The sequence below is a fragment of the Crocodylus siamensis genome, chromosome 2 (assembly GCF_052110815.1).
Source record: "Crocodylus siamensis isolate JL-2025a chromosome 2, ASM5211081v1, whole genome shotgun sequence".
In the NCBI taxonomy this organism is placed as follows: Eukaryota; Metazoa; Chordata; order Crocodylia; family Crocodylidae; genus Crocodylus; species Crocodylus siamensis.
In genome coordinates this window covers 268,745,740-268,817,828 of record NC_143396.1, presented here as the reverse complement: position 1 = coordinate 268,817,828, position 72,089 = coordinate 268,745,740, and the positions used below count along the sequence as shown (strand labels likewise).

Below are 72,089 nucleotides of genomic sequence, written 5' to 3'. Positions count from 1 at the left end.
AGACGCATGCTCAGACTGTGTCAGCTCCTGACTGAGAGCATGCTCAGTCAGAACCTGACATGAGGTAATCAGACTAGAAATTTCTCTGCGGAGAGCACGTTGATTGGCTACCAAATTGATATAAAAGTTCTGTGAGCCCCTCCCTCGGGGGGAAATCGCGTGGACTAGAGACAGAGGCTGCTGCTGCAGGGACTGTTCTCTGAGTCAGGCTTCAGGGCCTATTGATCTCCTCCTTCGACTCTGTTGATACTTGCTTTTGTACTCATCTGGCTTCTGACTTACCTTTGAACGAACTAACGGCTTACGATTTTGGATCACCCTTTGGACTTTGTTTAACCCGGCTCCGGACTATCGACCTCAGCTTCCTTTTTCGACTACGACCCGGCTCAACCCTTTAATCTGACATCTTTGCGGCTTCATCTTCTGGCTACCGACCTCGGCTTTTCGTATTCGACCACCCGATTTGTCCATTGTTGTGGACTGGCGTCACGCGACTCGTTACCTACGCGTTACAGTTCGTTTTATGTTACACCCATTAATGAGCTGTTGACCAGCCCTGGGACTAGGTCTTCGGACTGAACCTCATGGGCCAACAGACCCCCTTTGTTGTCTGTGCGTTATTACTGCAACTAAAGAAAGCAACTGTGTGCCTCCGCCTCAGAGCGTGAGTAAAATAAACCATCTTTGTTAAACCACTACGCCTGGGTACTTCTCAGACTCCAAAGCCGCTAATCCCACCTGTCCGTGCCAATAGCCACCACCCGGCCAATCCACCATGACCGCAACCCCGAGCTTGGCTTGCCAGCTCTGCCGGGTTCATCGCGACATCAACAAGTTCGTCCTAATCTCCAACCTAAATTTCCTGTGCTGAAACTTGAGGCCATTGCTCCTAGGCCTGTCCCCTGTGGCCACAAAGAAAAGTCCATTTCCATCTTCTCTGTAATCACCCTTCAGATATTTGAAGACTGTTATCAAATTCTCCTCAGTCTTCTCTTTCTCTAGACTAAATCACCTTAGTTCTTTCAGCCTTACTTCATAAGTCTCGTCCCCCAGGTCCCTAATTATCTTTGCTGGTCTGCTCTGAACTCTTTCCAAACTGTTCACATCTTTCTTGATGGTGTACTCCAGGTGCAGCTATATTAGTTACCAGCCACTGATTGCCATGAGTGCTAATGCCCAGTATAGAGAAGGACACAGTTCCGTACATCATAGCTTAGTACATCTCACTGAGCATGCCTACAGGTGCATTTACACTCGCATCAATTTGCTGCGCAATAAGAGGGAATAGGTCAGCATCTACATGCCCAAGCACACACAATGTTACTGCGCAGTAATTAATCTATATGTGCATTGCTGTGCAGTAATTAATTGGTCATAAATTTGATACCTGCATGATACAGGTATCAAATTTACGCTCAAGTCAGCATAAGTCACCATATTTACTGCACAATACAGGTGTGCATGTATAGATGGGCACCCATACTGCGCAGTAATTTTGGTTACTGTGCAGTAAATTAGCATGTGTAGATGTGTCCACTGTCAAGGAGATTTTCCCACTATTCAGCCTGAATACTCCTACTGTTGCTTTTATGGGGGTTTTTTAACACCATTACTTCTTTAGTAGGACTCATTAGTCTACCCACTGTAGAGGTCTTTTCCCTCTGGTGTTCATGTTGTTTGGTACTCAATCAATGAGAGACATATCCTCAGTCAACTGCTTAGTGAAAATGCACACAGCTACTTCTTTTAATGTTTCCTTATTTAAGTAAGTCTTAATTAAGTTCTGCTTTGAGCTCCTTCCAATTTACTGCATTATTAAATAGTTACCGTTGCTGAAATTAATGCATTTCAGCAGTGACTGAAATGATTTCTCTACAACTTGTATTCTAGTTTCTGTTTGTAAGGCACATTGGGATATTTCAGAATGAAAGGTGCTATATGGGTGCAAGAGCATTACACTGAATTAGACATTTGGAATGATATAGGTCAATGAGGATTATAAAATGACATACCAACTGAAAGATTCAAGAATTCAAGCACTGAACTTCATTCCTGTCTATTAGACTTGAAGTGCTCAAAATCACGCAGTAATTTTTTAACGTGTTTGGCATAGCAATCTTTCCTACATACCATATTGGATTGTTAAGCAAATAAAATTGAGCTATATGTTAAACCTTAAAAATTAGTGCCTTCCAGCTTAGTAACTACAAACTTTTCCAGCAATTTGTCTATACCAAGTCAGTAATACCACCATCACATTTATATAGCATTAGGACCTAGAAGACTTAGACAAATTATGTAAATAGCATGAAGCTTCCATGTACAGTTCAAGCAAAGCTGTATAGCTCATATGACTCTCAAATTTTAATTACCCAATTAAAAAAGGCAAAGAATAGGAAATGATATGTTTGTACTGTGTCAGTTAGGCTCCAGAAGCACCAAGAGACACATGGGTGAAAGCCTACTGCACCCCCGCTCCCCCGAAGCCCCCCAAAGACCCCCCAGCAGCCGTGGAGCTCCCTGTCGACCCCGAGCACAGCCAGAGGTAAGCAGGGCCTGTGATGGGAGGGGGTTAACCCCTAGAGAGTGGGAGGAGGTGGCTCAGTGGGACCCGGGCCGGGTCTCACCCCGCCCAGGCCCCCCAACTTGGCCCAGGCCCCCAGGGAGCCACGCGAACAGACTGCACAAACAGGCATGCTTGTCTGCTGACGCATGAGTTAGTGTGGAGCTCACGCAGGAGGATGCGCAGGAGGGCCCAAGGCCCTGTCTGCGAGACCCCTAGGGTAGGTGGACTCAGGCCCAGCGGCATGCCATGGATGGGCACTCACCACACCCCAAGGGTCCCCCCGGGGTCTGTGGCCCCCCACTCTGGCACCTCAGAGACGACTACCCAGATGCAGCCCGTGGTTCCAGGCTCCACGCAGACAGAGCCCCTGGCTCTCGGCTGTGGGGGCTGCCTGTCCCTTTTTCAGGATCTGGGGCCCGGGAGCATGGCTACCTCCCCTTGTGGCATCTGATCCCTTTTGGGGTCTCTGGTGCACCAGCTGGAGGAGCTCCAGGCCACAGTCCAGAGACTGTGTGCCATCAGGGACTGTGAGCAGGAGATAGATACCTACTGCCAGGCCCTTCTCCCCCAGGACCCAGAGGGTAGACCATGGTCTCCCTCCGGGACAAGGGAGGACTCCCATTCTGTCCAGTCAAGAGGATGGACCAAGGTGCTCAAGGGCCCTAAGGCCCGCCACACCAAGGCCCCTTCCCCATTGGAGCTTAGCAACAAGTGCAAACCTTTTGCAGCCCCAGCAGAGCCTGCTGAGTTGCCAGCTCCCACAGGCAACACAGGCTCAACTGTAGCTACCGCCCCCACTCTCCCCAAGACAAAACTCAAAGTGTTTGTTGTGGGAGACTCCATCCTAAGGGGGACTGAGGGAGTAATCTGCCACCCCACCCCCTTAGCCCAGGAAGTCTGCTGCTTCCCTGGGGCCTGCATCTGAGACATTGGAGATCTCTAAGCTCCTCCAGCCCACTATCCCATGCTCCTTATTCATGTGGGCACCAATGACATGGCTCAGAGCACTCCCAGCTGGGTCATGAGGTGCTACAGGGATATGGGAGTGGGGCCAAAGGGTCTGGGGACACAGGTGGTGTTTTCCTTGATCCTCCCAGTCTTGAGGTATGGACTGAGGAGGGAGAGGAGGATCCAGGTAGTTAACCAAAGACTGTGGTGCTGGTGTCATCAGGAAGGCTTTGGCTTCCATGACCACAGCCCGCTCTTTGGCAAGAGAGGAAGTGAGCTGCTGGGAAGAGATGGCCTCCACCTCTCTCCACTGGGAAGGAGGCTCTTCTCAGCCAGACTGGCTGACCTGCTCCACCAGGCTTTAAACTAAGCCCGCTAAGGGGGAACTACTGCTACTGCTGGCCCACTGAGCAACTCTTGCCAAGCCAGCAGGCCAAGGCACTTAAGGGAGCCCACCCCTGCCTCAGCCCTGGTACAATCTGTGGGCAAGGCAAGAGCCCCCAAGGGGACACCTGCCTGCCTGTACTCAAATGCCAGGAGTTTGGGGAATAAGCAGGAGGAGCTCATCCTCCTGCTTAACACAAATACTTATGACGACACAGGGATAATGGAGACCTGGTGGGACTCCACCCATGACTGGACCATGGGTATAGATGGCTATACCCTGTACAGGAGAGATTGAGTAGATAAAAGGGGCAGGGTTGTAGCTCTCTATGTTAAGCAAAGCTACAAGTCCCTGCAAACTGATATTGGTGACCAGGGTGGATGACTGGAGACCCTCTGGGTTAAAATCCATGGGGAACATGGCACAGGGGACACAACAATGGTCTACTACAGACCTCCCACCCAAAGTCAAGAGCTTGACCAGGAGTTCATGCAGCTGAGGCTGCATGCTCCAGAACCATGGTTGTCATGGGTGACTTAAACTACCCAGACATCTCGTGGGAGGATCACTCAGCAAAATCCAAGCAGTTGCAAAGATCCTATCGTGCATGGATGACCTCTACCTGACTCAAGAAGTCTATGGGCCAATGAGAAGTAAAGCACTGGTCGACCTGGTACTGGCAACTGGGGATGACCTAATTGGTGACTTAGTGATTGATAGGAAGCTCAGTGACAGCGACCATGAGCTGATCACCTTCGCCATCTGCCATAAAGCTGGCAAGTCAGTCAGCAACACTGAAGTCCTTGACTTCAGGAAAGCCAACTTTGACAAGCTCAGGAGGCTTGTCAGTGTGTGGCCCTAAGGGACCATAACCCCAGAGAAATGGGAGTTCAAGAAGAGTGGTTGCTTCTCAAGGGAGTGATCCTCAATGCACAAGCTAAGTTTATTCCATCTCAGAGGAAAGGCAGCAAGACAGCATAGCAGCCCCCCTGGCTCTCCAGGGATCTAGCAGACCTCCTGAGGCTAAAAAGAAAGGCCTACAAAGGATGGAGGATAGTATTCACCTCCAAGGAGGAATATTCTGCACTGGTCCAGTCCTGCAGGGAGCAAACCAGGAAAGCCAGGGCTGCAACTGAACTCCAATTAGCTTCAAGTATCAAGGACAATAAAAAGTCCTTTTTCAGATATGTGGAGAGCCAGAGGAAAAGCAAGGACAAATTTGGACCCCTGCTAAACCAGATGGGACAGCTGACAACTGACGCCCAGGAAAAAGCCAACCTATTAAATGGGTACTATGCATTGGTCTTTCATCAGTCCCATGGGATGCCCATACCCACTACAGGACAGGGAGGTCCAGGTCAGGGAGATCCCCTGCCCTCCATCAATGCTGACCTCATGAAGGAACATCTTGAGAAGCTGGATACCTTCAAGTCAGCCGGCCCTAACAATCTACACCCCAGGGTACTCAAGAAGCTGGCAAGCATCATAGCCCAGCCCTTGGCACGGATCTTCAGTAACTCCTGGCACTCTGGTGTAATGCCTGAAGACTGGAAGAAGGCCAATGTGGTGCCTATCTTCAAAAAGGGAGGAAAGTGGATCTGACAAACTACAGGCCCATCAGCCTGACTTCTATCCTGGGGAAGGTCTTGGGAAAGTTTATTAAAGAGGCCATCCTTAATGGACTGGCTGATGCCAACTTCCTGAGGGACAGCCAGCACAGGTTTGTTGCGGGTAGGTCTTGCTTGACCAATCTCATTTCCTTTTATGACCAGGTGACCTATCACCTGGACAAGGAAGAAGAGATTTATGTCATATATCTTGACTTCAAAAAAGCCTTCAATCTGGTATCCCATGATCACCTCTTGGCGAAACTGGCCAATTGTGGCTTTGGGTCCACCATGATCCGCTGGCCGGAAAATTGGATCCATGGTCAGACCCAGAGGGTGGTCATTGATGGATGTCAATTGTCATGGTGCCCTGCGACAAGTGAGGTCCCTCAAGGCTCTGTCCTTGGGCCCATATTGTTCAACATCTTCATTAATGATGTGGACATTGGAGTCAGAAGTGGACTGCCCAAGTTTGCCGATGACACCAAACTTTGGGGCAAAGCATCCACATCTGAAGACAGGAGGGTGATCCAGGCTGACCTGGACAGGCTCAGCAAATGGGCGGACAAGAATCTGATGGTGTTTAACGCTGAAAAATGCAAGGTACTCCACCTTGGGAGGAAAAACCTGCAGCATCCATATAGGGATCCTTATTGGGCTAGCGCTACGGAAGAAAGAGACTTGGGAGTCATCATTGACCACAAGATGAACATGAGCCTTCATTGTGATGCTGTGGCTAGTAAAGTGACCAAGACGCTATCTTGCATCCATAGATGCTTCTCAAGCAAATCCTGGGATGTCATTCTCCCATTGTACTTGGCCTTGGTGAGGCCGCAGCTGGAGTACTGAATCCAGTTTTGGGCCCCACGATTTAAAAAGGATGTGGAGAAGCTTGAGCGAGTCCAGAGAAGCACCACATGCATGATCATAGGTCAGGAAAACAGACCTTATGACAAAGGCTGAGAGCTATGGGGCTCTTTAGCCTGGAAAAGCGCAGGCTTAGGGGTGATCTGATGGCCACCTATAAGTTTATCGGGGTGACCACCAGTATCTGGGGGAATGTTTCTTCACCAGAGTGCCCCTAGGGCTGATGAGGTCGAATGGTTATAAACTACTGCAAAACCATTTCAGGCTGGACATAAGGCAGAATTTCTTTACTGCCCAAGCCCCCAAGGTCTGGAATAGCCTGCCACTGGAGGTGGTTCAAGCACCTACACAGAACATATTCAGAAGAAAATTGGATGCTTATCTTGCTGGGATCCCCCTACGGCAGGGGGCTGGGGTCCATGATCTTCTGAGGTCCCTTCCAGCCCTATTGTCTATGAAATCTTTGAGGCCTCCAAGTGCTACTGCAATATGGAGAAAGTAATAATACTCACTAGCATGCTATTCACAACTCTGAGCAATTTTGGTGAATGACACAGAAGTTGAAGTCATTTGCAGCCTCAACCAGAGGTGTCTCAATCTGATGGTTTACAGATCATTTGCTCCTGGTCTAAGTGGCTGGTTAGTTGGTGCTGATTGCCCTCTTTGTCTGGAGAGAAGATAATAAAAGAGGCGAAAGAGTAAGCAGTGTAATTAACATATTTTCTAAAAGGATATAACATTTCATGTTAACAGCAGCAAAATGTTGCCAACAAGTCTTACTCTGCATTTCCCTTGAAAAGAATTTTTTTCAGTTGTTTATAAACTTTGCCAAACATCATTTGGGCTGAAATTTTCCATGCCAGGTTTCTGCCTCAGGCTGAAATGTTTGGGAAAGTTTCAGCTCAAGTGGTCCAAACATTTTGGAGAATAAGATGAAAGGAAAATGTGTTATTTGCACATGTTAAAAAACATCTTTCACACAGTTTATTGAACACTGCAGTCAGACTGAATCCTCTGAGAGCAATACATTTGCTATTATAGATCCTATACATGGGTGTGTACCCAACTCAAGGTGGTGGCAAGCTGATTTCAAGGGCAGATCACAAGGCCAGACACCATTTTCATGGGCTTATCATGGCTGCACCCCACCACACAACTCTGATTTTCTGAGAGGCCCCAGTGGCCCCACCCCCTTCCACTGCTTGGTGGAAAGGGCTGCCCATCATATGACCCTGTCCCTTGCTGCTGAATGGTGAAGCGGGGCACGGCTGCATAACAGTCAGCCCTCTCAGCCAGTTAGGGGCAGGGGTGGCATCCATCTTGCCTGCTTGTTTTCATGCTGGCAGCCCCCTGCATGCTGGGCTGCATGGCCAGGAGGACTGCTGGCTCCCACAGCAGAGCTAGCACCTTATTTTTAGTATGGTTTTTTTAATCACAGATTTTACAGAGGTCACCTGATTTCATGATTTCTGCAAAATCTTGATTTGATTAGGTCCCTAATTATGAGTACTAATCCCCCTAATTAGGGACCTAGGTAGGCTTTTCCAATCTGGCTGCTGAAACAAAAAGCAAGGGAAGGAAAATGGTTCAAACCCAGTTTCTACCCACATTACACCAAGATTTGAACTGCTTCTCTTCCCTCTCTGCTGCATTCCCCTACCACCATGTTACAGGAGGCAGATCTCACTTGATCTCTTCTATAGTTGCTTTTCCATTCTGTATGGAATACTTAACTATATGTTCAACCAAAGAGCAAGAGTGCCTGTCTATCATTGTGGTTATGATTTTCATCTAGAAGAGTTTCAGGCACTGCTCCAGTTATGATTCTGTGAAGCGAAGCAGTATCAAGTACTGGAGATCAATAGCTTGGTTATTGTACTCCCCAGGGAAGTGGGAAGATCCAGGTTCTTTTACTCTCAAGCAAGGGAAAGAATTGAATCTGTGTTCCCCGCATCTTGAGATCCATCACATACAGGGACTTGGAATAAAAGGAGGATGACACCAACACAACATTAAGCACAAAACTTTTCTTCACTAGAATTTAATCCAAATCCATGAACACTTTTGTGATAACTGAAATAACATTTTATAAAATATCCGCCCAAAATCTATCCAACAGTAACTGTAGATAGCTAATACAGCTAATACTTTCATAATATTAGTTTTCTTTGAAAATGGTTGCTGAGTTTGTTATCTGGTCATACATATGGCAGTACTGCAGGATCATAGACTTCAACTCTATCCTTGGCTATGCAACAGACTTCCCCTGCAATTTTATACAAGTAATCTGATCTCCCAGTTATTTTGTTTCCTTATCTCCAAAATGTGGATTTCTGATACTTCACTACCTCAAGAAGGTGTTAGAAATCTAAGTGAACTGTTGAGAATTTCTTACAAGAAAAAAAACCTACAGAAATAAAAGTATGATTAGAAAGAAGAAAACACATTGTGGGCGCTAGGCTGGTGCAAAGCAGCTAGTATTCACTTTGGATTCAGCTGATTCAGGGGACAGTGATTTGATCTGGTGATTCGAATCACTGTCTTGAATCAATTCAGCCAAATTTGATTCAGAGATTCAGCCACCACCAAATCGGCCAGATCTCCAAATAGGACAGACCCCATCCCCTGCCCACTCTCCCAGCCCAGTCAATGGCTGCTCCACCTGGCCCCAGCCTCCTGGCTCTTTAAATGACTGGAAGATAGCTAACGTGGTCCCCATCTTCAAAAAAGGGAAGAGAGAGGACCCAGGCAACTATAGGCCCGTCAGTCTTACCTCTATCCTTGGGAAACTCTTTGAGAAGATCCTCAAGGAGCACATCTGTGATGGGCTGGCTTCAGGGATGATGCTCAAGGGCAACCAGCATGGTTTCATTAGGGACAGGTCATGTCAGACCAACCTGATTGCCTTTTATGATCAGGTCACAAAGGCAATGGATGCAGGTGTCGCCGCAGACATAATCTTTCTGGACTTCAGCAAGGCCTTTGACACCATCTCCCACCCCATCCTCATTAAAAAACTAGGCGACTGTGGCATTGATGCCTACACAGTTAGATGGATTGCAGAGTGGCTCAAGGGTCATACTCAGAGGGTGGTGGTGGATACGTCATATTCAACATGGGGGGAAGTGGGTAGTGGAGTCCCCCAGGGCTCGGTCCTTGGGCCTGTGCTGTTCAATTTCTTCATCAGCGATTTGGAAGACGGGGTGAAAAGCAACCTGTTTAAATTAGCTGATGATACCAAAATTTGAGGTGAGGTGATCACGCTGGTAGGCAGGGAAAGATTGCAGCAAGACCTGGATAGGTTACAGGAGTGGGCTAACATAAACAGGATGCGTTTCAATACTGACAAGTGCAGGGTGCTGCACTTAGGCAGCAGAAACCAGCAGCACACTTATAGAATGGGAAACTCCCTTCTTGAGAGCACAGAGGCAGAAAGGGATCTTGGAGTCATTACTGACTCCAAGATGAACATGGGCCGACAATGCAAGGTCACGGTTGGCAGGGCTAACCAGACCTTGTCATGCATCTACAGGTGCATCTCAAGTAGAGCCAGGGAGGTGATTCTCCCCCTCTATGTGACGCTGGTCAGGCCACAGCTGGAGTACTGTATCCAGTTCTGTGCGCCCTATTTCAGGAGGGATGTGGACAACATTGAAAGGGTCCAGAGGAGGGCCACCTGCATGATCCAGGGACAACAAGACAGACCCTACAATGAAAGACTGCGGGACCTGAACCTGTTCAGCCTTCACAAGAGAAGGCTGATGGGGGAACTGGTGACTGTCTATAAACTCACTAGGGGGGACCAGAAGGGTTTGGGGGAGACACTGTTTCCCCTAGCGCCCCCTGGCATGACAAGGAACAATGGACACAAATTATTGGAGAGTAGGTTTAGATTAGACATCCGCAAAAACTACTTCACAGTTAGGGCGGCTAGGAGCTGGAACCAACTTCCTAGGGAAGTGGTGCTGGCTCCTACCCTGGGGGTCTTTAAGAAGAGGCTTGATGCCTACCTGGCTGGACTCATTTGAGTCCAGTTTTTTCTCCCGCCCAGGCAGGGGGTCGGACTTGAAGATCTACAAGGTCCCTTCTGACCCTACTTCTATGATTCTATGAAATAAAAATAAAAAAGCCTGGCACTCACTGGCTGCTACCAGGTGGGGGGAAGGGTGATCCCCACTGCCCCCACTGCCCCATGCTCTTGGGGGCTCTGTCATGATCTCCCAGGCCGCCCCCCCCCCCCCATGGCTGCCCCACCAGGCCCTAGCTCCTGTTCTTTAAGAAACAAACAAAGAAAGAAAGGAAGAAAGAAAGAAAGAAAAGCCCTGCATTCCTGTCAGGCAGGGGGCAATCCCTGCTGCCCACCACTGCCCCACTCTGCATGTTGGGGGCTCTAATATGGGCCCCCTGAACCCCCAACAGCTGCTGCAGCATCTGGTGAGTGCAGGGCTTTTTTTTTTTTTTTTTTTTTAAATGAACCAGGAGCTGGGGCCAGGCAGGGCACCCATGGTGGGGGCTGGGAGAGCAGGCAGGGGTTCAGGGGTGCTCAGGGGGGCTGGGGGTACAGGGGATGGGGCCTGGCAGGGGTCCCCCCATGATCCCTTCCCCCTCCCCTAGCTTCCCTTCTCCTGTCCCCTACTGACCAGCATGGAGTCCAGGTCCAGCTCCCTGATGCAGCAGGCAGGAACTGTCCAAATCTCTGAAGCTCTCTGAATTTTTTCTGAATTGATTCAGAGAGCTTCAAATCAATTCAGACCTTTTTATTGGTCTCCTGATTTTATTTGGATTCAGAGATTCAGCTACCAAATCAGACCAATCTCCTCTGAATCAAATCAGCTGAAGCTTCACACAGCCCTAGTGGGCATGTCTACAAGTTCATTAATACACCATAATTACTGCACATTAAGGTTAGTACTTGTATAATCAAGTACTAAATCAATGGACGGTATCTGGTGTTACAGTGCATCTGTACACGCCTTTGTAGTGACACTACTGCATAGTAGCCTAATAATACTGTGCAGTAGCATATCAGCACTGTTTCTGCTGCGACGCACTACTACATTAGTATTATTAAGCTACTGCACATTTAGTGTCTCATGTAGACACACCTCATGAGTTGCAGTGCATGATTCCAATAGCTTTCAGCAAGGAAAATGTGTGTGTGTTAGGTTCAAGTTTGCATTCAGGAATAAATATACATATTGTATGCATTTATTAAAAATAAAATTTAAAAAATCCATGCACAGAAAATGGCAATTCAAACACTAAAAGACTATGTGCATTTCCAGTCTTCTACCAGTCTAGTGAAAACTTGGCTTAACTGTATTAGTTATCCAAGTATTACAACTTACACTGCAGGACATAAAAGATTCATGTCAGTAGAGATTTAAACTCACAAGAGTAGAGCGATACTTAATGGTTACCGAACTGTACTGGAATGTTCCTTCAAGCAATTTCTCTGGTTCTGTGACTGTGCTATAATGCACTTTATCTGACCTAGCACACAAAAGCCCAGATACCCAAAAACATTAAGAGATTTAATCTAATCTTTCCAATTCCAGTAAATCTGTGGCTGTCCTACAGCAGTAAGTATTTAAGGAATATGGAAACGAAGACTCTGTCAACATATTTTCACCCTTAATGTAGGAATCTTGCTACTTTTTGCAGTCTTGTATGTTGTACCTGAAACAACGTGAAAGAACATTATGCTTGCAACTATTACATTGACTCTTAATAAAAAATACTACTTAGAGAGCTGCTGCAGCTGCAACTAACATTCTCATCACATGTACACAGACATGATCTCCAGTGCCATTTCAGAATTCTTTCCCGTGATCTGTGTTGCTCTGTACAACTTTCATTCAAGCTGCTGCATCGTTCCTCTGAATAATTTCTGTCATTGCTTCTTTTGTATAAGTGTTTACTGACTAAGCGGGGCCAACAGTTGCTGGAATAAAGGATACGCCCATCACCACCATCTTACAACCCTGTTACTCCTTACACTGTGACATGCACAAATGTTGATCAGTGTTAGTGCAAGCTCAAGTTTGGAGCATTCATACATTCAGGCCATCAGGGACCTGGAGGACTCAAAGGTAAAAATCCCCCTGCCTCTCATTCTGGGCTTCCTCCCCATTTCTCTGTCTCCCAGGGCTCCACTTCCTACTCCCAGTGTTCCCCGCCATGGTTTCCCTTGCTCCCACACCCCATTTACTTGTAGCTGCCCACATTGTCTGCCTCAAGGAAGCCAGCAGGGAAGAGTTAATCTGCAAACCTGATCCCCATCAGCCTTGCTACTAAGCTACTGCTTTTCTCATAGCTGAGCCCACCCAGCACTGTTGGTGGGTTCCAAGCAGGCACAATAACCCTTCCCTGTCTGGTCCCTGGAACAGAGAGCATGGGCAACCACAAGGAAGCAGAGGGCAGAGGAGGCAGTGAGCAGGAATCTGGGGTGCTGGAAAGGGGGGGGGAGGGTGGAGAGTGGCTATATCTGGCAGGGCACTAGGTGTGCCTGCCACTTTAAGGGCCTGGAGCTGGCAGCTGCCAGGTGCCAGATGAGGGCAGTCATTTTGAACCTGGGGCTGCCCATATAAACAGGGCAGTTCTGCTGCTAGAGGCCAGGCAACAACATCGCTTGGCTGGAGGGCTGCCGGTGTCATCTGGAGATAAGGGAGGAGCTGTAGGGGATGGACAGGAGGCCCCTGGTCCTGGGTACAACCTAAAACTGCACCCTGCTGGGAGTGGGTGTCCTGGTGGGGCTCTCAGTGGTGCAGGAGCCCCCAGAAAATGCCAGGCCAGTTACCACTCTGGTGAAAGGCAGGTCGGGGCACCTTAACCCCTAGCCCCCACAACTGGGTGGGTTACCCCTTGTTGGAGAATCAGGAATGTGGACCCCATGGAGAAAGAGTGAGGCCATAGACTCATACCTGTCTGAACTTCCCCTGACTGGTCCATGCTGGGGCCAGGACTGGAAGGGTTGAAGGGCCAGGGGCCCACCATGAGGAACGCACAAGAGCTGAGGGCCTGGGGTTCTGACTGGCCTGGAGGTGGGCCAGGGCTAGTGAGCCAAAGGTCCCAGAGGGGGACCACACCCAAAGGGGAAGCAGTTCAGGGACCTATGTTCCCCAGTATGATGGTGGTATAGACAGCCTGAGGGGAAGAATCCAGGTGGGGTTCAATTAGGAGGATTCTGGGGCTCAGTGTGGGGAGCCGCTGATTATATAACATCGAGATGCCATCTGTGAGGTTTGGGCTGCGGTATAGGGGAGAAATGGAGCCACAGATAGCACCCCCTGGCATCGGGGCAGGAAATGGGCAGCCTCCCGCTTAATTAAATGATATAATTAACAACAAAACAGGGCAGGTGAGAAGGCAGGCAGTTAGCCCAGAAACAGGTGGGCAGGCCACAGGGAAGTTGGCCCCAAACAGGACCCCGTTACACTATACCTTAGTAGGATCTTGCATTGGTGACAGCATGATCCAAACCTGCATCAGAGTCACGATCTGTAGCCTGCATGCTCCAGGCAGGGGCTTGCAGGCAGTGGATCATGGCTCTGCCCCAGATGCTTGCTGTGGTGACAGCATGGTTCAGAGCTGGGGAAGAGCTGTGATCTGCCTGCACACCCCTGCCTGGAACATGCAGGCTGTAGATCGTGGGTCTGCCCTGGCTCCAAACCACGCTGCAAGATCCTAGCCCAGCCTCAGAGCAGCTTCCCACTCTGCCGCACACCCTGACAGCACTGCTGGGGCTGATCTCCATGGAAACCCTAGCCCTGAGTTATCACAGTGCAGCTGCTGCTGGGGTCTTCATGGAAACTGGCCCCAGCCATACAGGCAGGGGCTTCTGGGAAATGGAATCTGGCCATTGGCCAGATCTGCCATTTTCCCACCCCTGGCTTAGTGTAACACAAGCTGGTAATGGGGATCAGAAATAACCCTGGCCTGGAGTGGTATAATTTTGAACCACATAATGAGCCCTTGAAATGAGTTTCAGGTGTTAATGTGCAAACAATCCATGATTTAGGACAGGGGTGGGCAAAATGCGGCCTGTGGGCTGGATGCAGCCTGCCAGGGCATTCTATCTGAACCACGGGACCCGTAAAAAAAATTAGCAAATTTATATTTATCTGCCCCTGACTGCCTGACATGTGGCCCTTGATGGCTTCCCAAAACTCAGTAAGCGGCCCTCCACCCATAATAATTGCCTGCCCCTAGTTTAGGAGCTCTAGGAGCTGCCAAAAGTTCCTGTGTAACAAGGCCCTTATTGGACTCCGCAAGGTGTCAGTCTCAGATATGCCAGTTTTTAAACCAGGCTCCAGATTCGTGTTTGTTATTGACATGGGTGGGGAGGGGGGTGGCGGTGCTACTTCTATCCCTTGGCTATCTTTGTTTAGTTAGATGGGGCCATGTGGGTCTTCTGCATTCTTCTGAGTCTCCTGATTTATAAATCAGGCCAGTTAATTTAGGGCCAAAACCTCTTTGGTCTCCTTGTTTGGGCCATAGTCTCACCTGTCTGGATATCATGGTTACCTTCCATTATTCTACTTGCCTTCAGTTTCATCATTTTCACTATTGTCCTAAGCCTAAAAGAACATCATACGGTCTATGTTCCATTTCACCTTGAATTCATCTTTTGCCATTGCCTTGCATGATGGATGAACCCAGGCTGGCCAGATTGTGCCTAGCGGGTTCATTTTTTTTCATTCCTTTCTTTTGGCAGGCTTAGCTTACCATTCACTTAACTATAACAGTATGTCCATCACTCCTTCCCCAGGCTGTAGAAGACTAGCTGTCACTGGAAATGGTCTTAGTTCTCTGGCCCATTTTGCTCTGTGGCTCCAATCTTTTTCTTGAGAAAATATAGGCAAGGATCACTCTTGTCTGCTTTGCCTCTTCATCAACCCTCACAGCCATGTTTACTATGGACTCAGACTTCCTGTTGCTTTGTGGATACCCAAGGGATGATGTCTTGTGCTTGAATTCCCACTTGGTGTTAAGTCATCCGCAGCATACTATATTCAATTATCTGAGTGTATTTTACATATGCTATACCATGTTTCCATCTTTGTTTTCAAGCTGCAGTCCTTACCTGAATGTTCTTTAGATAATCCACCCTTCCTCTAACCAACATTTATGCAATATCTGTCATTAAAATGAAGATTTCAGTTCTGGCCACTTCCCAGAGTTGGGTTGGGATTTCATGAGGTTGTAGAATCTTAGGCTGGTGTCAATCACTGTGCTCTTTCAATATTTCAAACTAGATTGAATGTATACACATAAAATCAATGCGGTACAATAAACTCTGGCACATATTGCCCAGGATCACACCATGTTGATCTGGGTTGGAGCAGCCTCAACTGGCATGAGGTCCAGGGGGTAGGCCTGCCAGCCAAGGGCTACTCTGACCCAGATCAACATGCCGAGGAAGAGATGGCTGGGGCATGAGGGTGCTCCAGTGCAGGGCTAGCCAGCAGGCAGCCCCCACACTGAAGCACCCTTGTGTCCCAGGCATACCAGTCAGCATGTACATATGCGTTGCTGCAAACTAAATAATACCGTCTTAGGATAGTACTAGTGTTTACAAGTACTAACCTACAGTGGAGTTAATTACTTTACTGCCATCTAATAGGACCACTTGTATAGAGGCTGAGATTTGACTGTGAAGCTAATTAGGCAGCTCTGCTGTAAACATCTTGTGTAGATGCACTGTTCCATGAATCATCTTAATATCATCTCTTAAATTAAAGAGGGGATAGCTCCCTATGGCACTTACCTCTTGTGATTTGGCCAGCCCTGGAATATGAATTGTTGTACTGCCTTAAAGTGGCCTAATTTGTTTCATGATATCTGGGACATCCCATCAGAGAAGCAAAAGCAATGTGGTATGTCACGGAGCAGGGTCTTGGGGTGGCCGTGATCTCTCCTAGTGCCCCCTACCATGCCAAGTTCACATTAAAGCACCCTCGTTCTCGCCCACCACATCTTGATCTTTTATATATATAAGGGAGGCTGCCTTTCGTCCCCTTAGACATGGTGCTCTGTTGTATCCTAGCCCCTGTTCTGTACTGTGTGACTCAGTGCACCCCCAGCCTTATGTGCTATGCATGGCTCCAACTACCCCTTTACCACACCCCAAGCCTCACTGATATCCTGGACATTGTTCAATCTGTCTGGCTCTCTGCGCCGTCTCTGGTACTTGGGCTCTCCATAGCCCTCGTCTCACAACTGCACCTCACAGGTGCTCTGGCTTTCCGCAGTCTTGTCCTGCAACCGCGCGCTCTGGCGCTCGTCAGTCACTGTCCCCTTTGCTCTGAGGTGTTTCTCACGCTTCCCCCTTTGCTCTGGGGTTACTGCAGCCTTGGGGCTCAGGTGGCCATAGCCGTGCCTGGCCCCAAGTTTCCTCCTCGGGGTCTCAAACCCCCTGCAGGGCTCAGGTGGCCTCGGCCTTACCTGGCCTCCGATTCTCCACACCCCTTCTCAGAGCTGGGGTCAGTGCACCCCCAAATGCTGCACCTTCTCTCGTGCCAGGGTCCCCACGTTACCATGGAGCCCCTACAAGGCCTCCTCCAACCCCTAATAGCCTCACCCAAACCACTGGTTCATAAACAGTAAACCATCAACACAAACTTAAGCCCTTTGGCTACAACATAAACTAAGCCATCTGGCTATAACCACATTCAAGCCTGTTACGGGGTGTCTCCCTGACCCACCCATAACAACTGCCTGTGCATCCTGACCTCTTCCTTTTCCTCACTCTGGCCAAGTTCCCACCCCTATGGCTGCTGGCAGGGAACTGCCTCTTTGGCCTCAGCCTGGGTTTATATATAGGTCAGGCCCTGCCCCCTTCCGGTCAGCTGACCCACAGCGGTTGCCTTAGCAACCAGCACCTGTGCCTCTTTATTACTACTCTGGCTGCCCTGGTAACCAGCAGCTGGGCTCCCTACTTGCTGCTCCACAAGTAGCAGGCACCTCAGTGCCTTGCGACATGGTATGTTGACAGACTTCATACGCTGGAAGGTACTTTGCATATCTGCCACCAGTAAAGACTTTCCTGGCTAATACCATATTCCAGTGCTTCCCAAACTTTTCATCATGACCCCATTTATGGCCCCATTTCCTCAGCATGGACCCTCACTCCCAACCCACAGTCCCCCACCCCCATGACTCCATCCACTAATGTTGTGACCCCATTTGGGGTCGCAACTCACAGTTTGGGAACCACTGCCTTATTCCCACATCATAATACTCCAGGCTCAGCAACATGCTTCTTAAGCACTTGGGTGCACTCAGAGGTCATTTCTTCATGATGACCTCTAGCCTGTGATCTTAATGAATGCCCACTTTATGCCCAAAGGTGAACTGATGGAATCACTCCAGTAGCTCATTTTCTATCTGAGCATATTTCTATCGTATTTCCTTGCTGTATCAGATCTCTATTAGCAAGTGTCATCTGCTGCACCCTACCCCTCTTGCTGAGGCATCACAGCTCTAGCTTTTCTGAAAGATTATAATACTATAAGTCTGGTGTTTCAGTGATGATTCTTCCAAATACCTGTTCTTAAGTGTGAGATATGTGAATGTATTGAATGTGCACATGAGAATCTGAACTTAGGTTTGTTGAATCTGCTGGTGGCAATTAATGCATAGCTTTACCTTTTGCACACAGTATATTCAAAACTGGCCAGCCTAGCAGCATGCTTACCCAGGCATGTGGCTGATATAATCTTATCTCTGATTCTTAATGCCCTTGGACAACACAACATCAGGTATCTCAACAGTCCACACTGCTGTTACTGTGTTAATTCCTCAAAGGGTTACAGGCTTATGAAGGATGTGAGCCAAGTTGGGAGAGACAGCTGGCCCTCCTTTTATATCACTGGTCTCCCTTCATATCATTTGATTTGGGTATATTTTCTTAAAAGCCCTCAGTTTAGAGTCTAGCTAGGGTCTTTCAGAAGTCTGATGTCCAATATAAACCTGAGCTTCAGCTTTGCTGTCAGTCTAGTTTACCATTTCCAGTGCCTTTTCAGAAGCTGTCATAGCCTGAAAGCAGAAAGTTGTCATAGCCTGCTTGTTCTTTGTTAAATCACCTTCTTTCACATAAGATTCAGCTACAGTTCTGGTGCATGAAAAACTCTTTAGCATCTGGTGCTGTTTACACTGCAAAACTTCTGGGACTAGACTCATACATTATCAATTGATCGATGTAAAATACTTAAGTATGGACAGTTCCCGTGCATGAAAAATGAAGAGCCATTTTGTTCTTAGTGCTCAGTACAAACTGTTAGTGTGTATGTGTGTGTATATATATATATTTTAGTGTGTGAGAGAGAGAGCAAGCACTCTGTAATGCAAACTTTACTTCTGTTCTTTTTTGTTTTGTTCTCAGTCTATAATAAAGGTAATTTAGACTGGAAGTATCTGTTTACTTTTGCCTAAAGAAAAAAAATCAACATAAGTATTCTATTCACAGACAGGACTTAAACATAGAAAGGGTTATGCTTCCTAAAAGTTAATTAACAGTTATAAGCCATTTCAATATGTCTTCTTTTAAAGGTTACTGCAATAACATTTCCTGAATATCCCTTAACAATTTAATGGCAGCCTGGCAGTGGTATCATGGCAAATAAATTTAAGTGACATACAGATTGCAGTAGCAGAATACAAAGTATAATGAAGCAATGTATTTCTTATGAAGATGTGACACGAAAAAGATTGACCTGTGTGCCTGAGTCATATTCATAAGACAAAAGCTTTCTTGGTGATAAAAACCAATCAGTCAGTGTTCTGAAAGCCTAATATAATAAACCATCAGGGAAGCCATACAGCTGTCTTAACCCCATTTAGTGAGGCAGGAGACATTATTATTCCACCTTCACACTTAAAGTTTGGTGATAACATTAGCTCCACTATCTGACAAAGTAGCCTCCTTGATTAATGTGAGATACCTCGTGAAATGACAGTGGGACTCAATTGAGAAACACAATGATACCTTGCTGGTCAGAGAAAACAAAGCCTGCCTGACACTGGGAACACAATGCTGAGCTTAAATGACAGAATATTAATGGTTAAGAAGCTTCACATGGCCTCTGTGGCCAAATATGAAATGAAGCTAACTCAAAGAAAGCTTTTATTAGGGACTATGGATCACAGCAGATAGCAAACATTTCACATGACAAAGGCCTTGTAACCAGAGGAAAATGAAAAGTTGAACCCCATTTCACAGGTGAAAAAACTGAGGAACTAAGATGACATGACATCCTATCTGTGATGCACATGGGAATAAAAACCCTGTCCTGAATACAAGCGTTGAGCTTTAGCCACAGCAATAGCCATCCTTCTAACAAACTACCTGCACACACTGCCCGAGTAATTTCCAAGGGACTGAAATATCTGACTGATTCTCTCACAGCCCACACTCCCATTTGCAGTTTTCTCTGTAACTCTGGTTTCTGAATATGCCAAAGTACTACAGGAGGCTATTACTAAAGTATTTTATGAGCTGAAATAGATATAAACTGCCAATTTTTTTAAACATTCCAGAGGATTTTCTTTTTAATTACTGTTTTCCATTTTTAAAATTGGTTTTCCCCCGCAAAAAAATTATTGTGTGTTTCAGTACTCCACTGGCAGAGCAGAAGGAGCACAGGGTGCTGAGGTAAGTGAAAGCAGTGGATCAACAGACAGGGTCAAGGTTATAAAGGGGCTCAAAAGGTGAGGCCATACACTACATCTCTGAGTAATTAGTAAAATATATCAAATTACAACTAAGAAGGTTATGATAAAAGTATTTGAAGGTTATACCCAAGTAAGCAGAATTGCTCAGGATGGTGCCACATGGAATGATAATTGTTGCTTATTGGTATTGTAGTAGCATCCAAAGGCACCATTCCAGATCGGGTCCTCATTGTGCTAAGCACTACACAAGAAAATTAGTAGACAAAATCTGTGCCCAAACCAGCTCACAACGTAATTTGATCAGTGTACACAATGAGAGGACATTGACCACAGGGAAAATTAGTACTTGTTTTTGCTATTAGTCCTAATAGTAAGGTTATTAGACTGTTATAGTTTTACAAAACTCAATTGGCGTTTATCCATGTATTCCAGGACTTGGAGGGGGGGGGGGGCACAGCACTCAAACTGCCCAGAGCATCTCGTGTATCAATTCCCCACATTGAAAAATGGCAGCAGGGTGGCAGGGGCAGTTTAACTAAAGCTCATTAAACAAAGCTTTACTTAAAGTGCCTCTGCTGCCATTTTGCAGCACAGGGATGCTGATACACAAGACGCTGGAGTCTACTGAAGCATAGTAATTATCACACTCCTGATTAATCAAGTCTGCTCCAATAAGTTGTAATTCCAGCACATCAGAGCAGCTTCACTGCTCGTGTATAGGTACCCAATGTCTTCAGAAGCCATGAATTTACTCCTATACCTACAAAACCTTCAGGTATATACTGTACAGGAAGGAGCACTCACATTGGCAAAATCCGTCCATTTTTAACTACTGTGAACTGAAGTCACCTCCTAAGAGCCATTTCCTGCAGGGACAACATCCTTACATTGTTTAGGGAATGCTATTCTTTGGCTCCTTGTAGGGTTTCTAGCAGTCTCCCAATATGGAAATTAGAAATCCCATAGCATTTTTTTACTAAACAAGCTTCTTCAAAAAAAAAAATGAACTTTTCAGTACAAAACTGAATATGCACAACCTAGACAAAGACCATAGTTCCCCAGACAAAACGAGCTGTCAGGAAACATACCATAATCCCAACAGCAGTTTGTTCTAAATGCTTGTCAGCTAGTTAATTACTTAGACTTCTGCTAATAAGTTACTACCAGGCTGGATTTAACTGAAATCGTCTTTGGCTGTTACCTGTACTTAACGTTTTCTAAAGCATGTAAGACACTTAAGAGATTACGGGCCCACACGTTTCCAAATGGATTTACACTCTAAAGTTACGTCTCAAAAATTTACCCATCACCTTTTTTAAACCACAACATAGTGAATATTACATTACATAACAGTACATGACATTATATTATGTGTGGTATTTTGTCTAATCTTTTAAGAACCTCATCAAATATTTTGTCTTTTCTACTGACATCTTAGTATCAACAAAATACTTTAAGTGGTTACTTCTGTTATAGACTTGGAAGCTACCGCTTCATCAGAGTTAGCTACAGTGGTGGAAGAAGAACTTGACCCATAGAAATACTGTGCTGCATTCATTCAGCTAGATCCTACATTGGACCTTTTGGGTAAGAACAGTACAGAAGCTGGTGCTAATGCAGAGGGTGTGCAAAGACACCTGTCCTCTCCTGGATTCTGTCTGCTACAGGGGCTTATATAGCCATCAGCCTCAATTAGAACAGCCATTGGGAAATTATGGTAGTCTTCCCCACTTTCAGACTGCTCTGCAGCCTAAAAGAGTTGTATCAGATAAAACTACAGTCACTCTCCCCTCCATCCCACAAATAAGCTTCAGAAAAAGTATCCGCACCATACTGACTCTGGTGTGGATATTGTGGGGTCTTTGGAAGGCATTAACAAGCATCAAAACATCAGGTATTTCCTCTAAAAATAGAGAGAGGATCAGTCCCTGCTCCTATTATTAGGTAAGTATACAATACACACCATTCCAAGTGACACAACTTGGGCACACTTGCCTTACCAGCTAAAGCATTTATAAATATTAAATGTTCTTCCTTCTCTTAAACTAGTGTTTTTTTTCACTATATGAATCTCTAAAAGGGACTAAAGAAAATGTGGCATCAGCCATGTTCCTCCTGTACTCACAAAGTACAAGAAGTGTGTGTTCTTCATTGCACCTCATGTCAGAGGTCAATGCTGAGGATGTCTGTGGACTCTGCCTCCCTAAAAGGTGGGGTCAAAGGAGAGCCACAGCCCTAGCCCTCTCCAGTCCAGTCATCCAAGCTGCATGTGCACACACACTGCAAGAATGGGAATACTACTGTGCAGAAATACACTCTTCAGTAGGGATATCTGGCCATACAAACCAAAATTCCTCATGGGTTGATGGGCAAGGCAAGCCCCCCCCAACTCCTCTGATATACAAGAGGCAAAAAACTCACCCACAGACATAATGAATTAATATATCAAAATTCTCAGAAGGGCAATCAGGGGAATCTGCAGCTTCCATCTCTACTTCCCTAGAGCAGAGCACCATCTTCTTTCCGAGGCTGAGAAAGCAGCTGTCCTCACTCTCCTTTGTCACTGCACTCTTCCTTCTCAATCTACTTTAACCCCAGCATCCAATACAGTAACACCCTATGCCTTAATCTGAAAGACATGCCAGAGATGTCATTTTTTGGTATCAAGTATTGTACATATTCATAAATCAGCCTAATAATGAGCTCCCATTTTGAGGAGCATTTGCGTCACTGCAATGACCTGAATCTCCCAAAATATTTTAAAGGGTATGACTATATATAAAATATACTGCATACGAGCAACTTTCCTGATAGAGTCAATCTTTGAGAAGCTGACTTTGCCCTAAGGCAAAGCCCAAGGCATAAAGCGAGATACATATTTTAAATCCTCTTTGTTAATTGAATCTAAACTGTTTCCCTATTCATTGTCAATTTTAGCCTAACTTAAGAACAAATTAGTGCTAAAGTGCTTTGAGGGTATGATGCGGCCAGGTCCTGAGCAGCTCAGAGAGCAGCTAAATGTTCTCAGTTTCCATTGACTTCTATGGGAGTTGAGGTCATGCGGCACACTGTCAGGAGTTTGCTCAGCTCCTTGCAATACTGAGCTTTACATGGAAGTCTGTATAAGAATATCTCAATGGCACACTGCTATAAAGGAAGGCAAAAAAGCAGCAATGAACTGAAACTAACCTACATGACAACAGGGGATTTATTACTTCAGCCCATTTAATAGGCTTTGGGCATCTCTCTTAAAAAAAAAAAAAAGCAACACTGATTTTTTTTTTTAACTGCCCACTATCCTCATCCCTGAGGAAGAAGGGCAGATGCAAAACAGGCCTGGCTATCTATGGTTCTACTGCTCCCTTGGTCCTAGACCAGAAACTTGTGTAGAGGGAATGTTACCGTTAATCTCTGGGACACCAGGTCTGAAATTCCTCTTCGTCTAGCCTCCTGGGCTAAATTTGGAAGACCAGAAGCTCCTCATTTTGGAGGGAGAAGGCTGCACCTGGTTTCAGAAACAGCAGCAGAAATGAAGCAGGATGAAGCTGAGTCCCACACAGCTCCACTACCCTCTCACATTCGGATCTGAATTCATGTTGGCTTAGAAGATGAAGAATAGGACTTCTCAGGGGCACAGCCAGCTCCCAGAAGCAGAGACTCCCTCGGCCATGGCCTTTGAGCATGTCATTTTCCCTGCAGGAAACTATTCCACTGTCTAGGTCAGATATAAAATTCAGATTTTCTTATGAGAAGTAAGGCAATGGCTTTTAGCAAGATGAACCTCATCTGTCACTAACATCACACGTTTTGCCCTTTCATGGCCATACTGACAGAGTGCTTGGCTGCTCATATCGTCCCCCTCGAAACATGGTCTCAAGAGGACTGTGTTCTGCCTTTACATATTTATTATGTGCTGGCTTTTTAATCTTTGCCCATTAATTTGGAGTGCCATGTTAGCCTCTTCCCTTCCTTTATGGTAGGTTTTAAACAGCTGTGTTCATAGTTTCATAGTAGCTAGGGTCAGGAGGGACCTGAACAGATCATCTGCCTGACCCCCTGCCACAGGCAGGAATGAATGTTGGGTTCACAAGACCCCAGACAGGTGATCATCCAACCTCCTCTTGAATTTGCCTAAGGTAGGGGCAAGAACCGCTTCCCTGGGAAGTTGGTTCCAGATTTTGGCCACCCTAACTGTAAAATATTGCCTTCTGATCTCTATCCTAAACCTATTCTCCATCATCTTATAACCTTTGTTCCTCATCACTCCAGGTGGTGCTGGGGAGAAAAGGGCTCTACCTATTTGCTGTTGATCTCCCCTGATGAGTTTGTAGGCAGCCACCAGGTCCCCCCTCAGCCTCCTCTTGCTGAGGCTGACCAGGTTCAGGTCCCTCTATCTCTCCTTATAGGGCCTGGCCTGCTGCCCTCTCACCAAGCGGGTGGCTCTCCTCTGAACCCTCTCCAGGCTGGCCACATCCCTTTTGAAGTGCGGCACCCAATACTGGATGCAGTACTCCAACTGCAGCCTGACCACAGTCACATAGAGGGGGAGTATCACCTCTCTGGACCAGCTTGAGATGCATCTTTGGATGCATGACAAGGTATGGCTGGCCTTGCTGGCTGCGGTCTGGCATTGGAGGCTCATGTTCATCTTGGAGTCAGTAATGACTCTGAGATCCCTTTCCGCCTCTGTGCTTTCAAGAGGGACACTCCCCAGCCTGTATGTATCCTGTGGATTCCTTCTCCCAAGGTGCAGCACCCTGCATTTGTCTATGTTGAACCCCATCCTATTCTCATCTGCCCAGTTTTGTAGTCTGTCTAAATCTATTTGCAGCCTCTCTCTCCCTTCAAGTGTGTCCACCTTGCCCCACATCTTAGTGTCATCAGCAAACTTGGACAGCGTGCTTTCCACCTCCTTGTCCACGTCGCTGATGAAGATGTTAAACAGTGTGGGCCCAAGGACCGAGCCCTGGGGTACCCCACTGCTCACATATCGCCAGGTTGAGTACTACCTGTCCACCGTGTGAGAGAGAGAAGGAGCCAGCAGGCTCCAAGGCTCCTGGGCTAAGCAGGGGTCAGCGGCCCCAGGCCCACAGTCCCAAGGAGCCCGGCAGAAATTCCCCCTACCCAGGTGTGTTGGGAAGGGAGGGGCTGATATCTTCCCCGGGTATAAAGAAGAGGCCGGGACCGGAAAGAGCAGGCACAGGCGCAGGCGCAGGCCGGCCGGCGCACACTGACGGGAACGCTGAAGGCGACGTTGAGCGCTGGTAGGAGCCTCTGGCAGAGAGCCAGTTTACTGGCCCTTGTGGGGCATAGAACTGTTTATTTACTGGCCAGGAGCTGGCTGAGCCCAGCGGGAGAAGAGTACCATAATAACCCTAATAGAGGGGCACTGTTGACTTTGGGTACCGTAGTCCCTGTGATAGGAGCACAGTTCAGTAGTGAACTTAAGTTGTTAAAAAGGAATCTCATCAAGTCCTACAAGGGGGCTCTCCAAGAGCCAACAAAGGGGTGCTTGACCCCTCGAAGGTCAAGTTTGAGTTGGAAGGCTGCAGACAGATGGAGCAGCTACACAGATCAGGGGAACCTTCTTGGTTGTCGTGTTTGTTTTGATTGACCTTTCTTTTGTTAATTATCTGGGAGGAACTGAGGATACATGGCCGGACCAACCGGTTGGCCACCACCCGGTGGAACGGGCGAGGGTGTAGGGGTGGCAGAGCCCTCAGAAACTCGGGACCTCACAAGACGCCGGGGAGACTCATAATTGGACTACACGCGAAGGCATCTGAACCAACTCCATTCAGATCAAGTCATGGCAGACGAAACATACATGTGTGAGACCCCAATTATAGCTGATGACACCCTAGGCAACTGGCAGGCGGCGTCTGTTAGGTCCACCGGGGACGATGATCCCCGACACACCACTACTCTCTGCATGCACCCCATCAGCCAATTTTTTACCCATCCAACTGTGCAGGCATCGATGCCACAGTCACTTAATTTATTGATGAGGATGGGGTGATAGACAGTGTCAAAGGCCTTTTTAAAGTCCAGAAAGACTACACCCACGGTGACAGGATCATGCAAGGATTTAGTAACTTGGTCATAAAAGGTAATCAGGTTGGTCAGGCAGGACCTGCCTTTGGTGAACCCATGCTGATTGCCCCTGAGCATGATCTCCCCTGCAGGCCTCCCACAGATGTGCTCCTTGATAATTCTCTCCAAGATATTCCTGAGCAGTTACTTGGGTCCTCCTTCTTCCCCTTCTTGAAAATCGGGACATTAGCCAGTTTCCAATCCCCCAGCACCTGGCCAGATGACCATGAATGCTCATACAGCCGGGCCAAGGGCTCCACAAAGACCCCTGCCAGCTCCCTCAACACCTTGGGGTGGAGGGCATCTGGACCTGCAGATTAAAAATGTCTAGCCCTTCCAGAAGATCCCTAACTACATCGGTGCTGACTGAAGGCCTGACAGAGCTATTCCCGAGATTGTCCCTACCTCTGGTAGGTGGGATATCCGGGTTCCTGTTCAAGAAAACAGGCAAAGAAACTGTTATAAATATCAGCTTTCTTCTCTAGCATAACTTGTCATGATATGCCATTTCTTTCCTTGTAAATTTTTTCAGTCCTTCCACATTCTGTAGTCCAACAGTATAATTCAATGTCAGAAGCTTCCATCTGAATAAGTTCTAAAGCTACCACCAAGCTGGGGACAATGAAGGATGATGCTTTTCATTCCTACCAACTAACCTAGGATGATGCTTTTCATTCCTACCAACTAACGCTTGCATCAGAAACCTAGTTTTGATGCCATAAGTATTATTAAGACTAGCATCTGGTGGTAATATGATACTGTAAGGGATAAGAACAAATCTCAAAAGATATATATGCCTTTCTTGAGGGTTCCCATCAGCTTATCTTCTCTTCCCACTCACAAGCTTCACAAAAGTATGGTAAATATGAAGGTACCCTCAAATCATGTCAGAAAAACTAGAAGGTCCTGGGGTTTCCTCCAATTCTCCTGTGATAGAACTTGTCCCTTTCCACAGAATGAGGCTTGAACACAAACTCCCATTCAAGGACAGACAGAAGTGAACCCCTTTTCTAGCTCCTACAGCCATAAACTTGGATCAAGCATAGACAGTTATAAAAGCAGCTCTTGAATTGGCAGGCAAGCTAAACACCACCTTTGTAGACATGTGAACAACCACCATTCTGCTTGGCAGTTTGTTGGCTATGCCCTGCTGCCCTCTGTCCCCTTCTACCTGGAGCGAGCCGCGTCCACATCTCACCCCACCCATCGCCACGGCTGGGCAAGAGGCAGCAGGGCAGAGCCCCTGCTTCCAGTGCTGCCGTGCCCCCCACCCTGGCTGGGCAGCTTGTCCCGCTGGGCAGCTTGTCCCAGCCCCAACCCCAATCCCAATCCCTCCCTCCCCCAACCCCAACAGACTTACCGGCTGTGGGCAGCTGTCAGCTGCCTGTTTAGTCTATGGCTGAATCTCCAAATCACCAAATCTTTTCTGAATCCTTTTCTGAATTGATTTGGATGCTTCAAATTGATTCAGAGCTTTTACTTTGTCTCCTGATTTGATTCAGATTCGGAGATTCGGTCCCTGAATTGGGCCAAATCTCCTCTGAATCAAATCAGCTACTGAAGCTTTGCACAGCCATAAAGCAAGCATCTGGTTGCTCCTAGAATCACCATATTTTCCCCACATACCATACGCCTCTAAGATATATGCCTTGTTTTGAGAAGGCAGAATGGAGAAAAAAAATTATTTTTCCCATCATGGCTGAATGATGACTGTATGGGATCCTGACTGGATGTGGCTGTAAGAGGGTTAACACTATCTCTGATGCTGAAGGGTGAACTCTTCTCTCTCCCTAAGGCTGGCATAAGGAGAAGACTGGCAGCTGCCCTACCGCACTGCCTTCGTTTCTGCTTCTATTCCAGTAAAGAAAAATCAGCTTCCCTGCTTAATACACACATCCCAAAGCCGGGGGTCTGATTTTGGGGGAAAAGGTATGATGTGGTATGTGAGTAAATACAGTACGTAAATTTTGAATTTAAAAAGAATACCCAAGGGGGTGAATGGAAAATATGGAAGGGGTGGGGTGCATATTGTGGCGTCTTTGGAAGGCATTAACAAGCATCAAAACATCAGGTATTTCCTCTAAAAATAGAGAGAGGATCATGACACAATTAGGGCTGACAGTAAACAGCACGGAAGAAATGGAAGGAAGAATTATAATGGTTACAGAAACATGATTAAAAAACAATTGAGCCAAATTTAACCTTGGTGTAATCAATTTAATTTTTGTGCAGGACACTCAGTTTCCATGGAGGGACTTCAATTCCCTCCTACTTCTGTGTAGACAACAATAGTGCAGGTGTCATTTATGCAAGTGGTTATGCACAAATCTGGAAGCTGGACTATGCTTAAACGAAAATATGGCCTATGAAACTAAACAACAAAAACCTGGCTGTGAGGGAGCGGGGGCTAGGGGCATCCATGAACCCCCTAGCGCCCCCTACCGTCACGTTAGGGTGACGTAGCACCCTCAGAATCTCGCCCGCCACAACTTTGATGGTTAAATATATAATGTGGAGGCTGCCAGTTTCCCTAGTGGACGGTAATGGTGTTCCTGTCCCTATTCCAGACTGGGGTATCTATGTGCGTCCCGCCTTAAGGGCTATGCGTGCCTCCAAACCTCCCCCTCAGCACGCCCCAAGCCTCGCAGCTGTTCTGGGGGACGTTTGTGTAGTCCCTCGCCCCTCGGGTGCCTTCGCTCCTTTGCTCGGGCCCCGGGGCTCCTCGCCCAGCTGGCTCCCCTTTGGGTCGGGCTCCAATCTCTAGCCCGTTCCCCGCGCCCTGGGCCTGTCTTACTGGCGCCCAGCTACTTGCTGGCGCGCCCTGGGTCTGGCTCCCTAGCGCCGCCTAATGTTGGCGCGCCCTGGGTCCGGGTTCTCGCCAGCGTCTGGCTAATCGCCGGCTCTGCCTTGGAACTGGAGCGCTCTCGCCGCCCTAGCCTCGGCGCCCTTGGGCCGGCTCGCTCTCGCCGCCCTAGCCTCGGCGCCCTTGGGCCGGCTCGCTCTCGCCGGTTATTCTGTCTCGCTCTGGGTCCTCGCCCCCTTTTGGGGCCTGTACTGCACCCTCTGTGCTTCGCCCCTCTGGGGCCTTGCCCACTCTGGGGCCCTGCCCACTCTGGGCTGACACCGCGCACCTCGCGCCGTGTCTCTGCCCCACTCTGGGGCCTTGCCCTCTCTAGCGCTGACACCGCGCGCCTCGTGCCCTGCCTCTGCCCCGCTCTGGGGCCTTGCCCCCTCTAGCGCTGACACCGCGCGCCTCGTGCCCTGCCTCTGCCCCGCTCTGGGGCCTTGCCCTCTCTAGCGCTGACACCGCGCCTCGCGCTAGGGGCACAGGCACTCGCAGCCGTGCCTGTCTCCTTGACCGTTCTCTGGGTCTGGTTGCCTCGCTAGGCCTAACACCGCCCTGATGGGCCGGGGTCTGTAACCCCACACACCGCGCCTCCCTGGTGCAATTCGGTGCCTCCCTGGCACCGACAATAGTGCCCCTGGCACTGTGCCCCTACTGGGCACCGGGAACCCCCAAGCTCTTGGGGAGCTCCCGTGAGGCCTCCTCGCTCCCCTACAGCCTCACCCGGTCCTCCGGTGTAAACTGTAACGTAAACTCAAGCACTCTGGCTACAACATAAACAGAGGCTCCACACGCCTAACAATAACTCCAAACCCCGCCAGGGCTCTCAGTCCTACCTTCCATCAGGGTGATCTTGTTCCCCGCATCATCGCAGCCGGTTAGCGTGGTAAAGTAGCAACCACTAACTCAGGCCACTCAGCTCAGCCGCAGAGCTCTTGCTCCTGCGGCAGCCAGGAGGGAACTGTCTTTCCAGCTCCGGCCTCAGCTGGTTATAAAGGCCTGGCCCTGCCCTCTTCCGGCCATGTGACCACCTGGTTGCCCTGGCAACCAGGCACCTGAGCTGCCTGGGTGATTGACAACTCTGCCAATCACCCTCACACTCACGGGGCACCCATGTAACTCCGTGACACTGGCCTTAAATACAAACCAAAGAAGCAGAGATTTGAGCTCCCTCCAGATCTTTCCCTCCATGTCGAACTTAGGTCTGCGTTCTCTATATTCATCAGTACCATGACAAATATCTATCCCCTATCCCAGACAAGTTTCTTTATGTCTAAAGATCTAACTTGTCAATACTGTATTCAACAACCTGGCATCTGGTTGGCTTCAGTACCAACATCTGTCATCTTCCAGCAATGTAAGTCTACCTTTTCTCATTCCTTGGCTTGTCTTTACTGAACCACCACAAGATCTCTCTGTGTGGGATCTTCTAAAGAAATGACATCACAATGTTAGAAATATTATTAAAAATGCATTATCAATAGCAGATTTAGGGGGAAAAAAAAAAACACAGCTGCTACCCCTCCTTGTCTCCTTAATGGGAGAGGGAAGGGGGGGGTTGGAAATTGATGGGAAAAACCACCAAAAGCCCATTGTACTAAGGTATCACTCCCTCTCTGTCCTGCAAATTTACTATCTCTTTGTTACACTAAATCACACTTTCTTTCATGACCCCACATTCCTAAGGCTAAGATAAGAGCAAATGCCATTTTTGCCTTCAGGTTGAACCTTGAGTAACCTTGGGTTCCATCCACGCACGCGTGATAGCCTAATGCATATTAAGCCTACCCGCCCCGCATACTTAAGTAGTTAATTATAATGCACATGGGACGTATGAAGCGACATGTTTACATATATGTTTGTATGAACCGGAAATGAGTTGTAAAAATTCCTCCTTCTACACACGTGGTCAGGAGAGGGGGGATAAAAGCCTGCTAATGATTGTGCTCGGGGGCAGAGTGATTGATCTTTTGTCTCTCTCTCTGACCCTATTTGCAAATATATACCTTTTGTGTTGCTAATAGTGTGTCTGTGAAGGTCTTTTTCCACCTCCCGAGAAACGAACCACGATTTTTATATCAAAATTGGTGCCCAACGTGGGGCTTCTCGAGGACTACCCCGGAATTCAGTGACGGAGCACCTCCGGTACCAGGGATTTGTGCACACCGAGCCGACTTTGGACTCACCCTGGTATTTGAGGTTTAAGTCCAAATATCCGGGAAGTTAAAGGAAGTATCCTATGTAAATTCTGAGTTTCTGGAGAGGCAGACACACTTTGGAATTTGGATCGAGATCTCTGGGGTATCTGAGTGAGTATACGAATTCCCTTTGCCCAATCTGGTGTACAGATCTAAAACAAAGGATGTGTAAGTTTGCTGAGAAATTCTAGGCTTAGCTCTCATTGTAAATCATCTGTTGTTGAGATCTTTTTGGTATTTGGTGTGCATTGGGCGCATTTTTGTGGGCAAATGGGTACGAATAGCTCGCGTGTAGAAAACAATATTGATACCCCTCTAAAAGTCTTATTACGTCATTTTAATAAATTTGCAAGGCCAGCCGATTATGGAATAAAAATGAAAAAAGGTGATTTAACTAAGTTTTGTCAACTCGAGTGGCCAACATTTGGGGTCCACTGGACCCCGAAAGGATCCTTTGTGCTAAAAGAAGTGATAGCTATCCATGAAATTGTTATGCAAAATGGGTATTGGAATCAGTTTCCTTATATTGATTGTTGGTTGTGGGTGGTTCAAAATCAGCCACCTTGGATTAAGAATTACTTAGCGAAGTCTCATGTGATGCTTGTTAAGAAAAAGGCTCGGGGGGGGCCGCCTGTACTTCCTGAGTCTAATGAGGGGGGGAATTCTGAATTGGCTGAGTACCGGACCCGTGCTCCGGTTGCCCTGTCGGGTAGCGAAGATGAGTCAGACGCCTCCTCGGCATCCAGTCCTTCTGCACCACCGCCCCCTCCCTTAGAGAGACCACCACCGACGTACCAATGCATACCTAATGAGTTAGAGCGTGAGCCTCAGCCAAGTGCCTCATCTGAATCAGGAAATAAGGGTTATTATTTGCGCAAGCCTGTAGAGTCACAGCCGGTGTTGAACTGTCCAATGCGAGAGGTTATTGGGGAAGGAGGCACTGCAACTTTTGTCTACACCCCATTTAGCACTTCAGATTTATTTAACTGGAAAAATCAGAGCCCCTCTTTTCGTGAAGACCCTGAAAAGATGAGGGATTTGTTTCGATCTATTGGGCAGACTCATCGACCCACTTGGGCTGATGTCCAGATGATGCTCCAGACCCTCCTAACCCCGGAGGAGAGGAGATTAGTATTAGGTACGGCAGAGCGTATTGCGGCAGCCAGAGTTGAGTCAGAGGGTGCTGCTGGTCGTACTCTGCGTGATACCTACCCGGTAGAAGAGCCGGGATGGGACAATCATACTGCAGAGGGCAGAGAGCTGAGTGCACGGTATTTGGGAATTATAGTGGAAGCAATGGGAAAGGCAGTGCCTCGGATTACCAATCTGTCTAAATTGTATGAGGTGAGACAGGGAAGAGAGGAGGATCCCTCAGCTTTCCTTGGGAGGCTGTATGAGGCGTTTCGCAGGTTTTCGGATCTGGATCCAGAAGCCCCAGATAACCAGCGCATGGTAAATCTTATGTTTATTGGTCAATCTGCTGCTGATATCCGTAAGAAGTTACAGAAAACTGAGGGAGGTGCTGGGAAACCGATTTCAGAGCTGGTGGAAATTGCATATAAGGTGTATGGGAATCGTGAGCAAGTGCAGGAGCGCAAGGAGGATAAAAAGGCTCAGCGACAGATGGCAGCACTAGCAGCTGCTATAACTGGAGGGAACCCTGGAAAGGCTGGGATACAGAAGAGGAAGGGAGAAAGAGTGGGAGCAGATGTTTGTGCTTATTGCAAGGAGAAAGGACACTGGAAGAGAGAATGCCCGAAGTTGAAGGAGAAGAGAGAGGGGGAACCGAGAGGTCACCTCATGCGGGCAGAAGACAAGGGTGAGGATTCAGAATGAAGGGGACAGGGATCTAAGACCACTACCCTTCGGGTTGGAGCCCGAGAAGATCCCATGGTAACTATTAGGGTTGGTGGCAAAAACTTTGAAGCCTTGGTGGATACTGGGGCTACATTTTCAATGATTCCAGAAAAACCCCCCTGTGCAGGAACTAGTGAACAGCATGTACTTGTAGAAGGGATTGAGGGAATGCAAACTCGATTCCCTGTTTGTAAACCACTCCTCACCAAGGTGGGAGACCATTTGCTCGAGCACTCCTTTGTGTATTCTCCAAGTTGCCCGGTTGCACTCCTTGGGCGGGACTTACTCACAAAATTGCAAGCTGAAATCTTTTTCAGAGACGATCAGATGGTGGTCCAGCTACCTGTCAAGCAGAGCTCGAACTATCAGATGGCTCTCCTGGAGGACCGACGCCCTGCAGTAAGTCCAGAAGATCACATGACCGGAGTAGACCCCTCGGTATGGGCTGATGGAACCCCTGCGCGAGCTAAGTTCGTCTCCCCGGTAAGGATCGTACTCAAGGATGGGGAGGGGCCCGTTCGGGTAAAGCAGTACCCACTCAGCCGAGCGGCCAGAGCTGGACTCAAGCCGTTAATAGAGAAATACAAGAGGTACGGATGGCTAGTGGAAGGGTCTTCACCCTATAACACCCCCATTCTTGGAGTGCCAAAGGCAGATGGGGTCTCATACAGACTGGTCCAAGACTTACGGGCAGTAAATAAGAAGGTCCTTTCAGACCATCCTGTAGTCCCGAACCCTCACACGATTTTGACACAAGTACCGGGGGAAGCTGAAATATTTTCAGTGCTAGATTTGAAAGATGCTTTCTTCTCTATTCCTCTTCACCGAGAGAGTCAAAAATTGTTTGCTTTTGAATGGGAGGATCCAGATACTTTCCATAAAGCCCAACTCATGTGGACAGTTCTTCCACAAGGATTTATAGCAGCCCCCCATATTTTCGGACTTGCCCTTCAGAAGGACTTGGGGGAATGGAAGGGATCACACCCCGCAGTGACTCTCCTCCAGTATGTGGATGACCTGCTAGTTGCAAGCCCAAACTTGCAGCTCTGCGAGGAAGCCACCAGGTCACTCCTAAACACTCTGGGAAAAAAAAGGATATAAAGTCTCTAGAGAAAAAGCCCAAATATGTCAGCCTGAAGTCACATTTTTGGGATATAAGCTCTCAAAAGGAGTCAGAGCCCTGAGTGCAGATCGCATACAGGCGATTCAAGGTCTAACCCCACCTAAGTCACCCAAGGAGCTGCGAGCATTCCTAGGGCTAACTGGGTTCTGTCGACTATGGATACCAGATTACGGTGGGAAGGCTAGACCACTGTATGAATCCCTGACTAAGGAGAGTCTCACTAAATGGAAATGGAATAAAGAAATGCAGCATGCTTTTGATCTGCTGAAGGCAGCATTAACCCAGCCCCCAGCCTTAGCCATCCCAAACAGTAAAAAGCCATATCGACTGTATGTTCATGAGAATCGAGGGGTTGCATCAGGGGTGCTGACACAGCCATCGGGCCCGACCTGGAGACCCGTGGGATATTATTCAAAGGTTCTAGATCCAGTTGCACTCGGGTGGCCAGCCTGTCTTCGGGCTGTGGCAGCCACAGCAGTGGTTGTTGAAGAAGCCCAGAAGATAGTCATGGGTGCGGATATGGAAATACTCACTCCTCATGGAGTTCCCCAGATCCTAGGGACTGAGGGAGGGAAATTTCTTAACCCCTCCAGACAATCACGGTATGAGATATTTTTGCTCTCTAATCCAGGACTTACTTTCAAATATACTACAGCCTTAAACCCTGCAACCTTGCTGCCAGAGCCAGGGCAACCGACGCATGACTGCCTTGAGGTCCTGAATCAGACCACGCAGGTGCGACCTGATCTTGCTGAGGACCCAATTGAAGACCCAGATGTTGAATACTTTGTGGACGGCTCCAGCTCTGTCATCGATGGAAAAAGACGAACAGGATGTGCAGTGATCATTCCCCGGTATTCCCTGCCTGAGTCCATCGAGTCGGATCAAGGACAACACTTTGTGGGAAGAGTGGTTCAAGAAGTCGCACAAGCTCTCAAGGTTACTTGGAAACTACACACACCATGGAGACCACAGAGTTCAGGACAAGTGGAACGCATGAATAGAACTTTAAAGACTTTGCTCACCAAAATCTGTATTGAAACACGCCTTAAGTGGCCTCAAGCATTGCCGCTAGCTCTTACTTGTATTCGAAACACTCCCCGACGGGGCCTCAAATTGACCCCATATGAAATTATGTTTGGCAAGCCGCCTCGAGTCTTACCTCCTGGGATGCGAGAGAATGTAACTTTTGAATTAGGTAATAGTGAACTTCATACATATGTTATTGCCTTGCAGTCTGTCTTGTTTTCTCTTCACAGGTATGCAGCCTCCTTTCAGCGTCTGCCTTTAGATGTACCGGTACATGACTTCTCCCCGGGAGACTGGGTCTTGGTGCAGCGGTGGAAAAAGGAGCCTTTGACTGAGAGGTGGAGTGGCCCTTTCCAGGTACTTCTAACAACCCACACCGCTGTAAAGATTACTGGCCATGATCGTTGGATACACCATACCCGTGTGAAACGACATCCACAAGCGTCAGAGGACAACAACTCCCAAGACGAACTCACTCCGGAAGCTGAGTCGTCTTCGGAACAAGAAGCCAGCAAGTGGAGCTGTGAACCTACTGGTGATCTCCAAGTGCGCCTGAGACGGCTTAATCAAAGCTCAGAAAATTAGACAAGAAAGTAAAAGGGAAAATATGGTGGGAATCTTAATGTGCCTTGTTGTTATCTGCATAATGAAAGAAGCAGAATTGAGCAGCCTTAACCGCTGGCTCACACCCTCGCTTTCCCAAATTGCTCCCCCAGGGACAAATTTGTATGTTGATATGATGGAAAGAATTGCAGGTACTTTTAATCTTACCAACTGCTGGGCCTGTGGGGGGCTTCGGGAGGCCAGAGGCCAGTGGCCTTGGAGGGCTTTTCCTTTGGCCCCGAAATGGCTAGTAAGTAGTAAGGCAGATGTTAAAAGTACTAGTCAAAAATGGGATGAGAACCACAGTTGGGAACTTTCCCAAGTGGCGTTAGGAGAGTATTGCATCAGTAATAATGGTACAGGAAAAAGGTTGGGACACAGCCGTTGCATATGGACTTTAAAAGTAAGGTGGATGAACCTTACAAGATTAGAACGGCTTTATTATCCTAATAGCCCAGGGTATAATCGGCTAGTGTGGCAGCATCCCAATGGAACAATTGTGTGGTTTAATAAATATTGGAGTGCCACAAATCAAAGTGATGATCGGACAGATTGTACAGACAAGAACCAGGATGGGCTATGGGAATGTTCCATGAAAGGAGGCTACGCAGTTGCTGGTCCTTTGGGTCCAGAAGGAGGCTTGGGGTTTCCCGAGATGCCCTATGGTTGGGCCCCTCCAAATGCCACCAATAGAGAAAATAGGGCCTTAAGAGGATACTATTGGATTTGCGGACGACGGGCCTATACAATACTACCACAGGGGTGGACGGGAACTTGCTATATGGGAGTAATTGTACCAGCTTTCTTTTTGTTACCGTCTGAGGTTGGAAATAAGCTAGGAGTCTCTTTGTATGATGATTGGAAAAGGGCCAAGAGAAGTATTGATGTAAGTTTGACACAGGGTAGCTCCCAAAAGTGGAAGAAGGATGAGTGGCCCCCTCAGAGGATTATTGAGTATTATGGACCAGCTACATGGGCTAATGATGGGAGTTGGGGATACCGGACACCAATATATATGCTGAATAGAATCATCCGGTTGCAGGCAGTCTTGGAAGTAATTACTAACCAGACCGCCACTGCTCTCGAGTTATTGGCCCGACAAAGTTCTCAGATGAGAGCAGCCATATACCAAAATCGGATGGCCTTAGACTATTTACTTGCAGAGGAAGGCGGAGTCTGCGGAAAGCTCAACCTTTCTAACTGTTGCCTCCAAATAGATGACAACGGGAAAGCAGTCTTAGAGATTGCCAAAGAGATTAGAAAAATAGCCCATGTACCAATACAAACGTGGGAAACCACATGGAATAAGGACTGGTGGTTTCAATTATTTGGAGGACCCTGGTGGAAAAAGGTAGGGTTTGTGCTTTTGTGTGCTCTAACTGGTTTGATTTTTATCCCTTGCCTTATTCCTTGTCTCACTAGATTGATAACCACCACAGTGGAAGGAATGCAGGTTGCAGCAGTCCCTCTAAAAGCACAGACTGCTGCAAAGGTCATGGTCCTCAGAAAAATTCCTCGTAATTATCTTGATATGCCCGAATGAAGTAAAGATCAGAAAGCATCTCGAGGGGGGATATTGTTAGAAATATTATTAAAAATGCATTATCAATAGCAGATTTAGGGAAAAAAAAAAAAAACACAGCTGCTACCCCTCCTTGTCTCCTTAATGGGAGAGGGAAGGGGGGGGTTGGAAATTGATGGGAAAAACCACCAAAAGCCCATTGTACTAAGGTATCACTCCCTCTCTGTCCTGCAAATTTACTATCTCTTTGTTACACTAAATCACACTTTCTTTCATGACCCCACATTCCTAAGGCTAAGATAAGAGCAAATGCCATTTTTGCCTTCAGGTTGAACCTTGAGTAACCTTGGGTTCCATCCACGCACGCGTGATAGCCTAATGCATATTAAGCCTACCCGCCCCGCATACTTAAGTAGTTAATTATAATGCACATGGGACGTATGAAGCGACATGTTTACATATATGTTTGTATGAACCGGAAATGAGTTGTAAAAATTCCTCCTTCTACACACGTGGTCAGGAGAGGGGGGATAAAAGCCTGCTAATGATTGTGCTCGGGGGCAGAGTGATTGATCTTTTGTCTCTCTCTCTGACCCTATTTGCAAATATATACCTTTTGTGTTGCTAATAGAGTGTGTCTGTGAAGGTCTTTTTCCACCTCCCGAGAAACGAACCACGATTTTTATATCAACAAATAGGAGCTTACAATGCAACACGCAGCTTTTATTTCCCAACTAGCAAAAGGTTTAGCAGTTTCAAATCTTTTAGGAGCAGCGCTGAGGAAATGGAATCACCACACTTTGCCTTGCAGGTTCCTCCTCTTTTTTCCTTGTGCAAACATACTCCTTTCTCCCAAGACCTAGTTTAAAAAACGGGGGAAGTAAAACCATATAACAGCTGCTGCGAGCACAAAATATCAGCCAGATTTTGCCCAAAACACTACTTTGTCAGAGGTTTTTGTGACTACAAATCTGTCTTTGAGCAACATTTTTTTAGTTGTCAAGATCCCGGATGGCATGGCAGTATTTAATTGGGCCTTCAGTAGTGTGCAAGATATAGCCTTTAAAACATTAAAGGGTTTGGGGGTTTTTTTAAGACTACATATAATAATGATAGTCCTGACATGAATACATGGCTGAATTCACTCTCAGGGCTCTGTCCTTAGGATGCCAGCCCAGACCCCTTGAGTAATTTATATCCTTTATTTTCATTCTGGGATCATCAGTTATTCTACGCATAATTCACATGGCTCCAGTATCTACCAACATCAATAATCTAAAATCATCTGGTGCAGTAATAATAGAAACATAACATCTCAGCATCCCAAAACCCTTGCAATTCTCACTCAGAGAGGCTTATCCCTCTTGAAGCAACATACATCTGAACCCTTGATAAACAGCAGGCAATAGCGTTCTTCAGTTTGGGGACTGAGGTGTGGGAGAAGGTCTTATCTATACTTAACTTTGCTGCCACCACTCAGCTAGCAAAGCACATATGTTTCTACATCAGGCTTGTCCAACATACAGCCCATGGGCCACCATGCGGCCTGCCCAGCCATTTTCTGAGGTCTGCGTGCTGCAATGGGAAACGAAAGTAAACACTGTTTACTTTCATTCCCACCCCTTGTCTCTCCCCCAGCCCCTCAGCAGCTTCCTAATGGCTGCTGAAGTGCTGGGGAAGGGGCAAGGTTCCCACACGCACCGCGTCAGCTTGACATTACCGACGCGGTGTGCGTGGGGAGAGGAGTAGCCATGTGCCACTCGGGACAGGACGAGCCCGGCCGGAGCAGCAGGGCCCCGCTGCACTTTCCCTGCCTGCGCCGGTCAGTCCCGAGCGGCACATGGCTGCACCAGCCCGGCCGGGCCGGCACCAGCCAGCAGCAGCAGCGACGGAGCCGTGTGCCGCTCGGGACTGACCGGCGCAGGCAGGGGAAAGTCCCATCCCGAGCGGCACACGGCTCCGCTGCCGCTGCTGCTTCTGCCCGGCCGGGCTCCTCCCATTGAGGCATTTCTTCCCTCCAATTTTAAAGTAACGTATTTATTTAATACCATCTGGTGTTTATTTTGATACTGCTGTTGGCTTCCAAGAAGTCCAGGATCTTCAATGTATCATTACAGGTCTTCATTATGACGCTGGAACCTAAAGCTTGTAGCTGTCAGCTGAAATATGTTTCAGAGTTGAGTTAACTGACAACATTGCATTTTTAACAGGTCACATGTTGGTGATCAACATCCTAGTTAATGAACTGGGACTTCACCAGGTCCAGAGGAACCAAGTCCCTAAAACCCACAAAAACAACAGTCTGAATACAATTAAACTGGATACAGAGAAGTACCTGGGAGGGGTTGTACCACATTAATGCCAGCTCCTCTGCAATGCAATACAATTAAGTTAAATAATCTTGGGAAAGGAAATGTAGCAAGCACTACTGCTGTGACAATGAATTTTAGAGAAGGGATTTAAGGCAAGAAAAAGAAGCTGCTGATCCAAAAAAGCTCCTGCAGTCAGAAGGGAGGCCATTCAAATCCTTGGACTCCACACAGAGGCCAGTTAGGCAGAGTAACAACATGGCAAAACATGCAAATCCCCAAACCACCACCTCCCAGCATCCTCCCAAGAAAACCTGATCAAATTTGTCACATGTAATTTTATAAATTGTGCACAAATTTACAAAGAAAAAGTTGTGAGAGTGGAGGATTGAGAATGTACTAGTCTATGGAAGTCTAGAAGGAGTAGGACCCCCTTTAACATCCTGCAGAGGAGGAGATGGGACTAGTTCCCCAAACATTTTCTATTGCTTATTTATTTCAGTTCTAATCTTTGGCACAATCCATTTTTCATGCCTCAGATCATTCCCACTCAATCTAATCAGTACTTAGCTCTTCTTCCTGTAAAGTACACCCAACTCTTTTGTAATGCACCCATACCTTAGCACAATCTGACCCCATTCAAGAGCCTCAGAGACTTCTGTCCCCAACACATCCCCCAACTGAGTTTTTATTATCTAATGCTCGAACCATTCCTTAAGTTTAATTTTCATCCTCTCCCAAATGTAGCTTTTACATTCACTATCTAATACCTTCCACCACTATCACCATAACCAGCACCCTGTTTTCAGCATTTTATTTTCCCTAAGTCCATCCCCAGCCTCCATAACATCTACACTCTTGCTCTTCCACCTGGAAAAGTAGTCTTCTCTTATGCTCTCCCATGGGGCTGAGGTTCCTGGTGACTACTGGGGTCTTTGCTTTTTGGTCCACTTCTATATTGGTTTGCACTGTTCATGTGAGGTGTCAGCACTAGAGACTGGAGCAAGAAGCAGCTGCAGTACAGAGGAGCATTTCAGCCCTACTGCATGGGGTTGGTGATGGGGCACAGACTGCTTCAGAACCAGGCTGAGGGGTCAGCCTATCAACTCAGCTAGTTCAGTGGCTCCAATAACTCTTCTTTCTCAAGAGATTGAGGGAAAGTCTAAGTGCAGCCAGTCAGGTGGGTTTTACACTCAGCTATGCAGAAGCCTCAAAACTCAGTTTCAAGAGTTAGCAGGTCTAATAGCAGCTCCCTGTTCAGCGTGTGGGGTTTTTAGACTGCCATTCTGCTGTCTATATCTGATTCCACTTACAGGCCAGTGTCTAGCATGTAGGCTTTTAACTCCTTTGCTGGATCTGCCCCAGAGGTACTAAGATTCAGGATCTCCCATATTTCAATGGGAATTAGGCACCTAAATACCTTTGAAGATCTGGGGCTCTATGACTTACCCAAACCTGTGGAGCAAGACTTGATGCCAGGTACCTGAGACTCCAGACTAGCTGCTTAACCACAAGACAATTCTTCCTTTTGCATGCATGAAAGGGATTATATGATGTAGTTGCTTGTAGTAATAGAGGACTGGGCAATGTATCTTAAGAGTCCTGTCCAGACTCAGCTTCAGCATAAGATCATGCAAGTCTTACCACAACATCATGTCAGCATTCCATGGTGTCAAAGATCAAAGTCTTTGATTCAGATGCCGATGGCAAAAGGTCAGATGGCAAAAGGTCAAAAGCTAACACAACAAACTCTGTAATTGTAATTTATCCCTCTGTATTAACAGTGCTGCATATACACACCCCTGTCTGTGCCTCATTGTAAATCACTTGAGTTCCCACACAAGAGAAAGACACTAACCTTGAACAAATTGCAGCTTGGTACCGTGATGTCAAAAAAAAGATATCAGTACCCATGGTGACCAGATAAAAATGAAACTACTTTAGTGAAGTTGTAAAATTAAATAATACACTATGCGCACCATCCTGTGACCAAACAGGACCAGTACCACCCAAGTAAAAATAACCCTTTTTCTGAAACCTGAGCAAACAAAGAAAGCACGAGTGCCAACTCATTAATTATTCATGCCTGGCGTATAGTAATTGGTCACCTTTGGCAAGTATAACTTTGAAAGAACTTCCGCCCAAAGCAGAGAACTGTGTATACACTCAAGAAGAACAGATCATGAACAAATACTATCTCTCCGCCTACGTACCTTTCTGGCGTATCTTCGTCTTGCCAGCCCATCTGTCTCTCTATCTTTGTTGTTATCTTTCTTATCAAGAGCTCTCGGTAATCTGCAGACTGCAATGACTTGTGTGAATCGCTCGGAAGCAACTCTCTTACCCACCCTGTAAATGCTGGGTAACATGATATCTGCATGCTGTAACTGAATAAATCAACTCCTCTGCCTACGCTGCATCACATCAGTAGTGTAAGTAAAATAAACTTTTTGTGTAACCAATACGCTGTGTTTAAATCCTCTGACTCCTGCTCACCATTATCACCCACCTGTCCGGTTATAAATCCCCCTCCTCACGCCAAGCTGGCCATGCCGACCCAGGCTCGCAGGTCAAGGGTGCACCGGCATTAGGGGCATGACATGGCGTCATGAATAGGATCCAGGGGAGGTGAAATGGAGTCAGAGTTAATATGTCACTGTCCGTGGCGTGCTGGAGACCGTGATTGTGCAAACTCAAATGATCTATGGGCGCACATTATTTACCACCAAGCAGATGGTCTCATTAACCCATTGATCACTGGGTATGTGTCTCTCATCAGAGACAAGGGAGGCAAGGAGTGGGCCATTCAATTGGTGCCAAGCTCCTTCGGATGCATTATGAGCCAAGATGGAGTCACCTTTCGGCCCAGAGACGAGGTCCAGAGTTTGTCTCTGGCGCGAGTAAAACCTGACAGCATGGTGAACCCAACACCCACCCCAGAATTTGCTCGCTGCATCTGCCATGTACAGGAAGGGGGAGAGGGCACCCCACCCGACAAGTTTAACTGCCCCAACTTGCCACCCGACTCATGTGGGCATGAACTGCTGACGCAGCTCCGCGAAGCCCTAGAATCAGAGAGCCATACAGTGACAAAGTGGACTGGTCCCAAATGGGATAAAGGAAAGATGTTTAATGTTTTATTCCATACTGTGTCTATTCTGCTGCGCGAGGTCGCGAATTTTGATTCACAGCTGGGTACGGCTAGCAAGACTGCTGAGGATCTGGCGGTAAAGTGCAGCGCTCCACCAGCGCCCCAAGATGGCATCGAACAAAAACAAGAGTTACAACAAAAAGATGCCGGTACACAAACGGAGAAGCCACCGCCCGCAAATGGCACTGACGACAACAAGCCATGCCCAGAAATTGGAACTGAGCCAAAGGGGAGGCTATACCCAAGCCTAGAGGGACTGATGAAGAACAACGAGACATCACCGACCAGGGCCACACCCACCTCTTGGCTGGCCCATCCTCCTTCCACCACCCCACTAACGAAGGACAATCTGACGTCACCAGATGTAGTCACGCCCACTCCATGGCCGGACCATGCTCCACCGCCAACCGCTCTTCCTCCAACCGCTCCACCGCCAACTGCTCCGCCTCCACCGTACCTAGAAGGGCTCGATGATGTGCCACTAACAAAAACCGAAAGTAAAGCTGGCAAAAAAGAGCCGATGACTTCAGCCTTGCCCATCACCGTATGCAAGAGTACTCAGGGGGGTGGTGTCACAAACTACCACCACCACTCGTCCCAGGACTCGGATGGAAATAAGTGAGCTCCGCAAACAGATGGAAATTCAACCTGATGAAACTCTTATAGCCTGGCTAGGCCACCTTGTGGTAGCACCAGGACATGAAACTCGATTCGGACGAAGCCATGCAACTCGTTCAGAACATGGCCTGGAGCCGGGGGCTAGTTACTGATCCCGTGATGAGAAACGGACATTGGCCAATACCATTACTGGCCTTGGTAGTAGACGTTCTCATGCGGAAATCACACATCTGGCATGAGGGCAGCCCCAACCAACCTAATGCCATCCAGTTGCTCCATGCCATAATCGGAGTTTCTTACGCCATGTGGAACCCAAATCTACACCCTCTGAATCTGACACAAGTGCAGCAGGGTGCAGCATGGCCGCAACGTTATCTACATAACCCAAATTGAGTTCCCTGCCTCCAGGAAGCCATCGAAGCTGCAACTGACATATACAGAGGTCCACAAGGACTTACTGCAAAATTGGTCCTTAACCCGAGTGTGAATGAAGCGTCGGCAAACGTCTTGGGCCTAATATCCCACCTGCAATCAGCAATGGCGAGCAACCCTCCTAAAGCCCACGCTGCAGCCTACCCACTTCAAGCACCACCCGGAGCGACCAATCGCCGGGGCCCACCCAGAACATCACCGCCTCAAAGATCAGTAGAAGAGAGGGCCATGTTTGGATTCTTGTTGAACCACATGAAACTCAACAAAGCTCAACTATGGGCACTAGGAGATGAAGGACAGAAACTCCTCACAGAACAACTGGGCTTCAAATACAATGGGCAGCAAAAAAACCAGTAGTTGCCGTCGGCAGGTCCAACGACGCAATCCAAGAAGCTACTAGAGATGATCCTTGCCCTTACGCCGAGCTCACCCTCATCGATCCAACGAACCCTCTCAAACAAGTATGTGTCTCATTCCTACTCGACACAGGAGCCCAAGTCAGCGTGATTACCACTGATGTACCCCAACAGATGACGAAGAAAGTCATCATAGTGCAAGGCCTGAATGCTGTAAAGCCCACACCTGTAACTGGATTTCTAATAAAGGGTCATCGAAAAGTGCTAACAGGTATTCTAGGGGGCATCAATCTCCTAGGCGTCCCCGCAATTCGCGCATTAAAGCTCAAAGAACAAGTGTTGCAAGCTCTTCCACTTGCCGTGTCACCAAACAACTGTCATCGTCCACCTTTGTGTAACACAACTGCTTGGTGATACCGACCCATCCCAACTAAAGCATTGCTGTAAGCCTCTCTTCAAACCCTGCTATCCCGCCTGAAGCAAGAAGGTTGCATCACAGCTGTTTCTGAAAGTATCTACTTATCGGCTGGATGGGGCATAGCCAAGCCCAGACGCCCAGATGAAGCCCGGCTCGTCGTTGACTACCACATGGCGAACAAACATTGTGCATCCATCATCCAGCCAAATATTTCAGACCTTCCTCAACAACTGTGCAGCATAGCCGAGTATCAAAGTCAGCCTTGGGTAGGAGTAACCATCGACACGGAAGATACGTTCTTCATCAAAGATGTCAACGGCTCTTCAGAACCTCCGCACCTTTTAGCACATCACAATTGGTTATCTAGGCGCGCTGAGCAAAAAGTTACGTGAATTGTGTAATATCTCTTGATACTGCTGTTTGTTGTTTTCTTTTACAGGTACACACCATGAGGTTCGTCATAATCCTCATCTTATGCTGTACCGTATACTTCGCCTCGGACATAATTCAACAGAACTCATTTTTGACGCTGTTAGCTGTTTCCACTACCAAATACCACAACTTTGAAGACGCCAGAAACGCAACAGTAGACTACCGACTCTGTTTTCCAAGACTCATGGCAACAACAGACACCAGCATCGTCACTCATCTTAGTCGACCACAGTCTAATATTTTTATATCTCGCTATCTTAACCTCTTGCATTGTAACCTCCCTTCAGCAGATGTTTTAAAATTACCTTTCACTATCAACACTATTGTGTATATACCTATATCTAAATAGCCACATATTTATATGAAAAGTTGAAGGTTTTGTTACATGTATGATGGAATAGAGTAAAGTCTGAATTGTTTATCTATATAACTATGACCGTGTGGCCGGCAAGCCGACTGCATACTTAGCATGTAAGACACAACGTGAAATGCAGCAAAGGTATCTGTCACGGTGTGATGTGCTGGTTAATTTGATTTGGTTTGGTAGTAAGTTACTTATGTTTTCTTAGTCATGTTATATACCTTTTTTCCTTGCCTTTTTCTTGTAATCAAGAAATGAATAATCACACTTTTTGCTTTTGTATACACACACTTGCCAATTGTTTATGAGCTTGATGAGAAAGATAACCAATTCTAAATAATGTCACCAAAAGTTGCCATCAGCAAGGGGGCATGTCAAAGATCAAAGTCTTTGCTTTCAGATGCTGATGGCAAAAGGTCAGATGGCAAAAGGTCAGAAGCTAACACAACAAACTCTGTAATTGTAATGTATCTCTCTGTATTAACAGTGCTGCATATACACACCCCTGTCTGTGCCTCATTTTAAATCACTTGAGTTCCCACACAAGAGAAAGACACTAACATTGAACAAATTGCAGCTTGGTACCGTGACGTCAAAAAAAGATATCGGTACCCATGGTGACCAGATAAAAATGAAACTACTTTAGTGAAGTTGTAAAATTAAATAATATACTATGCGCGCCATCCTGTGACCAAACAGGACCAGTACCACCCAAGTAAAAATAACCCCCCTTTTTCTGAAACCTGAGCAAACAAAGAAAGCACAAGTGCCAACTCATTAATTATTCATGCCTGGCGTACAGTAATTGGTCACCTTTGGCAAGTATAACTTTGAAAGAACTTCCGCCCAAAGCAGAGAACTGTGTATACACTCAAGAAGAACAGATCATGAACAAATATTATCTCTCCGCCTACGTATCTTTCTGGCGTATCTTCGTCTTGCCGGCCCATCTATCTCTCTATCTTTGTCGTTATCTTTCTTATCAAGAGCCCTCGGTAATATGCAGACTGCAACAGCTTGTGTGAATCGCTCGGAAGCAACTCTCTTACCCACCCTGTAAATGCTGGGTAACATGATATCTGCATGCTGTAACTGAATAAATCAACTCCTCTGCCTACACTGCATCACATCAGTAGCATAAGTAAAATAAACTTTTTGTGTAACCAATACACTGTGTTTAAATCCTCTGACTCCTGCTCACCGTTATCACCCACCTGTCGGGTTATAAATCCCCCTCCTCCTCGCGCCAAGCCGGTCGTGCTGACCCAGGCTCGCAGGTCAAGAGTGCACCGGCATTAGGGGCGCGACACATGGAACTCATAGGAATTGATAATATATTCAAGCTACCTGCTGAGCTCCTTTTGAGAGTATTTATTTGCACTTAGCCTCTTCATTTTTCCCCATACATCCCTAAACCAGCAGTATGCTGATAGATGCCTGTACTCGGCATAGCTGAATACTACTCTTGTGACGTATTAAGCTTCTATTTCAGGAGTGAGAGAACAGCCTAAGGAGAATGAATTTGAAATACCTCAATGAATTGCACGTATCAGAAGAATGTAATAACTAATTTGCTAGGTTTTGCAAGACAACAGGTACATAAATGACCATGTTTTAAGGTAGTGCCATTCTATCTGTACTGTCATACCAAAGACAAGCATTCATAGGAGACGTATCAGCACAGGACCTGCCAATCCAATGTTTAACTGAACATATGGTACAATGCACAAAGGACTCACTAGCTATAACATACTTGAGCACAAAGAACTATCCTGAGAGTCATCAGGATGCCTCATTTGCTCAGCTATGACACAGGATAGTAGTGATCTTCAAAGAAGTGATGCTACCCTAGCTTTTACTAATATTTCTAACATGCTAAAATCTGCATTTGGAAGATGTTAGACAAGTAGAAAACATTATTATTAAATTTATAGACATGTAATGCATTTTATCCTATCTTCAGTGAGGACTGAAGATATCAATGCTATAAAATGTAAAGACACATTGGGGAAAAATACAAATTGTGAAGACAAAAAATAATTCCCAAAAAGCATTTGTTATTGATGACATCACAAGCTCCCATGCATCAGTAATGTGCCAATGTGACATAAGACTATAAGAACTGTTACACTGCATTAGATGAAAGGGGCCTGCCCAAAACAGCATCCTGCCTGTAACAGTAGCAACTAGCAAAGAAAAGTGTAAGAACTGATTCATCCCAGCCATATCTTCCAGGTACCCCCCAGTGAGTAAGTACCTGTGAAAACACCTCTAGGCACACTATGTCTTTTGACAATAACTCAAACTCAAGTAGCAACCTAGAATTTTGTTGGTGTCATATTCCTGCCACTTTCCATTCCAAGCCACTTGGACCCTTATGGTGGCAGTAGGAACAGGACATGCTACATCAGACATCTCTGCATTATGTCAAATGAAAATATCTATCTTTCCATAGTATTTTAGAAGCAAATAAGCAGTTCTGCTTCCAGCTAGTGGAGAACAGTGATAAACACTTTTACCAGACTGTTTATTAAAATAACATTTTAGAAGTTTGATACTGCTACACTTCATTCCAAACACAGCACTATATTGAATGGACACTGATGTCAGTAAGTTACTAAACCACTAATATTATTCACATTTTTATTATCATTCTCCTTATTTACAAAAAAAGAAGACAAACAAACTTGAGGTGTTTCCTGGAGCCTGTTAGTAGATAAACAGTAAAGTAATGATTTCTAAAAACGATGAGTGATGAGAGCAAACTCCACTGACAGGTATATAATTGAACATAATTACTCAACAGAAAACATCCGGAATCTGCTTTTCAGATTCCAATATTCAAAAGCTATCAATTAAATTTTCTTTCAGTTAAAAAAATGACTTGCTTTTGTCCACAACTATTAAACAGCAAATTATCTAGATGAATATTTGCTCGGTCCTAATTAGCAGGTAATTTAATTATAAATCACATACAACACTTGGTCCATTTTAATAAAAGCCTACACTGTTTTACAGGCGCTGAGTGAAAAAATACTCAAATATCTAACCTGGCTTACAACCCTGATGCTTTTAATAGTGTTTTCAATGCATCCTAAAGTCATTTAAAACTGTGAATGATATTACAGATTTTGGTTTCCTAGAAAGATTCACAAATCTTTGGGGCCAATCTGAGCCAGATTCTCATCTGGCATTGAAATCCTGCCACAGTCATTGTATTCAAGCAAAGCCAGCTGAAAGCAATCCATTTCAAGTGAGTCTAGTTATCTGTGTGTCTGTTGATGAGGTACTTATATGGTCCTCATCAACAGAGTGTTTGAATGCTTTTTACTTCTAATTAATCCCCCTCTGCTAACTCACCTTTTTCACATCTGTTTGATACGTAAGGGGCAGGGACATTGGGCTCAACTGTCAAATCTAATACAATCATTCAATTCACAGCAACAGGTGTGGAATCCTTCACTCTCCGATTTCAAGGGAGCTACACACATTTATACCAATTGAGAATCTGACCTTGAGTGTTTAAATGCTAGATTTGCCCTATCACAAATCACCACAGAAGGTGCACAGCAATGGAGAATCTGGTCTCCTATCTTTTGTTTAGATGCACACTCTGATCCTGTATAAATAAAGCACATAATTATACTAAGGAGGCATAGCCTTAATGTGTGAATCCACCATGACTCAAAAACACGTACCCTTAGAAATAGGGGAATTGCTAATTGGTTGTTGTCATCAAAATAAAGCACTGCTTTTGATTAATTAATAGTGGGAAACTTATGAAAGCATCCCAGGTCCTAAATGTTAATAAGGGAAAATAACTAACTATGTATAAAATGACACCTAGGAAAAGGGGCATTAAGGCTTTTATGAATGGCTTCCTTCATGCATTTCAGAAAATGCTCACTTGATCAACGACTGCAGTGAATATACTTTCAGAGCATGTTTCAGCCCCATTTCACATACGGTCATTTTTTTATTTGCCAATTCAAGTAGAAGAATGGGAATAAACAATATGAGCATTCTGCATTTCAATAATAAATATGTTCTAATTTTAATTAGCAAGAATGTAAATTGAGTTAATATAAAATCTGATAAGCCTCCTATAGCACAATACATAGGGGCTGTCAAGGCCTTCAGAGTCAAGCTTTCATTCAAGGCAATGCACAGAGCAATACACCAATTTTTATTTTCTGCCCCCCACCCCTCCCCAGCTTTTCAGGCATCTCAGCAGTGGATCTACTTTGCACCTCTCTCTCTCCTCAATCATATAGCTGTAGGTGTGTCTACATGTTCATTAATGCACTTTAGGTAATGTACGTTAAATCTAGTACCTCTGGACACCTATACACAAGTGTGGAGGCTGCTCTGATGCACTGGAATTCCAGCACATAGGAGCAGACTCAGTAAATTGAATCTCCTGGAGTGTGGTAGTTAATGTGCTCCAGCAGCCTCCTTTGTCTTGTGTATCTGCATTTCCTCACTTAAAAATGGCGGCAGGGGTGCTTGACTAAAGCTTGTTTGATGAGCTTTAATGCAAGCACCCCACAGCCATTTTTAAGCATGGGGCTGCTGGTATGAGATGTGGTGGTGCTTTAATTTGAGTGGCTCTTGGAGCTGTTCTAATGAAAGCATGCCCCCCTCCCCACCCCCCAGAGCTTGTGTGCCTTCCATTGTAAGGTACTAGAAAAAATGCACATTATCCAATTTAATGCATATTAGCTAAAGAGCACAGTTTTTGTGACGCTTTAATGTGCATTAAAACAGGCTAATGCATATTAAAGTACATGTACAGACTTTCCCCCCTGCTCTCTGCCTCCACCTATATGTTGCAGCAATCCCTATAAGGGCAGTTAGTGGATTTCAAGCTATAAGCTTCTGAAGCTGTCTTCTTCCTAAAGTCTGGCTGACAGTTAAAAATGTAATGCAAGGCTGTGCATCATCGAAGTAGGAATTAAAGGATCTCTAAGACCTATTGTGATACACTGTGAAGTGGTGACTGTTACCCTGGTTGGATTATCGGATATGGAGTTTTCTTGCAATAATATTTGGGTATATCTATCCAGCAACAATAAACTAACATTAACCCAGTATTTAGTGCATCTTTCTTCTGAGCACTTAAAAGTATTTCTCAAAATGTTATTCAAACATATTTTGATTTGTGACAAACTGATTCATCACAAGAGGTTAAATGACCTCTCTGAAGTTGCATAGTAAGTGAATAACAGAACTGCAAACAAAACGCATGGTTCAAATGCCCAGGTTCAATCATCAGCCACTCAACAATATTGACTGCTTTCATCCAACAGAATGCAACCTAAATTAGTAGAACCAGAATGCAATTTACATCTGAATTCCCTGCTCTTACCTGTGCCCTAAAGTCTATATTTTTACTCAAGGGAAAATTTCTGCTTAATCAAATTAGAAAAAACCTGGGGTCATACCCTTAGTGTGTGTAAATTGGTATAGCTCCATTAAATCAGAGCTCGATGTACTTCAGGAAATGCTTTTTAGGAACAAACATATTTTCTCACATACAACATGCCCTGAAATAAAACAGGTGCCTTTTCTGTAAAAGGCAGAATGAAGAATAAATAATGAACTTTCCTTGAAAATACTGGTAAGGTAGCAATGGAGTAATGAGTAGCAGCCTCTGCAGAATGCTGGGGGAAAGATAAAGTGTCCATAGCCAGCAGCTAGAGAGCCCCATGTGAAGCACTACAGCATTACTTTTGCTTTTTCTCAGCAGAAGCAGAAACCACTATCATTGTTTTTTCTTGCTTATAATGTGCACCCCAATTTCCAGCAGCTGAATATTGGGAAAAAGGTGTGTGTTGCATGTGAGTAAAATGGTATTTTATCTAACCAATTTCCTGCCATTGCAAGGGCTCAGACACTGATGGCACACTTGGTCTTGCCTGATCTCTTCCTGTGGCACACTAGTTTCATAGTTTCATAGTAGCTAGAGTCGGAAGGGACCTAGGTAGATCATCTAGTCCGACCCCCTGCCTTAGCAGGAAAGAGCACCGGGGTCAGATGACCCCGGCAAGGTGCTCATCTAACTTCCTTTTAAAAATCCCCAGGCTCGGAGCCTGCACCACTTCCCCTGGAAGCTGGTTCCAGGCCCTAGCCACCCTGACTGTGAAGTAGCGCCTCCTAATATCTAATCTAAACTTACCCTCCGCCAGTTTGTGACCGTTATTCCTGGTCACTCCTGGCAGCGCACGGGGGAACAGGGACTCCCCCAATACCTGCTGATCCCCCCTGACCAGTTTGTAGCAGGCCACAAGGTCCCCCCTTAGCCTTCTCTTGTGGAGGCTAAACAGGTTCAGGTCCCGTAGCCTCTCCTCATAAGGCCTGCCCTGCTGACCCCTGATCATACGAGTGGCCCTCCTCTGAACTCTTTCCATATTGTCCACGTCCCTCTTGAAGTGTGGCGCCCAGAACTGGACGCAGTACTCCAGCTGCGGCCTGACCAGTGCCGCATAGAGGGGGAGGATCACCTCCCTGGACCTGCTCGAGATGCATCTGTGGATGCATGATAGGGTACGATTGGCCTTCTTGACTGCCTCCCCACACTGCCGGCCCATGTTCATCGTGGAGTCAATGACGACTCCAAGATCCTTTTCCGTCTCCGTGCTGGCAAGAGGAGAGTTCCCCAACCTGTAAGTGTGGTGCCGGTTCTTCCTCCCCATGTGCAACACCTTGCACTTATCAGTGTTAAACCCCATCCTATTCTCATCCGCCCACCGTTGCAACCTGTCAAGGTCAGCTTGTAGCTTGTAGTGTTTGAGACTTTCTCTGTGTGGTCATAGAATCATAGAAAAAGAAGGTTGGAAGGGACCTCTGGAGGTCATCTAGTCCAACCCACTAGTCCTAAGGGTTGAATTTGTTATAAATCATTGGTAGGTATATCATGATTTGGGGTGTGCCTGAGATGCTAGAGCAGATATCCTTGTGGACCCTCTGGACTTGCTGTGTCTTAAATGGTAGCCAAATGAGTGATGTGGGGTCAGTCTGTGAGCCAGAATCCATCCAAAGTCTGCATGTGGGGTCATTTACCAGAACCAGCCAGCACATGCTGGCCTGACCCTATGTGCTGGATTTGGCTATGGAGCAACCCTGCATGACAGTGCGATCTGATACATAAAGGCACATTATCTGAATTGTGGAGCTCCCCATGAATCCATAAATTTGGCAGCAAGAGAGCAATAATTAATGCTACCGCCACTTCCCCACACCAAATTTGGGGATACCTAGGGGCCAGAGGTTGAGGATCATTGACCTATGTTATGCCTTCCAAAACTATGTGCAATCAATGGCACAAAGCCAAACTATACCAGCAGATGTGGCCCACAGTCTTTACAGAGAAGTGATTTGGGATGGTGGGTGGGGGTCTTTTTAATTTAAAATGTCAGGTCTATAATAGCACTAAGATCCTTTGTAGGGATCCTTCATTTATTAGTCTGTTGATTAAGTCTCCTTGACTGCATCTTGGGCTCTTTAGCATCACAGGCAGACCTTATCTGACTGATAAAAAACTGATAGATTGCTCTTTTTGCTTAACTAACCCATTTTTATTCATATGTTAAATACTCTCTCAGTGATCATTTATCTAGCATACAGTGGAACCATTATTTATATTATCAGAGTATACTCTTCCATTAGTACATTACCATATTGTAGATTCTGGAGTGGTATGTCAGATAACCTTCAGGTCACAGCATAAACTTAACCATCTCTAGTGAGCATTCATAAAGCATTTACATAGATGTGCAGCTAGAATGCCTCAGTCTCACAGCTTCCATCCAACTGCAATCTTGTTGAAATAATGATAGCACCAATATTTCATCTTAATGTAAATTATACGGAAAACACAGCTGTGATACATGACACGAGACAAACAAGAGAACCGATAATGAAACTGAGCTACAGGAACTTGAATTTCTATTGGATGTACATTATCAGCTTCCCTGTGAGGTGAGAAAGGTATTATTAGTCCTATTCTATAGACTGAATAACTGATGCAGAGAGGTTATGTATCTCCCCCAAGATTGTACGGAGAAGGAGAGGCAATGGGACTTTTAAGTAGGACTTGGTGGATCCTGTGTTCATACAACACTTTTTTCTCTACTTAGTAACAAATATTAATTAAAGCTTCTCTGCTATTTGGATGATCACAGAACTTTGCCTATTCTGTTTTAAAGTCTTAGTTATTATATGCAATTGCGATGACAAACAAAAAGCACTCATCTTTTCTACATAGATCCTCATTATTAATTCCAATCAACTAAACTTAAATTTAACCAGTTTCCCTCCAGAGCAGAACACTAGTAACTGAGGATCTACCAATGGGCTATAAACTAGAGAGTAAACAGATAATAGAAAATCAGAAAAATTTAGAGAATGGAATTTATTCTGGTACAGGTATCTGTCTCAGAAACAAAGCCCCAAACCTTTATTCTTCACAAGAAATACAAATGAAGAAGTAGTTCTATTCATTTAGGTTATTTTAGCCTTTTTCTGTAAGCATTTCTTTAAACTAATAACAAATAAAAAATGATCAGGAGTAACACTACAGATTTGTACACTCTGTACATGGAGAAAGCAAGGATTTGAGCCAGATCTTAGGGTCTTATATTACAGGTTTATTTATTTATTGGATCAATGTTAGAATGGCAGGAGGTCTCAAGTGGGACTCAAAAGAGGTTGTTTTGGGTCTGCTGGTAACAATTAATTTAACAAACAGATGCTGGAATGGATAGCTCCCTGATCAAGTTTGCGAAGAACACATACTTTTAGAGGGCTTTGCTAAAGTTTGGAAGAAAGATTAGGGTTAGAAGTCAAAAGGATCCTGATAGATTGGACAGCCAGGGATAGGACAACAGAATGCAAGTGAGCAAAGGTGAATTTAAAGTACTCCACCAGGGAGAAAAACCTAATGCACTCCTACTGAATGTGATGTGTCAGGCTGGGAAATGTCATTACTAAGGAGGTACTAGGGTTGTGATGCATCACAGATTACACATGACCCAGCAATATGATACAGTCACAAAAGAGCAAATGTAATCTGAGGTTATATATTAACAGGAGTATACATAAAACCCATATACTTTGTACTGTTAGGGGTTGCAAACTGGCAGGGGATATATGCAGCTGTGACAAATAGCTACAGGGGACTACTGAGGTGCTCTGGCTGTTTGCAGTGACATTTATTTCAAAGGGAACTGCATTTCTAATCAGCAGCACAGGACTACTGAGCTCTTCAGAGAAGCTAAGGGTGAAGTCACACATTGCATTTAGCCCATACTAAGTCTGCAGAATGTTAAGTGGTGTTAAAGTCGAACGTGCCATGAGCAGTTGCACATTAAGGGTTAATACCATTCCTTCCCTGCACAGCTCTGACTTGCCACTGGAGGCCTGGCAAGAGGGGTGGCAAAGGGGCTGGACTGGAATACAATCTGTGTGAGGAAAGGTTACAAGAACTAGGTATGCTGTGTTTCACAAAACAAAGATCAAAGTGGGGAGAGATGCAGGAATGAAGAGCTTGCAGATCAAGTTTGCAGATAACATAAAACAAGATAGCAGTTTTCAGCTATCTGAAAGGCTGCCATAAAGGAGAGAGAAAACAACTGTTTTCTTTTGCCACAGAGGTCAGGATGTGAAGCAAACTGCAGCAGAAAGATTTAGGGTCAATATCAAAAAGAACTTACTTACTGTCAGAACAGCAGGACAAAGGAACCAGTTTTCATAGGGAAGTTATAGCATTGCTTTCATTGGAGGTTTTGAGGAAGAGGCTGGATATGCATTTGTCTGGGCTGGTTTAGCAATCACACATCCTGGATTTGTACAGGAGCTTAGTCGGGATAACTCTGGAAGTCCCTTCCGACCCTGTGCTTCTATGATTGTTCCTGCCACATTAAGTGTCCTATGGCGTTTTGTCACATAACAATGCTCTAATGACATGGATCATTATAATGCTTCACTACTTTTGTATGGTCTTTAGTGCACAATTGGTTCCATATAATTAAATAAAGTAAATGGGATCTTGGTAAGACATGTGCTTGCTAAGAAGTGTGCACACTTGAGGGCTTGCAAGTGAGCAAAGTGGGAATTAGAAAACATTTATTATAATAGCAACAAACGTTGATAGAATAAAGGCATTTACTGAAAAGCCCCATGGGCCAATTCCAAAAGTTTATGATGATGATCTGGTAAATTTATTCTTTCCTTTTTAAGGTTTTTTTTTTATGAATGCTAAATCAGAACCCTGTATCCACTGAAGTGTGCGAAAATCTGTGTATAAAACTATAATACCTATACTTGTGGGTGTGTAGGGTTGGGGGTGTGCGCACGCATACACATGTACGTGCGTCTGTGTGTGCATGTGTACATGCATACACACATATATGTATGCATATGAATGTATATATGTATGGGTATATGTATGTGTATATATATATATAACACAACTTTCAGAATCTTGGAGTGAGATAGACGTGACTACATTAATAAATTATCTCTTCTTAATGATCACTAAAATTCCATTTTTTAAACATAATGCATTTGTCCACATGTTCAGTAAATTTGACATCATGTCAGGAAATAGTTGGCACAGCCTTTGGCTGTACTAGAAAGGTAGATCAAGTGATCAATGAGGAAAAAGGCTATTCAATATCAAGAGTGACCTATGCATATACCCTCTCGGTCTTAAAAGTTAAAACCAAGCCCAATCTCACTGGCAAATCTGTATTATAATTATAGGAAAAGTGTATGGCACTTACATGGAAATGACTCTAATATTAATCAGCCACAATCTAAGCAGGTAGAGTCACCTTTAAAAAACATACACAAGTACTAAATGACTGTAAAACCAGCATCACTGCGCAGTAGCATCCCCACAGCTTTTTGGTGATACTAATGCTACTGCACAGTAATAACAAGCTACTGTGCATTAGAATCACATCATGCTTCATGCTGTGTGATGCTACAGCTCAGTAGTAACAAGCTACTGTGCAGTAGTAATGAGCTACTGCTGGGTCAGCGTCTTGTGCAGATTTCATAGATTTCATAGACATTAGGGCTGGAAGGGACCTCGGGAGATCATCGAGTCCAGCCCCCTGCCCAAAGGGCAGGAAGTCAGCTGGGGTCATAGGATCCCAGCAAGATAAGCATCCAATTTACTCTTCAAGGTGTTCAGTGTAGGCGCTTGAACCACCTCCACTGGCAGACTGTTCCAGACCTTGAGGGCTCGGACAGTAAAGAAATTCTTCCTTATGTCCAGCCTGAAACGGTCTTGCAGGAGTTTGTGACCGTTCGACCTCGTCATCCCATGGGGCGCTCTGGTGAACAGAGGTTCCCCCAGATCCTGGTGGTCACCCCTGATAAACTTCTGGGTGGCCATCAGATCACCCCTGAGCCTGCGCTTTTCCAGGCTAAAGAGTCCCATGGCTCTCAGCCTGTCATCGTAAGATCTGTTTTCCTGATCTCTGATCATGCGCGTGGCTCTCCTCTGGACTCTCTCAAGCTTCTCCACATCCTTTTTGAATTGTGGAGCCCAAAACTGGACGCAGTACTCCAGCTGCGGCCTCACTAAGGCTGAGTACAAGGGGAGAATGACGTCCCAGGATTTGCTCGAGAAGCATCTATGGATGCACACCAGCATTTTGGTCGCTTTACTAGCCGCAGCATCGCATTGGAGGCTCATGTTCATCTTGTGGTCAATGATGACCCCCAAGTCTTTTTCTTCTGTAGTGCTAACCAACGTAGCACTGCCGAGCCTATAAGGGTGCTGCAGGTTTTTCCTCCCAAGGTGGAAGAACCTTGCATTTTTCGGTGTTAAACACCATCAGGTTCTTGTCTGCCCATTTGCTGAGCTTGTCCAGGTCAGCCTGGATCATCTGCCTATCTTCTGGCGTGGATGCTTTGCCCCAAAGTTTGGTGTCATCTGCAAACTTGGGCAGTCCACTCCTGACTCCAATGTCCACATCGTTAATGAAGATGTTGAACAGTCTGGGTCCCAGGACAGAGCCTTGAGGGACCCCACTGGTCACAGGGCACCACGATGAGTAACTGCCATCAGTCACAACCCTCTGGGTCCGACCATGAAGCCAATTTCCCAGCCAGCAGATCGTGGTGGAGCCAAAGCCACAACCGGCCAGTTTGGCCAAGAGGTGATCATGGGATACCAGATCAAAAGCTTTTTTGAAGTCAAGATATATGACATCAACCTCTTCTCCCTTGTCAAGCTGATAGGTCACCTGGTCATAGAAGGAAATGAGATTGGTCAAACAAGACCTACCCGCAACAAACCCATGCTGGCTGTCCCTTAGAATGTTAGCCTGGGCCAGTCCATCAAGGATGGCCTCCTTAATAAACTTTTCTAAGATCTTCCCCAGGATAGAAGTCAGGCTAATGGGCCTGTAGTTAGCCAGATACACTCTCCTCCCTTTTTTGAAGATCGGCACCACATTGGCCTTCTTCCAGTCTTCGGGCACTACACCAGAGCGCCAGGAGTTTTCAAAGATCCGTGCCAGGGGCTGGGCTATGACGCTCGCCAGCTCCTTGAGTACCCTGGGGTGCAGGTTGTCAGGGCCAGCTGACTTGAAGGTATCCAGCTTCTCAAGGTGTTCCTTCACGAGGTCAGCATTGATGGAGGGTAGGGGATCCCCCTCACCCAGATTTCCCTGTCCCATAGCAGGCATGGGCATCCCGTGTGACTGATGAAAGACTGACGCAAAGTACCTATTTAATAGGTTGGCTTTTTCCTGGGCGTCAGTTGCCAGTTGCCCCATCTGGTTTAGCAGGGGTCCAACATTGCCCTTGCTTTTCCTCCGGCTCCCCACATATCTGAAAAAGGACTTTTTGTTCTCCTTGATGCCTGAAGCTAGTTGGAGTTCAGTTGCAGCCTTGGCTTTCCTGGTTTGCTCCCTGCAGGACTGGACCAGCGCGGAGTAATCCTCCTTGGAGGTGAATCCCATCCTCCATCCTTTGTAGGCTTTCCTTTTTAGCCACAGTAGGTCTGCTAGGTCCCTGGAGAGCCAGGGGGGCTGCTGTGCCTTCTTGCTGCCTTTCCTCCATGTTGGAATAGATTTAGCTTGTGCACTGAGGATCGCTTCCTTGAGAAGCAACCACTCTTCTTGAACTCCCAACTCCCTGGGGTCATGGTCCCTGAGGGCTTGACTGACTAGCCTCTTGAGCTTGTCAAAGTCGGCTTTTCTGAAGTCAAGGACTTCTGTGTTGCTGACTGACTTGCCAGCTTTACGGCGGATGGTGAAGGTGATCAGCTCGTGGTCGCTGTCACCCAACTTCCCATCAATCACTAGGTCGCTGATTAGGTCGTCCCCCGTAGCCAGACAGTGGCAGATGCAGACAGTGAAATTAAATCTCAGTTTTTACGCTGCCAAGTTATTGTTGTAGTTTGCAAATCAGAAGGATGCCACAACATCTCTCTCTCTCTCTCTGGAAGTTGAGACACAACTTCAGCAGTGGTGCTGGCACCTGCCCGGCCTCTCCTACCACAGGTGGGTCCTGGTCATCAGCAATCTAACAGCTGCTATTCTATGGCACAGATGTACTATCCTGGACCTGCCAATGACCATCCTTAAAAGGCTCCAGAACCTCTTTGTCGACTTCTTCTGGAATAAGCATGACTGGCACCAGCAAGAGAAGTCAAGGCTTAATTGGCCTGGTGAGCAACTCTTCAGTGCCAGCTCTTTGCTGAGGAACTCCTCCCTTGACAACAGCTGGCCTTTGCCTTCTTGTGTCAGGTGGGGGACATCAACCTTGATCAGGAACTGTTCCTGTTGGAATCCAATCACGTTGGGTGGGCTGCCCATCTGCCCTTCTACTGTAGCACCGCAGCCCTGCCCAGGCCTAGCAGACCTAGCTTCGACAGACCCCAGGACAGGCATCTATGATTTCCTGAGCTGTTGCAGGAGCCTATGGTCTATAACTTGGCCTTGCAACAGGGAGCACTGAGTCTTGGCTCTGGCAGCGTCACTGCTTCCTTGGCCCAATCCCACACCATCCAGCTGCACACCTCTCTGACTCAGCTCAGTCTTCCTGGTTCTCAGCCAGAGCCCTGGCCAACCAGCTGGGCCGGCACTCTGTCCCTTTTACTTCAGCCAAGAGGCATGCCCTCTCCATAGATGCTTTTGCCACCCTAGAAGACCATCTCTTCACGTGACAAACCTTCCCTATACAGTTCCCTCTTTATCACTGCCTATTTCTCTGGCTATGGGCATTGATAAGAGTGGTGGGCCTGGCATTCTGCTGCCCTCCCCCTACTCATAGAGAACAGTGCTGAGATCTGCTTTGCAATCGTGTCTGGGAAGGCAGCTCACCATCCACCCTGCCATGACTTGGAGGTGGCACCTGGACTGACACCCTGTAAAAGCTGTCCATCACCAAGAGAACTGATAACCTTCAGTGGCAGCTGCTACGTATGGCTATAGTTATGGGCATGTTTGTCCACCACTTACACCAAGTGCCACTGTTGACCTGCCCTTTCTGTGAGGAGGAGGTAAAGGAGACTCTTCCACACCTTCCTGGACTGCCCCCAGCTGCAGCTGCTCGTTGCTGCCCTGAGCACCCTTTTTGGTGCACTGGAATTGGACTTATCCAAGACTGTGTACCTCTTCTGTATCCCATACCTAGCAGCCAAAGGGAACATGATCTGCCTGGCCAGACCAAGATAGTGACTTTGAAAAGCCTCATAAATTGGCTCAGAGGGGCTAGCTCCAATGACGTCCTCCAGCTCATCAGCTTCTCAGTGTAAGCACATAATACATTTGTGTTTGGACACTTCAGCTTGCAACAAAACAGGGACCAATCTGCATCATGCTGGGCTGCTGAGGGAGCACCCTGCAAGGTGGAAGACAGAGTTGGTCCTACATGTCTACCCTATCAGGGGCATGGGGAAAGCAGTTTCAGTGTCCAGTGACATTGTAAAAAACTTGTCAGGGACAAGTGATACTCTTGACTCCTGAGAACGCCACGTACCATATTTACTCAAATCCAAAATGAAATTTATTTTCCCCACAACTAGCATGGGGGAAAAAGGCCCTCATCTTATAATTGCATACAAGGAAATCTCACTAATAACATTATCTGTCATTAAGCTGCCGCCAGAAGCAACATGTGTTTAGCAATGGAAACCAAGTACTAAAGTTGATTAAACATAGCCAACACAGTATGACAATAAAACACATGACCCACACTGGGCAAACATGCTGATGGAAACCTACCCACAAGGATTTTTTATTATTATTATTAATGTAGTTCATGTTCCAGGTCAAATCACCCAAATCATATCGACTGAGCAGAACTCAATTGTTCCAAAAACCACATTGATTGAGCAACGGAACTCAATCATTCTAACCACCATGTATGGTGCGACAACCAGCGAGTATCCAGATACTTCAAAATCTATTGGCAGGCATCCTACATGCAGGCCCAAACCCAGGTCTTGGGATTCAGATGCCGCCACTTGATCTTAACCCACAATAGGCCAAGAAACTTGATCTAAGCCAAAAAGCTGACAAACCTGCCACAAGGATAGTTTAATGCAGCCCATCTGAATAAGACATTTGGCAGTGCCCATTAACAGTCCCCCTCACCACTGAGTCTTTTTTAAGTCATGGTATACCACAACACTGCATATCCAGAACCCTTGTGTTGGCCCCTCTCTCTGCCTGGGGCATATGATTAGTATGGCCCTGTCCTCCATGAGGTGAAGCCAGACCAGTTTGCTCTGCACCTCATCTGCATATAAATTTTGGAGCATTCTAGGATTTGTGACAAGAACACCCAATTCTAGGCATAAGTCCGGACTAATTAGCACATGGATCCTCTGTGGGGAGCTACCCAGAGTACATACGTATACCAAGCAGTGCTGAGCAGTGGGTTTACCATGGCTTGAAATGCTGTTGACTCCAGTGGGGCCCAGCTCAGTGAACACGATTGTAAATCTTGAGCCTTTGGCTTTGAATTAATATCACTGCTTCAACCCTGAGGTTTGCAGACTTGGGGTTTGTACATAGGATTTGGGGAGTATCCAAAGCCCTGGACTGATGGGTTTTGAAAGACGAATAATTGTCCAGTAGGCCTGTGTGAGTTGGCAGTGATCCGATCTGACTTCGGATCCAGCCACTTCGGATGCCAAGGATCCGATCTGGAGCTCCAGATCAGGTTTCTGCCTTGATCCGGCTGAAGCTTTGGAGCCACCTCGGAGATCCAGCCATAGGTTATAATGGGGGAATCAATGAAATATCTATAATGTTGTTGTTCTTTGTCTGATTTGAATGAAACTTGCGCAGGTGGTAGCCTCTGCTGAGAGCATGAATCCTGCCAAGTTTCAAGAAGTTCAGTACAGGGATTTGGGAGGAACTGTGCCCCAGATTCTTGAAAGCCAAACTCATGTCTCGGCTGTGTGTTACAACACGGGTGGTCAAAACTGCAGGGCTGGTAGCCCTTACTGAGGCCACAAAGCCTGCCAAGTTTCAAGGAGATCAGTGCAGGGGTTTGAGGGAAACTGCACCTCAAGCTGCGGACAAGCAAAACTCATGCCATGGGTGACACTGCGTGCATTAAGGTGCAGCAGGGTGACAGCTTCAGGGACGGTGGCCCCTGCTGTGATGCCTGCCAGCTGTCAAGGTGATCGGTGCAGGGGGCTTCTGGGGCCCTGCACCCTGAGCTGCTGACGGGCAAAACTCCTGCCAAGACTGTGTCTGTCTTGGGGCAGTTGATTGTCTGTATTGAGTCTTTCCTCTCCTTAGCCTGGTTTTGTAGGTGCTAATTGATGCTCGGTAAGTCATTATGTAGTAGCTAGGTCCTGTGTATCCAGCCGGTCCCTGAGTCCCTGGTCCCTGAGTGAATCATGATTGATTGATTGGTAACTGGTAATATTTATACCCTGAAGCTTCTCCAGATCTGAAGCTCTGTCCGAAACCTGGCACAGCCCTCGTGTCCAGTAATGGAACCGTACAGACTTGGTGACTGAGCTCTGCTCAAGGGGATTTTGGAACTTGACTATTGGGTTCTGCCCAACTGAATCTGGAACTGATTTGATTGTTGAAATAAAAAAAAAAAAAAGGTTGTGCTACATACAAGTAGGTGTCAAAGTAATGTTCAAAAGTGTTTTTATAGAATACCTGTGCTAAAACGTGCAGCAGTTTAAAAAAAAAAAAGTAACATGCATCAATCCAGGAGAAACTAAATGCATGGATACTATATGTAGATTCTCTAGTCATGCTTAATTTCAAGGTCATTGTTTTCAAATTTTCTACTTACTTCCATGCACTCAGGGAGAGCAGGGTCTGACAATAAGGAGAGGGAGAAGGAGATGCCAAGAGAAAAAGCTGGAGGGAAGCAGAGAGCAAAGGGGCTAGTTGACCTCTTAGACTTATTTTCCCTGCTATAGCTGTGGGAGCAGGGAAAATTCAAGGCAAATCTCCAGTAATTAGATTCTATACTTGGATAACAATAACAATGTATACATTTTCCATTTATAGAATCTAATTATTGGGGGGGGTTGTCTTATAATCAAGGTCACCTGTTCAAGAAAATATGGTACATTTGAACTTTCACCACTTGTTTTTAATATTTGTATAATAGTTTTTTAAAGGAAAAAAAATCTCTCTGAAAGAACCACACAAAAGTGTCTTTGAGCCAGGGACCAAGCAAAGTACAGACCATTTTCTTAATTAAATATAAAAACTAACAAAAATAAACAAAGAAGAAAAGCAAACTCAAATGCAGGAGTTAAATCTCAGGAATCAAAAGGAAGAGGAAATCAGTAATTAGCCAAATTAGATGTGCATTGTTAATAGGATTTCAGAGACTATTGTCCTTGAAAGGTCCAAGAGTGGATGTGGATGTGAAAACTACCAGGCAGACTGTTTACACTCCCTCTGTGGTGAGACGGGGAATGCCACTGAAAAGCACACCCCATCCATTCCCAGGAATCAGGCATTGTAGTATGTTTAGTATGTGCCCTAAAACATACCTGGCACAGAGAGTGGCTTTGGGCACATGTTCAAGGTCTCACTGAACTGAACACGGCATTATGTTGGGTTCTCATATATGTGTTCAGTGGGAGAAAATGGGTAGGGAGTTGGTGAGCTGTGCTGCCAGAGATGCAGTGTAACAGGCTGTTACCCTTCAGATCCTGCAAGATCCCTCTAGACTGAGGGATGTGTATGTGTGTGGGTGTGTATACACACCCACACACATATACATACACAAACACATACACACACCATTACTGCATGGTAATGCCAGTTACTACACAGTCATTTAGTACTTGTGCATGCGGTTATTACTTTGTAAAGAGTGCTGACATATGCAGGGCTTGTGTCCATTTATGCTTGGATCTGAATGGGGGCAGGTATCTCTCTTGCAGACCAATGCTTAGAGTGAGACAGCCAACAGACTAGGATTACATCATCCACACTGTTTAATGAGATCTGTCTGGTTTTACAAAAGGCGACTCTCACAAGAAAACACAAACAGCAATTAGGTTCATCAGTAAGAGCCAGAGGATGCTCCCAGATGCTCTTTACCCTTTGTCAGCCTCCAGGGACCAGCAAGAACTGATCAAATCCTTTAGTATTTTTATTACAACCCCCACCCCCAAGTGTGGCTGATACAAAGACATTTGAAACTAGGACATTGTCATATGGACATATAATGCATATATACACTAAAGACAGCTCTGCAGTAGTAAGGGAGGGAGGTTGAGAGAGAGAGATGTGTATGTCCCCTTCTACTGTACCTCACAGTATTAGCTGTATCTAAGGGTGTTGTCAGATGTTACCATTCCCACCTGTTAAATGCTCCCAAGATGGGAATATCCATGAACTAAGGTAGGAAAAGAGAAGCTAAATGACCTCTGAGTCTCTCAAAGCTGTGCCTCTTCAGAAGGCCTGTGTGAAGCAGAAAGTATTCGCTTTGGATTCAGATAAGGTGATTCAGAGGGACAGTGATTCGATTTGGTGATTTGAATCATCGTCCTGATTTGATTCGGTTGAATCCAAAGATATTCGGCCATAGACTATACAGGCAGGGAGCAGCTGGGGGAGCAGCCAGATGAGCCCCAGCTTGAGCCGGCAGCCCTGGGAGAAGCCGCAGCTTGTCCAGCTGCTCCCCCCCACCAGGGCGGGACAGGCAGTGCTGGCAGGCACAGGAGAAGCTGGGGGGAATGATTGGGAAGCTGGGGAATTGGACCAGGAGCTGGGAGGAAGCCCCCGTTTGTTCCCCAAGTCCCTGATGATTCTCCGCAGCTTCTCCCAAGGCTGCCAGCACTGCCAGCCTCACCCCGGTGTAGGGGCAGCTGGGGGAGCAGCCAGATGAGCCACAGCTTCTCCCAGGGCTGCTAGCTTAAGCCAGAGCTTGTCTGGCTGCTCCCCCAGCTGCTCCCATCAGCACTGCCTAGTGCCTGCCTGTACAGTCTATGGCTGAATCTCCAAAGCTCTCTGAATCGATTTGGAGGTTTCTGATTTGATTCAGAGAGATTGACGGGTCTCCTGATTCGATTTGGATTCAGAGATTTGGCCGCCAAATCTGGCCAAATTTCCACCATATTGAATCAGCTGCCAAAGCTTCGCATGGCTCTACTCTTTGGGTGAAGATCATCTCCAGCTGGTATCAGATAGATGGTGTTGCAGTAACATCAAGCTGCCTCACGGAGCCAATACCAGCAACTTGGGTCTTCTGATATCCCAGGATACACCACCCCTAGCACCCCACTCCCCATGTGGATGATCCATCATCCAGAACTCTACTGCTCCAGACTTACAGAGACCCTGTGGAGAGCTGAACAGCCATGAAGCTGCAAGGGGCATGAAGTGGCAGGTAAGTGGGGAGTTATCAGGGAGCTATGGTAAGGGGCACAGGTGGGCAGGGAGCTACTGGAGATCCAGGTAGCTGTGGGACAGATTTGGCAGCTCCTCACATACCTCTGTGTGCATGACAAAAGGTATTAAATCTTAACATGCAATTGTGCACATCCCTGCTAACTTTAATACAGCCTAACATTCCTTAGAGTTAGTGTGTATGAACTGTAACAACATCCTAACTTACCAGCACCCTGATTTTTAAAAAGCTGCTTTAATCCCATTTTTTTCATATGGGAAACAAATCTGGAGAGTCTTTGTGACTTGCCCAAGGTCACATAGGAAATCCAAGTCCTTGCTCTGCCATGAACCCATGTCTCCCAAATCCTATCCTAATGCCTTTACTCACATGACCTAAATATTTGCAAATCAGGTCCTTGTGGTACAGCACATTGTCTTGTATACAACCAGATGGGACACAAATGTTCATATCCATTATTTTTTTCCAAGTTTGTTAAAATTTGAAAGTACAAAAAAAGTCATTCTACTACTAGTTACCAAATTTTAAAATATTTATAGAAAGGCAGTCAAGTAATGAGTTTCTGCAGAGACAATATCTGAAACACATCCAACATTTATGAAGCAACAGTCTCTATAAATATCAAGAGGTGGCAATTATCACTGAAAACCTGTTATTTCAGATCTGCCAGGACAGGATTTGTAAACAACAAGCAAAGCCATTCCTGAAGGAAAAAAAAGATAACAGTTGGGAGATGAGCATAGCATAAATGGCTAGTGGGAAAAGACAGATCTCCACTGAAATACGAGAGATTCTGGAAAGGCAGGATGGAAACAGGACTAACTATATTTTGCTTATCTCTGCTTATGTATCTGTTGATAGGAAATTCATTCATTAAGCAAGTGGAAAGCCCACCTTACTCCTAAGCCCACTGCACAACACTGACTTCCTGCCTGAAATCTGCCTCTGCTTTTCACTTGTACAAAAATAGAAGTTATATCACCAGGCAGCTTCCCCATCAAGGGTTCCATCTCCCACATCACCCTCTGGCTGGTAGGTATCTGATAAACAAATGATCCTTGTCTCACTGGGGGAAGAAATAAGAAAAAAAACACTCTCTTTCCTTCCTGCCTCACCATCCATAACTTTATGACTTGAAAAGTGAACAGAGAGTTCCCTGCTACTCGACCCCCACCTCCCCACACACATTTTTTGGCAACAGAAATGGGGCCAATTCTAGCTGTTGTATCCCAGACTCGCTTAAATAATCTTTCCTGCCTCCTGGGATCTGTGTAGCAGCAGACTGACCAGGTTGGCCAATTTTCATTCTACTGAAGCTTAGGAAAGCTCTGAGAAGAGGCGTTCCAAAGATAGTCCCCAGGTACATGGGAAGAGTAACCTGAGAGCAAGGCCTGCTGGGCAAGAGCTGTATAAAGGCAGGACCAGTATTCACTGGGTGCATCTACACAAGATGTTGCGTCACCATAGTGATGAGGTACGGCAATGTAGCTCGTTGCTACAGTGATGTAGTGTTGGCAGACACTTACCCATGATGCCGCTGCTACTGCACAGTGTCTCATTGCTACTGTGCAGTGAGGTCAGAAATGACCTGTGCACTGCCAGCACTGCACAGTCATTTACCGGTGGGTACTATTAAAGTAAGTACTAAATGACTGTGCAGTACCAAATGTGTAGTGGGGCGCATGTGTAGATGCACCCAGTGGGAGAGATCAGGGAGGTATTTCTTCATGCTAGGAGAACATGGAAAGGGGTAGGCTAGAAAAGGGCACCTAGGAAGAAATGGCCAGTGGGCATCTATACAGCAGGGGAAGTGGGAAAAAGATGTGCAAAATAGTTTCCTGGTGTCCCCTGATGAGGAGCAGAATTCAGAGGAAAAGTGATGATGTTATGGAGTGAGGTTAGAGAAGGCAATTACTTTTTCATACAGTGCTCCCAAGTTGAGGATTATAGAAGAGGGAGTGTGCAAGTTCACTTCTGTCACCAAGGAGCTGCCTAGAGAAGGTGAGATTAATCCAAAAGTGAATCCTAATGGAACAGAAGATCATAGAAGTCCTGGTGAGACTGGTTGCTGGGGAAAGACTCCTTTTGGCAGAGCTTTCCTTTCATTTGGCCATACCAATGACTAAAGAAAAGGAAAATCCAAAGACCAATCGGAAGAAAGAGCCATACCAACATGGTGAACCACAAGGACCTCCCCCCCATGAATTCTCTCATTTGGAAAATAGGACAAGGCATATAAGAATTGTAGTCCCTGAAGAAATTCTGGAGAACAAAAGTGAATGAGAAAAATAACAGAGAGAAGCTACAAAGAATGATTTCACAAAATTCGTAACAACTACCAAGTAAGTAGATGCTAACAAACTACCTAAGGAACAGACATGGGGAACAGAAATGACTTAGGCTATTTCAATCCCAACCTGCCCAAAATGTATTTAAATTACTACAAATCACTCATACATGGTATCAGGATATCACCCCTGAAATGCACCTATTCAGTTGAAATAATCTTGATCATGCCACGTAGTCATAATACCATTAAGATCTGAACTCTAAAGACAACAGTCTCCTAAGTTGAATTTGATATGGTTTAAAGTTCCAGTGAAAACAACGTCATGTTTGGAGTTACAAACACCCTCCTGCAGTGTTTGCAGCGCAAAGAATACAGCATGGTGCTGACACATTTGAAACAGGGACTGAACAGGAGTAGCTATTTTTGGTTATTCAAGGAGAATGAACTGTAAGCACTACTGCAGATAAGCAGGAAATGAGTGAGCAGTGAAGAGTCCTTTTTAAAAATTCTTTCACTTCAAATAATATCAGCAATTGCCAGTTACACAGATAAGAGAAGCTGTACAGTACGTGATGATGCCTGTGCGGGTTGTATTGTGTCCCCATACCCAGTGTGCGTAGCCTGTGCTGGTAGCCGACAGTTCTCTGACCCCGAGACTGAAGTCGTGTCAGCCCAGGCGTAGTGTAAAGCAGCCTGTGGACGGTTCTAAACTCTACAAACTGGTAAGCTAATTGCTTGCACAAGGTGGTTGGAGTATAACATCCTCCAGTCACACTTGCCACAGAAATTTCAGGAGTGGAGTTGGGATAAGATTCAACTACTGAGCCTTATTACTATGAGAACTCAATTATTCCTCTTAGATAATGCAGGACTACGGCAGGGGTAGAATGGGTTTAATTTGCCTGTGTCCTCTTAAGGGTATGAAAGAGAGAGAAAGCTGCTGTGTGGTATGTGAGGAAAAACAGTAATTCTGCACTGTAATAATGCAGATTGTTACACTCCTGGTAGAGCTGCCCCAAATGGGCACTCACTAGGGCTTTGCATTGAAGTCCAGTTACACTGGATCTGCATGCTCCTACGTGTATCAAAACAGGCACCACACTAAGCTGAGACATACCATGCCTGTTCTGCTCACGCTAGCTCCGAGGCCAGAAGTAGCATAGTTAGTGCAGTGCCATTTATAAAGCAATAAACTCTGTCTGTGCAACTGGCTGAAAACATTTCAAAACTTTTAATTCTTGACCAACCTTCAAAATAGGCCAGGGAATAATTCCCTTCCCACACCACCTCCCCCCAAAACCTGTGGGGGCAGTTTGTTCTATCTTATGTAAGCCAGATTCAATCCTGGGCCTTAGCTATGCAACCCCCTGCTCCTCAGAGTTGAGGAGTCCATATTTATATTCAAACTGAATCTAACCCTCAGAGCAGACTTATGTGGGGGAGTAAACTGAGCCCCATGAGCTAGAGGGCACCATTTGTAGTTACTGAGTAAAGACAACAAGATAGGGACTGCCATACCTCAGAACCATGCTAAAATTCCCAAGAGCTGAATAGCTCTTGCCCTCCATCCTGCACCTGCAGCAATGACAAGAGGAGCTCCACTTACAGAAGTCCTTTCACACGGCTGTGGGACTGGACTTCCAACAAAGTTTGTAGCAAAGCACAGTGTGTGTTAACTTTAAAATTGGACTTTGACCAAATAAGCAAGTCTGTCCTGAAGAGATGCAGCTTGTTCTAATTACTACACTTAACTATAAAATATGTTGGGTCACATTTTCCATAGCCTTCCTTCACGCCTTGAATTATAGTTAAATTAATTACATTAGATATTAAGGAGCAAACAAAACAAACAAGTGGGTTTAACACATGACAGATGTGCCAGACCTAAATTGGTTGTTTTATCTAATGTTTTGAAATAAAAAATTCCATGATGGAGACTTTGTTACAATATCTGCCCAAGGCACTAGAAGCTTTCTTTACATCGATCTCAGCGTATTAAAGATGCAATGATTGCTAGAACATGCTTAAGGAAGCCTTTCACATAGTAACTGTTATACATTCCTGGCAGCAGTTATAAAATACTAATTGCTTTATAGCTAATTTTGTTCTGATTCATATATTGCTTAATTAGGATTTTACTCAGCAGCAGATGGCTGTCTTCATTAAATCATGATATATTCCACTGAAATGGAAGCAGTTGGTTTCTGAATACACTGTAATTTATTTCCTGACTGCCAAAAAAGAGATAAAAAATATCACTCTGAGGGGAATCCAAACTGCCATCATTCAGTGCGTTTCAATGGTATTTGTTTATTAAAAACTTTGAAAGTTTTTCTTAAGTTTTTCAGCAGCGAGCCGTCACCCGTAAGTGACAATCATCAATGAAAAGGGAAAATGTTTGTTGTTTAGCTTGGCATCTGTTGGTATTATTGTATCAGGGTACTATTATAGAATAATAGAATCATAGAAAACTCGGGTTGGAAGCGACCTCAGGATCTCACCTAGTCCAACCCGCTGCTCAAAGTCCCCATCCCCAACTAGATCATCCCGGCCAAAGCTTTCTCTAGCTGGGTCTTAAAAATATCCAAGGAAGTTTCTACCACCTCTCTGGGTAACCTGTTCCAGTGTTTTACTACCTTCCTTGGGAAAAACTTTTTCCTAATATCCAACCTAAACTTCCCTTGCTGCAATTTAAGACTATTGCTCCTTCTCTTGTCATCTGTCACCACTGAGAACAATCCAGCTCCATCCTCTTTCGAACCCCACTTTGGATAGTTGAAGGCTGCTATTAAATCCCCTTTCAGTCTTCAGTTCTCTGGACTAAATAAGCTCAGTTCCCTCAGACTCTCCTCATAAATCATACACCCCAGCCCACTCACCATTTTTGTCACCCTCCACTGAATTCTGTTCAATTTCTCCACATCCTTTCTGTAATGGGGGGCCCAAAACTGAACATAGTACTCCAGATCTGATCTCAGCAGTGCTGAATACAGGGCAACACACCTGCCAATGCAGCTCAGTATGCTGTTAGCCTTCTTGGCAACAAGGGCACACTGCTGGCTCATCTTCAGCTTATTGTCTACTGCAGTGCTTCCCAAACTTTTCCTCGGTGTGACTCCATTTCCTCAGCAAGGCCTCTCACTCTCCACCCACAACCCCCCACCCCCTTTAGTGCCCCAAGACCAGGGGCCACACCTGTGCTGTCTCCAGCACTATAAAAAGCTGTCCTGTCCTGGCCCCATCCATACAAAAAGCTGCCCTGGCAAGTAGTTCAAAGCTACTCATTCTCAGGAGCTTCTGGGGCCCAGCCACTTGGTACCTGGGGACACTACCCCTTGTGCCAGCTGGACTGCTGCAGCAGCATCCATTTTTAAAAATCCATATTTAAAAATACCCCAAAATCTATGTTTTTTCACAATTAAAACAAAAGACCACTCTACACACACACATATATATGTATCTATCGAGAGAGAGAAAAAGCCATCAGTTGGGCAATGCTTTATTAGTATATGTACATTGTTAAAGCAATTTGGAAGCCTACCAGTGTCTCTATCATCATGATAAAATAAATTCTAAATACCTATGTACTGATGTGGGCTTTTGGTTTTCTTTGCACATGATGGGTGTGCAATAGGGGAATGTGGTGTATCCAGGAAGGAGGGTGGGAAGGGGTGTGGGGGAAGGTGGTTGGGTGGGTGTGGAGGGATGTGGGCAGGTGTGGGGCAATTGCTGGGGGGACTGTGGGGGACTTTGTGGGGGGCTGCTCAGGAGGGGTGGGTCCTCTGGTCCCCACAGGGTGCAGCCCCCCCCCCACAGCACATGGAATACCCCCCACCACAGGGCCCCAGCTCCCCCCTGTAGGGCCACAACCCCTATCCCCAACAGGGCCCCAGGCCCCTGCCCAATGTCCCAGGTACCCTGGAGGGTCCCACCTCCCCCCTGGAGGGCCACAGACCCCCTGTCCAGGGTCCCAGGCACCCTGGAGGGCCCCAGCCTCCCTACCCAGAGTCCAAGCTCCCCCCAGAGGACCACAGCTCCCCCACCCAGAGTCCCAGCTCCCCCCTGGAGGGCCATAGTATTAGCAGCCCCAGGGCCAGCAGCACCCGGACGGGCTCCGTGCACCGAGCTGGGTCCTGCCACCATGGGAATGGTCCGGCCAGGTGGCAGAGCAGCCCCAGGACCAGCAGGACCCGGTTGGGCTCAGCGCATGGTCCCCACATGCTGCGCTGAGTCCCATCTCTGCCCTGCTGTGCCTGCAGGGAGGTGGCACACACTGGGACCTGGCCCAGCCCCATGCGGCTCTCTAGTCCAGCTTTGTACTGGACTGGGTCATGTGGCTCCGGGAGGTGTGGCTCCTGTGCACACCTCCAGAGCCATGAGACCCGCATCAGTGCAAAGCCGAACTAGTGAGCCACACTGGTCTGGGCCAGGTCCCTCTGAGGCTGCTCCGGCCACCCACCCCCCACAGCCCCAGGGACATCCTCCCCGTGCCATTCACAAAATCCCCCCACATCCCCCTGCCACCCCCAT

General features: G+C 46.3%; 1 protein-coding gene and 1 pseudogene across 1 annotated transcript; both read left to right on the top strand.

Annotated features, from left to right (window-relative positions):
- Positions 1 to 31,558: 31,558 nt before the first annotated feature.
- On the top strand, positions 31,559 to 34,485 carry LOC149872177 (uncharacterized). Its single transcript, XM_090034658.1, has 2 exons — positions 31,559 to 33,002; positions 33,358 to 34,485. The coding sequence occupies exons 1-2, from the start codon at positions 31,559 to 31,561 to the stop codon at positions 33,441 to 33,443; spliced, it is 1,530 nt and encodes a 509-aa protein (XP_089890784.1). The 3' UTR covers positions 33,444 to 34,485.
- A 7,741-nt stretch (positions 34,486 to 42,226) lies between these two features.
- On the top strand, positions 42,227 to 43,399 carry LOC149872176 (uncharacterized; annotated as a pseudogene).
- The last annotated feature ends 28,690 nt before the right edge of the window (positions 43,400 to 72,089 follow it).

Bases quoted from the DNA above. Each gene is read 5' to 3' on its own strand.
- LOC149872177 (XM_090034658.1), top strand. From the start codon at position 31,559: ATGAAAAAAGGTGATTTAACTAAGTTTTGTCAACTCGAGTGGCCAACA. The intron at 33,003-33,357 runs GTGAGGATTCAG...AATCTTTTTCAG, and splicing joins CATGCGGGCAGAAGACAAGG to AGACGATCAGATGGTGGTCC.